Raw genomic sequence first — 72,089 nt, 5'->3', positions numbered from 1 at the left:
ATGTAGCAGACCTGCAAAATGTCATGCCCAAACTTTTGGGCACAAATGGAATAAATTTTTTTTTTTAAAACTCCCTAATAAAACTAATATGATAAATTAAAGATGCATTAATTAAGTCTTGTCTTAACTAAGCTTGACTTCTTTTCAACTAAGAATAATTCATACACTAGATCAAGTAAGTGGGATAAGCTAAATTAAATGCGGAGTATTAATTCTCCTAAAGAATTATTATTATCCCCTCAATTAATAAATAATTAAATTCGTTTAAAACAAAAAATTTAAATAAATTTGCAAGAGAAATTCTTAATCTCAAATAATTCCTTAATGGCCTTGGAACTAAATTAATTAGTCCTAGCACTTAGGTTATTAAATCCTATAATCCAATTTTAACAATAATTATAATGCATTTGAAAAAAAAAATTCCCTAGAAGCTAAAAGGATCTTTAATATAATTTGCTCTATAAACTCTAGTTGATGGTGTTCAAATTCAATAAATCCCTAAGTACAAAATACTATCAAGGCATCTATTAATATACGTTAATAAATTAAAACCCAATGGTTTTTTTTTTTTAATTTAATCCCAATGAAATATATATATATATATACCCATAAGCTTTTGTAGAGCATATATGTAATATATATCTATATACATCTTTAGAAAATGAACCTTAACTAAGTTCAATATTATAAATCCTTACATATAATCAATTAAACATACATCCATTAATATCCAAATGAATTCATTAACTTAAGGAATTTAATTAAAACTATTAGTATTCAAAATTAGGTGGGATACCCTATTCAAAACTTGAATAGGGTTTTTCCCCCTTTATCTTTTATTCCCTTATCCCCCTTTTTTTTAATATATTCAAATGAAACCCTAATATTTTTCTATGATACATATCCCACACATATATTTTTTTAAAACACCCATGTGTGTTTGCCCTGGGCAGGTGTATGTGTATTTTTTTTTGTGCAGGTTAGAGGAGGAGGTGGCGGCCATGGCTATCGGCGGTGGCCCAAATGAAAGCACAGGGGGCAGCGGCTTATTGACAGGGAAGTGCAAGGAAAGGTGGGGCCTCCCGCAGCAGCGTCGAGATGCCATTGCGGGTCGCGGCCCGCAGTGACACCGAGGCGTCCCTACGGGGCATGACCCTCAGTGGCGTCGCGGCGTCCCTGCGAGGTGCGGCTCACCCTTGCGGGTCGCATCCTGCAGCAGCGCCACCGGTGCCTCTATGGGGCTCGGCTCGCCAAGGGGCTCCGCGTGGAGCTTGGCTCCGCGAGACCCTCGGTGGGGGGGTTTAATTTATTATTATTATTATTATTTTAAATAGTTTTATTTAAAAAACATAATGCATAAATACGTTACACACACACACACACACACATATATATAGATATATATATACTTATATATATTTATATTTATATATGTGTGTGTGTGTGTGTGTGTGTGTGTGTGTGTATTTGCTTTCTGTGGTTAATATTTAATCCAAGGAATAAGTTTCATAGGGTGATAATTTAAAATGGAATATATAGTTTTTTTTTTGTTTTTGTTTTTTAAGTCTTTTTATAACATGCAGAAATTAATAATTTTTATACAAATAATTTTTATACAGCAAGATATTAGATGCAATACTCATTTTTCTAATATGTTAATAGGTGTGCTTTAAATTCTGTCCTTATTTCCTTTTTTTAAAGCAAATCATAAACTAAATATTTTCTAGCACCTTAAACCTAGCAAAGTGGGAAACACTACTTTTTCCATTGTTTTAAGCATTTTGTCTATTTTTTTAAATAAGCACTAACAGCAAGCTCTAATGTAATCCTTTCTTTTCACTAAGTCTAAATGCTAACTTAAGAAGTAGGCTATTAACTTTAAATTTATTTTTTGCAGTAAATAAAAGAGGAAATGACAGAATTAATTAAACTACAGCAGCATTAATAAAACTAAAATATCATTTAAAAACCATTTTTTTTTCCAAGTTAAATACAACATAGTATTCATATTAAGGAAATGTAACTATGTATGCATTTTGGAACTAAACTAATAAGACTAAGAGATCATTCTCAGCTTAATAACTCACATGTTATGCTAATTTAATTATCTACACTATTTTCATTATGCATAGCAGAAAGAATAGACTTTTATTTTTCCATTAGTAAGAATGCAACAAATATTTTATTTCAACAACTATAGGAACTTAATCCATAAATAACACTTCTTTTTTTTTGCAAAAATAACTTAATAGGAAAATACATTTCTTTTAAAAGCATATAGAATACAAGTAGTCAATATTACAAAAAGGGTGTGATACCCAACTAGTCTCTCATTTCCATTAAATGAGGACTTGAAATAAAAATGAATGTACTTCCTCTATTTTTTTTGAAATAAATACAACATATAACTTTCCTTTTTACATTATTGCAAATGAAACACAATATTCCCTTCCCTAAACTTTTCTGCAAGTCAAATAAAAACTAGCAACTCCTAGCTTTCTTTAGTTTTTTCTTCCCAACCAACCTACAAATAAGACATAAGGCTTGACCATGGAGTGCTCACCTCCTAGACTAGGCTTACTAGAAGCCACCCCCGAGCTTGGAGAACCAAGCACTAGACAGGTTACACACATGCAAACACAACAAGCAAGGGATAGACACACAACAAACACTTTCCCAACCAAGGCTACACTTCACCACAAATTGTGATGATTTTCACAAGGGTGGAAGTAGACCAAATACCACTGGGGAGACTACAAGCATGGAACATCACAAGCCACCTCATGGCCACCAAATACAACATAAGTCCAAACCCCACATCCTTATGCCCCCCAAGGCATACAAGCCATACCATCTCTCCTTATGACACCTAAATGCATAAACAAGGCTATGTAGCAAGGGTCATAAAAAAAACACCCTTGAGATCACTCTCTTAATGAGAGTCTCTCACCCAAGGCTGTCAAACTTCTTCCACCCCAAGACCATCCTACTCTCCCAAGAGTAGAAGGCCTTGGATACTCCCAATACAAGAAAATGTATAAAAGAAATGAAGGGGAAGTCACATATTCTTTGAAAAAGTAAAATACAAATAAACAACTCTTTCATACAAGCATTTCTTCAAACATACATATGCAACATAAACAAAAAGAGAGTAAGAACCAACCTTAATCTACCCAAAGGTTTTGCTAGATCTAGTTGGGGATGAGCAACCCAAATCCACACAATCTTTTCCCCAACACTTGGCCAAAATTCTATCCTACAACTATTCTTCTCAAAATTGCATAATCTCCAACAATGGAGAGTGGGTGATTAACTCCTTAAGTCCCTAATCCTTGCCTAAGAAGACCTCTCTCACTCTTTCCAACCCCTTGGATAGAGTGAGAGTTCCCATTGGTTGGTCTTCCCAACCTCTTACATTTTGCTAAGATTGGAAAGAGAAAAGGTAAGAGAGGATGGGGAAGAGAGTCTGACATCAAAAAGGAAGGTTGTCTATCCTAGGAGGAACCTTCTAAGTTGAATTTTCTCTCACCTTGGAAAAACCACCTTTTGAGGTGACTAAACAGTCACATGGGAGTAGTCACATGCTTAAAAATACCCCTAACCCATAGGTATACCCTTTGGACCTTTGGAAAATCCCTAAAACTAACCCTAGGAGTCCATTTGACCCCTTAGAAACCCAACTGAAGTTAACCTACGGGTCAAACCTGAGTTGACCACTCCCAAGACTCCCTACCCAAGGCAAATTTGGGACCACACTCAAATGTTTGGAATGGGCTTTGGTAGAAACAAACTCCCTCCAAGAGACAAGTCAAAATCAATGACACTAATCAGCACATGTGTCAAGTGACACAATAAAATACATTACAAAATTACACATGGAATTTGTCTCTTGTTGGATTTACACAAGTTAATAAATTCAATTCAACACACATGCAACATTTACTTTCACAAATAAAATACGATACAAATGGGGTGTTGTCTCTCCAAATAGACAACCCCTGGCTTTACAAACATACATAGGTCTAGGTTTGGTTCTCCATAATATTTCCATGGTCACATGGATAATTTTCCTATGCATCTCAATTTACACAATGGTAATTCCAAATAACCACATATATTATTAAACACATGAATTTGAATACAGATCAAACACTCATACAATTGACATTAATAAAACAATATCTCATATATCCCAATTAATCCACCTAAGCAATTATCATAATCCTCATAATTTTGATCCATTCATAATATATGCATCCTTTTTCCATCATCATAATAAAGTCTCATATCCATAGTGCATAAAAATGAAGCATCAATATACATCAATGTTATACAAATCATGGAATCATATAAGTTCAAAATCCATAATGCAATAAAATAAAGCATCCATAATAGTCTCAACATGAAAATAACAGAAATGCTAGGATGAGTCGGGGTAGGGCCTCACACAAAACAAATAAATATTGAACCAAACACATATGGGATAAACTTTGTTTGAACCTTGGTGGGAAATCAATCATCATAAGGATAGATCACTTCCTAAAACATCCACATTATCTTTGTTCGTTTCTTCACTTGGTGGAAATTTGATACTTATAGGGACTACTTTGTCCTTGAATTTTTTTTTTATTTGATCACCATTTGATGGAGTGGATATTTTGAACCCCATCAAGACACTTCAATGTTCCTCATTTGTCCTCACAAATAATTTTCCAAAAATACTTAAGGATCTAATTTCAAATAGTTTTCAAACCTATAAGCTCATGAAAATTAAAAATTCAACATTAAGTAGCACCAATTCTAGAAAATACAAGAAATTTGATCAAAATCTAGAAAATTTGTCCTTATAAAACCTAATTTTTTGACTTAGGATAAGTCTAAATTTGATTATTAATCCTGAAAATGCCCTTCCAAACCCAAAAAATGAATGGCATTGCAACCCACTTTATTGTCTCGGATCTGATTTCTAAGTATAAATGTCTGAAACATCTTTACAACTGCAACTTTAATGGTTGGGATCACTCAACAATCATGGCGCCTCATATACTTGGTGCAAATTTCCCCCAATCAGCCAGAAATGGACACACCTGGGCATAAATAATGGCTTGGAGAAATCATTGGATCAGCAAACAAGGGCTAGGTACAATACAATACAAATCAATGGTGGCTAGAAATGTTGTCTCAATTAGGGAAAAATATCTTCAATCAACAATGGTGCCACCTTTAGATGATCCAACTATCTCACAACAATGGTGACACAAAGGGCTTCAGAAAAAATCGCCCTTCTTCTAGTTGTAGCGAACCTCCTTTGTCTTCTTCCAGCTCTCTAGCTATCAAATCAGTCACAATATAATATAATATAGGTGATGGACTGGGTCCTTTATTCATGTTCTTACCTTATAAAGTCAGCACACAGCCAATGTGGGATAAAAGTTTTAATTTTCCCAACCAAGTGGAAAATCGATATGCATTGGGATGTTGACACTTAGCTTTATTTTTAACGTGTTTGATAATTAAATATATGTGGGAAAATTGATGCTAATTGGGATACATTAACTTTAAAAATCTCACTTGAATTTAATCTTCAGCCACTTGGGGAAATTCGAACCTTATTGGGAAAAATAATTTTCATTTAAATCCACCCAATTTGCACATTATAACCTTGAGGGGAAAATAAAAGGCCATCTGGATAAATAAATTTGATCATTTCATGTAAAAATACCCCTAGTGGAAATTCGCCCTTCATTGGGACTCAAAATCCTATTAAAACTTGTCAAATTTCATCCAAATATCCTCCGGGGGAAAATCGAACCCCATTTGGACATGAAAATCTTGTCATTTTCCATCATTTTATCCCAAATAGAGAATCAACCTCCATCAAGACACATAAACTTGTTCAAGTCCTTGTATGTATATTCATTCTTACCTTATTTTTTTCCACTCCACAATGAGTGTGGGATAAATATTATAAAATACCAGCCTAGTGGAAAAACATGGGTCATTGGGACACTTCATTCACCTTGAGTGGAAAAATGACCTCCATCGGGACAGCCTTAGTGGAGAATCCAAATGCATCAGGATTTTCCCAAAAAACATTGTCCATGAGGGGGAAAATGCACCTCATCTAGGCAGAGACCATTTTCATCAGAAAAATAATTTCCTTGTGCTCAAAACATAGTGGAAAATCATGCTCCATTGGGACAAAGTCCATTTTCACCTTTAAATCTTAGTGGAAAAACGCATCCCATCAAGACAACTAACTTTTATGTCTTAATTCATGAGGGAAAAATGTCTTCCATGATTATTTTCACACTACAAAGTCCCAAACTTATCAAATTTTGCCATTTCGCTCGGTGGAAACTCTATTTCCATCGAGACTTTTAACATTTTAACTGGATTGGAGTGGGAGAAAACTGGGGTCCATCGGGACTTTGTGCATACTTGACATAATTTACCTCCTATGAGTAGAAAAACAACTTCTATAGGGACCTTTAGCACTTGTGCACAAAATTCACATCAAATTTGCAAGATTTTATCATTTTTCACTCAAATTTTAAGGCAAAATTGAAACTCAACACTTAGAAAAATAAACTAACAAGCTAAGGCAACTTGACACTTAGGATCATTTCCTTTCAATTTTAACATCCTTTTGTATTTTTACATGAAACCCTCTCATAAGAAAAGGCAAACACTAGGAAACTAGGTAGAACATCTTGTTGGCATAACTAATGGTGCTGGCACAACTGGTTCATCAGTTAGTATTGTCATTGATGACTAAAACTTATCAGTGAATAAGGCCAAGCTCATAAGCAAGGAGGTGTGATAAACCCCAATGGTTTACTCATGGCTGCAAACAATATGGACGATTCATTGCTTCCCAGATATGCATTATTGACACACTTAAGCAGTATGTTGGTAGAAGACTAATCGGTTGAAGGATAAACAGAGTAACTGATCGATTAGTCAAGAACCCAATAGGTGTTGAGATCAGTTTCTTAAAACTGACAGATGAAATGTTGATGTGGTCACAAGAGGTGACTCAAATTGCAATTTAGTAGTCTTATGCATGACCGGAACACTCTGGACAGACAAGTGATCAGTCTGATTGATGATCAATGACCGGTGGCAAAAGATGAAGAGTTACACCGGTGAAGCGGTGATACAGGTTGAATAATGTTATCCACCGAGAATCTCAGAGTAGTGAGCGGTAAGCTGGATGCAATGACCAAAGGTGAGTCAGACATGGCGAGATATCATCAAACAAACGGCTAGTGAAATCTACAATAGTTAACAATCAGTTAAGGTGAGATTTGTGCAGATTTTCTAGTTCGCATTAAAAAGACACAACATGACCCAAAGTCTAATGAAATTATGAGTTGCAGAGGCAGATAAGGATGAGTTGCTGGTGAGATTGATGGAGAGCACGTAGAGAGAGTACGGGAAGATTTGGAAAGATTTGAATTTCAAATCTACCAAGTGTTAGGTGTAAACTCATTGAGGAATCAATGGGTATGTGTTAGCAAAATATGAAATAAAAATTTTTGGCAAAAACCAAAAAGATTGATCGTAAAAATTACAAAGTGTAATTTTGAAGAGAGGCGATCCAGCAAGCTGAGAAGGCAGGACTGCTAAGTGAATAGCAGAGTGGTGAAGAGAGTGTGTAGAGCTCAAATAGTGTGAAGAGCAGAGAAAGAATGCAGAGCACCAGTAGAGTGCAGAGCAAGTGTAACCGGTGGTCAAACCGAAGAGCTTCATTTGGATCTTATTAAGATAAGAGTAGCTATTATAGCAGATCATTCTCTCTATTGTTTTCTAATAACTACAACAATAAAATTGTTAGGATTCCCACAGATACTGAGAGGGGGGGGGTGAATCAGTATCAAACCGGTTATAGAATTTTCTTAACTTAAAACATGTAGAGCATATTAATACTGTGTACCGGTAAGCAGAAAGTAATGCAATAAATAGAGATAAAAACAACCAAATGAAAAACACACCATAACACAAGGATTTAATGAGGAAACCCGGTGTGGGAAAAACCTTGGTGGGATTTGTGACCCACAATATTCACTTACTGGCCAATAAGAGAATATTACTACTACAAGAGGGGCCTACATATGCAGGAAGGCCAACTGCCTAGAGCACACTGCTCAAATACAAAATAGGAAGTCTCACTGACTTACAAAATGGATTATACAAATCTAGTGTCTTGTACTGCTTCAAAATAGCATCTGTAATGCCAGATCCAGTACCGGTTTCTGCTTTGCTTCTTACATAAATCCTTAACCTATAATTCGCATAATAGGTCTGCCTTATTTTGCCTAATTACATTCCTCTTACTTCCTTACTTCCTTCTAAATTTTCTACAATGATCTCTCTTATATAAGAGTCATTTTACAACTTTCCAAGTCAGCTTACAATGATTTTACAATAATAAACAAAATATATAACAACAAAAATCATGTCGGCCTTTGTGCCGATATGCTTCCTTTCACTGTCGGTGCCAGTGTAGAGTCTGATCTTGCTAGTGCTGGTGGAATGTCTTGCCAATGTCATAGGATTGTAAGGTTACCATCAATGACAAAACCTTCAATCACCTACAATGTCTCATTCGAGTGTGCATAAGCCAACAATCTCCCCCTTTGGCATTGATGGCAACAATCATGAGAAAATTCCAAAACTTGTACTCCAAAAATTATGTACCAAAAATATGTGAGCTCCCCCTGAGTAGATAAGTCTTTTGTTGATTATTTTCTCATACTACTACTCCCCCTTTGGCATCAATGACAAAGGTTGTCAAGGTGTCAATAGAGTTGTAGTTTTCTATCTCAACCTTGTAACTGGGTGGTTACAATTTGAAAAAGATCTGCCAAAACCAAATTTATGCTTTCCATAAACTTCTTATTGTCTTTTATTGCTACCTCTGGTCTTTGAACTGTACTGGTGAGTTGTTGCATATGCTATGTCGGTGTTTTTTGTCCTTGTACTAATGCCTCAGATATTTCCTTTCTCAGGGATGCTAGATAGTCCAGTCTTGGACTTAGTCTTAGTCTCATATTTTTAGCCTTGTTTATTAATCTTTCCTTTTCTCTCTCTAGCTTCAGTGATTCTTCCTCAAAACCTGTTATCTTTTGCTCAAAAACTGATAATGTATCAGATGAATTAACAAAATTGTCAGCAAGTTTATTTATTTCTTCTTGTATCTTGCTCATTTTCTTGTCTATGTCCACTGTCAAAAAGTTTGTCTTGCAAGTAACTTTGTATAGAGTTTTAAATTCCTTCAATATGTTACATAGTTCTGGTAGAAGTGTGTCAAACTCCCTAGTACACTTCTTTATTTGATCCTCAAAGAATTTTTGTTTCTCAATTTCCAACCTGTCTTTGAATGCTTGTTCCTTTATTTGATCAACTGTCACTATGTTGTTAGTAATATACTTAGACAAAGTGTCAAGTTGACTCAAAGAATCCTTATTATCTATGTTGCATTTTGGAGCTATCATCCTCAAAATTGGGATTGTGTCATCTATAGCTTTATAAGCTTGTGAGCTGCAATTAGTTATCTTCTTCAAAGAATCTAAAAGAACTTCAGTTACATTGGTTGATTTGTAGCCTGCAGAGGAGGAACCAACATTCCGAATTCCACCGGTGGAGGAAGTAACCATGCTTGTAGTGACCTCTGGTAGGTCAATCTGTGTTTCCATTTCCTTAAGAAAGGGTTTATGTTTCTCTCATGTTGTCGGTGGCACTATTTCCACATGAACCTATTCCTGTTTCGGAGCCTGTTGCTCTGCTTGTTTCTCTATCTGTGTCTCTATCTGTTTCCCCGTGCTATCATCTTCCACTTTTCCTTCAATGTTATCAGTGTTGTCAGTTGTCAGTGTCTCACTAGCCATGTCAGTTTTACCAGTTGTGTCTTTTTCTATCACAATGTTGACCTTTTGAGTATCAACATCCACTGTGTACAGTACCTCTGGATTAGGATTAGTATCCTCTTGTGATACATCCATACTGTCATCTGTCGGTTGGTCTTCTGTTGTTGTTACTGGTGGAGTAACTAGAGGTGGTGGGGATAAGTTATCTTTTATTTTAATACTAGGAGGTCCACCAACCTTTCCTTTACCCTTATCTTTGTCCTTTTGATAGACTTTGATAGGCTTGGGGTTCCTGTAATCTTCCTATTTTTCCTTCTCCACAAGGAATATATCCCATCCATTTTCTATTTCTTCTGTTACCTCTTTTACTCTTCCTATCATTAGTGCAATATGCCAGTGTGCAGTAGAGAATACTGACCAATTGGCCTTTGCAATCAGATCATCTATTTCTTTTGGAGAGTTGACTAGGTAGACAGCAAGTAATTTTTCAATTTTGATCTTCTTGTCCATTTCTACAATAGATTGTCTTCTTTCTTCTAGTCTCTTGATTAATTCATCTGGTAGTTCATCTACAACTTCCATCAGAAAATTCTTATAGATATCTAGGTGTAAAATGACACTATTTTCAACTTGCTCTTTGTCATCTACTGATAATGTATCATATAATTTTTCTATGTTCTTGAGTTTTCCTTCTTCTGTGATTTCATCCAACAATCTGTCAATCAGAGCAATGTTTTGTTTAGTCCTTTTCTTCTTAGGTGTTAGCTTTTTCTTTGGGGTTGTCTTCTTTACCGGAGACCTCACAACCTATTGTTTTTGTCTAGTTCTTCTAGGCGAGGGTGTGGATACCAATGAAGGTTGTCTTTTCCTTACAACTCTTTTAAATTCAGCTGGCTTGTCACTCCCTGAAGAAGTTGCTACCAGTGACAGGTGAGTTTCTAGTTGTTGTGCCTGTAACTCATCTTCAGTGATACCGGTTTGTTTCAATACATCATCTTTTATAGCCTTAGCCTACCTTGAACCTCTTCTCACAGTTTCTTCTACCTTCTTTACTCTCTTCTTAGATTGAATTTGGCTTTCAATGGTCTCAGCACTACCAAATATTTCTTCCTTAGGTTCATTTGGTGCTTCCAGAAGTGCTTTAGCATATGTTTCAATGATGTGGTCATCAGTCTCATAACCCATCTCAGTAACCCAGATTGTTCTTGGGATAACTGCTTCCATCCAGATCTCATCCTTTTTAATCACAAAACATATATCATCCTTATATTTGTTAACAATTTCTTGTGATAGTTTGATTCTTTTGTTCATTCTGGCCTTTAGTGCTTGAAAATACTCATTAATATTCTTTTCCTTTTTTTCACCCATGTTGTTGAATAAGTCTGATAATTGTTTCCCTACCGGTATGTCAAATCCAAGATTCTTGTTGCCTATACCAGGCACCTGTTTGGTTATGTGTAGCATTAAGCATACAAGTAAGTTACCAAATCTAAATGTTCCTTTCGTATCCTTCTTGATCTTCCCTAAGTTGTCAATCAATTCATCCTTTAGCCATTCACATACATCAATTTTCACATTTTCTTTTACCATATCATGTGCACTTTTTATGCATAAACTTGAAACTATGTTAAGTCTGTTTGCATGTGTTGCTTTGTAACCTAAGATCATGCTAACAAATCTAACATTTATATCAATCGCATCATTAACCCTTAGAGACCTTCTGTCGGATGTTGCACTAGTTAAGTTCATTACCAGGTCATTTGAGACCTTCTTTGTTTTGTCTGGTCTGCTACCGATGGAGGGTAACCCTGTTACAGCTTTCACAGCTTCTTTGGCAATTTTATGAATTGAATATAGCCAAAAGAATGCACCATGTACTCTACTTAACACTATCCTAATAACTTCCTTGGGGAAATCCGGAATGCTAAGGATCTCTGTGAATCCTAGGGTTTCAACAATTTGGTGTTCAGGTTTTACTTTACCGGAATCATCACAGATAACAGATTTGTACATGTTCTTGATTTCTTCATCTCCCAATTCTTCTATATGGCAATGGATATAGATTCTAGGGTCTTCTACATAAACAACTCCTTTGGGAATTTGGGAAAAAGCACCTACATTGTCATCCTTTTTAGCTATCTCGGGAACTAACTAAAATACGGGCCTAGGGCATTTGATTACCTCAACCACAGTAGGGTTTGCTATGAATTCAGGTGCAGAGGAGGATGCCATGATTATAAATACCTTTTTCTACGTTTGGAAGGATTGATTGTTGAAATGCCTTGCCTCTTTGCTTGAAATGCCTTAGCTCTGGAAATTTCGTGCTCTTCGACTGTTTGAATGCTCGGTGAAGTGAAATGGAGCCAAAATCACTAATTTATAATGTCGATTTGCCAACTACCACATTTAATGTATGTCGGTTAAGTAATCACTTAACATATCTGTCGATATAGAAGTAATTTCAACTTCTTGCCATCAACCGAGGGAGTAATAGCATATGTCTCATTGATTGCCAAACCCTCAAAGAAATTTCTTCAATTTGATGAAGAGACTTCTGCCGGTGGAGTGCTCCTCTATCCTATCGGTGGAGTGTTGCTTGGTTCTGCCCATGGGGGAGTATTCACAACACCATTTAGATTTGATTTCTTGATCCACTGTTTTGAAAATTCTTGCTTAACCTCTTCAACTTTTTCTGTACCTTTCAAACTAGGACCTTTGTTATCTGCCGGTGAGGACTTGCTTCTAGAAAATTTAGCAATATGCTCAATTTTGTTACATACATAACAAGTCACATTATTTTTCTGAATAGCCTTTCCATAACCTATGCCACTTTGTGTTCTACATTGATTAGATAAATTCTCAAATCTTCCACAAACATAACATCTTACATTCATTTTGCAATTCTCAGAGTTATGACCAATTTTGTTGCATTTTGAACATTGACCGGTGGGTGCATTGGTATTCTAATAATATCTAGATCTACATTCATTTGCTCTATGACCATACTTGTTACAATTAAAGTATTTTCCATTAAATTTATAAGCAGTAGGTTGTCTTACCTGTTTGTTATGATCTCGTGTGTTTGTAGTACCGGAGCTTTCATCAACTTCAAAGCCGATTCCAGAAGTGTCACCTTTAGGTTTTTTATTCTTTAGCAAGTTACCAAGTTCCTCTGAGCTTTTCTTGAATTTCTCTTTATGTTGATTTGCAGTAACTAGTTCTCTTTCTAAGACTTCTTTCTACCTCATCAGTTCATTTGAGTCATTCTGAGTGTGCATCAGATCTATCTTCAACAAATCATTTTCATAGCTAAGTCTTGTGTTTTCATTTGTAGCATCACTTTGTATTCTGGTCAAATCTTCTTCATTCTTCTTTCTATCTTCAATGCTTTACAAAATCTCATAGTCATATCTTACATCTCATTCTTTGTTGTCATGTTCTCTTGTTTCAGCTTGTTTATCATATCATTAAGAGTTTCTTTTTCATCATTCTCATTTTGCATCTTTTCACAAAGTTCTCTTCTCTTGTTTCTTGAAATAGTAAGATTTTCTTGAAGTACTTGAATAATATCCTGAGCAGCCTTTAGATCATCTTCAAGTTTGATATTTTTCAATTTTTCTGCATCATAGTCTGAGAGAGCTCCTTCAAGTTGCTTCATCATATTTTTCATCTCTACCGATGTCAAGATCTTCCTCGAGTTGTTAGGCTTTTGAAAATAGAGGACCAAGCTCTGATACCAATTGTTAGGATTCCCACAGATACTGAGAGGGGGGTGAATCAGTATCTAACCAGTTATAGAATTTTCTTTACTTAAAACATGTAGAGCATATTAATACTGTGTACCAGTAAGCAAAAAGTAATGCAATAAACAAAGATAAAAACAACCACATGAAAAACACACCATAACACAAGGATTTAACAAGGAAACCCGGTGTGGGAAAAACCTCGGTAGGATTTGTGACCCACAATATTCACTTACTGGCCAATAAGAGAATATCACCGCTACAAGAGGGGCTTGCACATGCAGGAAGGCCAACTACCTAGAGCTCACTGCTCAAATACAAAATAGGAAGTCTCATTAACTTACAAAATGGATTATACAAATCCAGTGTCTTGTACTGCTTCAAAATAGCATCTGTAATGCTAGATCCAGTACTGGTTTCTGCTCTGCTTCTTACATAAATCCTTAACCTATAATTCACATAATAGGTTTGCCTTATTTCGCCTAATTACATTCCTCTCACTTCCTTCTAAATGGTCTACAATGATCTCTCTTATATAAGAGTCATTTTACAACTTGCCAAGTCGACTTACAATGATTTTACAATAATAAACAAAATACATAACAACAAAAATCTTGTCGGCCTTTGTGTCAGTATGCTTCCTTTCACTGTCGGTGTCGGTGATGTGAGTACCGATGTAGAGTCTGATCTTGCTAGTGCCGGTGGAATGTCTTGTCGGTGTCATAGGATTGTAAGGTTACCATCAATGACAAAACCTTCAATCACCTACAATGTCTCATTGGAGTGTGCATAAGCCAACAAAAATCCCTTAACCAAGTGGACTTTAACAGGTCTCTTTGTAAAATCCCTTAACCGGGTGATATCTTAAATGATGATCCTAAGTCCTTTAACAAGGCTACCTCTAACAAGGTAAAGGCTCTAACGGGCCTTAAAAAAAATCCCTTAACCAGGTGGCACCTTACAGTGTCTTTGTAATCTCCTAACAGGGATGGCTCCTCACCAAGCGTACTCCAAAAGAGTGCAGATTTCATGATTTTCTACTCACACTGTGGTTTTCTCCCATTTGGGTTTCCACATGATAAATCTTGGTAGTCATGCGTGTTTGATTCTATGTGTGCATGTTTTTGTTGCTTATACTGATGTGTTAATTTTGAATAGAAGTTATGATTAAGGTTAAATCTAGAACAAATTGGTATAGTGTTGATTCACCTCTCCCCTCTCAGCACCGGTTGGGAGTAACAATTGGTATCAAAGCCTTGGTCCTTAGATTCGGAAGAGCTTAATAGCTTAAGGAAATATCCAAGTGATGGTATGATGAAAGAATAAGTATCTGGTAGATTACTGAGAGGGGGGGTGAATTAGTAAACTGATACAAAATTCCCAATCTCAAACTCTAACACACAAAGTAAACTTTCACTGTCAAGATCAATACTCATAAGAATACTCAACATCAACCGATTAACTGTTATAAAAACTTAACAGTAAACAATATTCAACTTGTAATCATCCAAGTGCTTAATCATATATCAACACACTCCATCTCTCAATGCTTCCAGTTATCATGCCTTATCAAAAGATAATCAAATCAACAAATAAGATCATAACCACAAAAACATTCACCACATGACACAAATGTTTATACGTGTAAAACCCAAATAGGTAAAAACCACGATGAGATGAGACTCACAAGATAGCTATCTGAACTCTTCTGAAGTTCACCCTGTTAGGAGCCAAGCCTATTAAATCTTTTACAATAAGTCCTGTTAAGAACTGATCCTGTTAGGAATCACTCAGTTAAGGGATTTACAAATGCCTTGATAAAAAAAAAATACCCTGTTAGGAATAACATTGGTAGAGGATTTGAGAATCCAAGCTAATGGCCCACCTTGTTAGAGGATTTAAGAAGTAACCAAGCTTGTTAGAGCTTACCCGGTTAGGGGATTCCAATTCTGATGTAATTGTTAGAAGACAATAGGTTTTTCTTGATTTTTTTGAATATCACTACATTTGCTTGATCACATCCTTTTAAGCTTCAATCTTCTTTTACTCAAACTGCAGATCCATTCTCCAGTTAGACAACCACACACTCAACTAATTTCAGCCAACACTTTGCCAACAACTTTACAAACAACTTCGTCGACCTTAAATACAAATCAATTAGGTCGGTAAAACAACAAAAACCTAATTCTCTCATAGATATTACAAATAACTCGGTTCACGTGTGACTATTGGATTTACATAGCAATCTATACACATTCTTAAAGAAAATTCCAACCGCTCCATGATCACCGCTTCATCGGACTTGTAACTCATCACATGCTTTGCATTAGATGCAATCCACTTTGCTCATTCCCTAGACAATCAAACATGCCAAAACAATCTAAACTTATCTTCTACAATGGCCACACGTGTCACCATCATTACTGCTCATCATCAGATAATAAACTAACATAACCATTTCAGCAAACTTAATCAGTTAGGGTTTACCGATTGCATTGCATAGAAAGGATTTAACCTTATACACCAGTTTATCGGTTCAACTCACAAACTTACATACCGATTTACAACATCTTCCTCAAATCTCTTCCTACCGATTATAAGACAATATCAATAATAACAATAATATCAGCAATATCATAAATACCATTACCGGTTCAATTGACATCAATGACAACATAACATATCATTAATGCAATCTTCATGCAAATGCCAACAATCTCCCCCTTTGGCATTGATGGCAATACAAATATCTATGCCTCTGATTGCTATTGTGAATGGTGAATAGGAATCCTGGTTTACATTACCAAATATTCACCATGCTCTGTCTGTCTTCAGCCTATCGTTGGTTTCCCTTTGTCAATCACATAATTCTTCTCCTAATCGCATAATTCTTCTCCCACTTTGATAGCAATACCAAATTGAAAGTAAAATATGTAATTGCAAATTTTCACTGTTCATCAACAACATACTACAACTTGATGCTCCCCCTGTGGAATACATCCACTTCTTAATCAATCCTTCTAAGATTTTGCAAGTAATTCAGGGACTGATGCAATCAGCATCATGCTCAACTAACTTCATGAAGAGGAACAACACCTAACTGACTTCTAAGATACTCAAAAGTTGTCTTAGGCAGAGGTTTGGTAAAGATGTCTGCAAGTTGCTCCTTGGTAGAAATGTGCTCTAAGATAACATCTTTACTTTGAACTTTTTCCCTCAAGAAGTGATACTTCAATTCAATGTACTTGGTTCGTGTGTGCAAAACAGGATTCTTAGAAATATTTATTGCACTTGTATTATCACATAAAATCTTTATAGGTTATGAGATCTTCATCTTAAAACCTTCCAAAATGTGCCTCATCTAAATAGCATGTGTGCAATTCATATAAGCTGCTACATACTCAGCTCCAGCAGTAGATTGTGAAGTACAACTCTGCTTCTTACTACTCCATGAAACAACCCTTCCTCCTAGAAAGAAAGCTCCACCGGTAGTGGTTTTCTAGTCATCAACATTTCCTGTCCAATCAGCATCTGTGTATGCCTTCAAATCAAAGTTTCCTCCAAATGGATACCATAATCCATAGTCAACAGTACCTTTCAGATACCTAAAAATTCTCTCAATTGCTATCAAGTGTGTCTCCTTTGGATTCTTCTGGAATCTAGCAACTATACCAACTACATGGACAATATACGGTATGTTGTGAACAACATAGTTTAATTTGCCAATAATTGACCTATATTCCTTTTCATCAACAGACTTAGATTCATCTTCCTTGGATAACTTACAACCTGTAACCTATTGGTTCCCAAAACCACATATTGGAAAACCAAAAGACTTGCCAAATCCTCAAGTATTCCAATCAGGCTTGGCCAACGAACAGGGATGGTCAAAGACCAAATCCCTCTACACTTTAGGCTCCACTGAACCTAGGTGGGTATGCCTCTTCCTCTCAAGAAGCACAAAAGAGGTTATTTATAGTGGATTTAAACCTTTTAGCAAGTTTACACAACTGGAAAATTATTGTTCTGCAACCATACTTTATAATGTGCTTTATACGAATGCTTTGGAAAAAGAAATGATTGTGAATGTATATTGAAAATGAAATTGCTTTCAGGACTTAAATAAAATCTGCATAGATCAGTTCATATAGGATTTGGGAAGAACATTTCTCTATCAAGGACCTTGAATGCATACAGATAAAAACCTTAAAAGATCAATAACAGACCAGTGCCTCTATCCAGGGATATATATGACACTTTGTGGACAAAATATCTTATCAACTCAAGAGACAATTTCTCATCAACTATGAAGGTTCAGTACGCATTACACAAACAATAAGAACTCAATCTTTCACTTAATGCAACGGCATGTGATTCACAGCATAGCAAATCTATAAACAGATTTATCAAGAGGACAAAGATAATCATCAACACAAAAGTATATACAATATTTGGAAAAGAAATAGCGAACCTTGTATATTAATCTTCTTGCATACATAAGTTACACTTGGAGATACTCCATTACAGATTTGCTTGCACAAAATGATACTTCTTCTTCCTATAGACTTCTCTAATACAAAATGATATTCAATCCTTACAACAACATGATGTTCTATGAAAATCTCCCTCCTCTGTAAAACTGACTCCCTTTAAATATATGAATCAAAAGGCACATATGAAAGGACACACCCTTTCATACACAGGAGGGAGTTATAGACAGTTGCATTCCCAAAGGACACACCCTTTGGTTTGAAAAACAATTACAAATGAATCCCTAAAATACAACACTAGGACATTAATAATGTAGATTTAATATTTCATTTCTGCTTGAGTTCCTAATTTCCAAGCTTTGATAAAAGTTTCCTGCACATAAATTAAACCAATCAGGTTCCTCAAATGGAAAGTAAATCATGATTTTTCTTTGGTTAAGTTATGCATTAAAAATTAGATCTTTTCAGCTACATAAATAATAATTCTCCTTAATCAAAGATTTTGCAACTTTTCTGGAAAATACGTTTACAAAAATTCACACTTTGATTCCGCATAAAACAATTAACCCTAATACACATGTTCCATTATTCACTTAGGGTGAAAATATCATCCAATTGACTAATCCAATATTATTCATGAATACTATTGAATATATTTCATCCATTGAGGAGGTATTTCCAAGATAATGATTTAATGTATTTTTCACAAATAATAAAATCATTACATCTTCTAGTATTATATTAATTTATTAAAGTAAGAAATACTTCATGTCCCACGGAAGAAATAATATGTTTTCTCTGCACATGAAATGACAATATTTAGATATTGCAATAAATCAAACATTTATCCTTCTAGGGCTAAAATAATATCTCTAATAACAATAGAAACATTTTGCGAGATCAAATTTGACCTAAAAGGAAATATACCATATATACTTAGGGAAAAAATAACTCAAAATACTGTGCCATATAGTCACGAGATTTACCAAAATAAAAAATTCAAAAAGAATAATATTCCCTAAGAATAATAATATTGTATTAATAACATTTTGGGAATACATTACACTTGAATTAAAACTTTCCAAAACCTAAAAAAATTACTTAATGACCCACTTTGGAAAAATTAAAAATACTTTAACCTAAAGAGATACATAATCTTTACACAAAACTAGAGTAAAAATATTTCTTAAAAATATGATATAATAAGGTTCCAAAAGTAAATGAAATCTCCTTGAGTAAATATTCCAATGAGAGTGATTTACTTTCACTTGAATAATTTCCAAAGTAAAAAGAAATTTGTTATAATAACCTCTTTTGGTAAGGAAATTTGACTTTTGGAAAACTAATAATCATTAGTCTTTGAAATAAAGTCATCTGGGCCAAACCCATCAACCCTGGTGACCCATCATCCTCGGCCCCCCTTGAGCTGATGACGGTAAATGAAATATCTGATTACCCGCACACAGACAAAATACTAGATATCCTAAAATCCCCAACAGACCCAGTCAAAAACTCATGCAGTCCCCTGGAAGAGGGGGGGATCCCACGGGTGATAGCCCTCAACCTGTCCCCCAACCTCCACCCTTCTGCTTCCCCCACCCCCCTGTCCTTCACGCCCCCAGCCCGGCTTTGGTCAAGCCTCTTATGACTGAAAGTATCTTGCCCACCTCTTCAACCCCCCTTGCCCCGGCAATGGGGGATAGAGAGGCGCACCCTGGAAACTCCCTGGCAACTCCGCTGAAAGTGTCCCCCCCGAGTTCTCCTTGGATGGATAATGAAGAATGGATAACCCAGAAGAATAAAGTCAAGGCCAAGAAAGCGAATGTGGGGAAAATCAAAAATAAAGTTGGAAGACCCTCAGAAAGAGTCCTGAGACACAAGGTTATGGCAAGGGACATTGCAAAGGGCAGACAACTGACCCTGGATGGACTTAACAAAAGTAAGAAATGAAGTTCCTCTCTTGGAACATAAGGGGTCTGAACAACCCCCAGAAGCAGTTCGCCATAAAACAACTCATTCTGGAGATGAAAATTGACATTTGCCTCCTTCAGGAAGTCAAGATGCCCTTTCAAACCTTTGCAGAAGTGGCCAGTAAACTCTGGCCTAGAGCGGACTATCTGTATGTTGATGATTTGGATGCTTCTGGGGGTATTGCTACCCTCTGGGATCTCATTAAAATGAAAGGTAATCTTTTCGCTAGCTCCCAAAATTTCCTAGCAGTCTTTATGGAAAATAATGATGGCAGATGTTCAACATCTATGCTCCCAACTCAAGGTCGGGGAGATGGCTACTCTAGGAGGAAATTTATAATATCATTGTGACTAACCAGAAGGATCAGTTTATGCTTGCGGGAGATTTCAATTCCTCCCTCTACCCCTCCAAGAAATGTGGTGGCCTGGAGGATTTCTCTGACAGCATGGGTGACCTAGCCAGCTTTATTAATACTACTAGCCTTATGGATATCAACCTTTAGGGTTCCCCCTTCACCTGGTCGAATAATAGGAAAGGTAAACATCTTATTCAAGTCAGACTGGATAGATTCCTGATTTCCACCAATTGGGACATCGAACATAGCTCTTACCTGAAAAACCCTCCCAAGGACTGCGTCTGATCACAACCCCCTTCTTCTCCACCGAAAAGACAGACCCTACCAGGGACCCCCCCCCCTTTCGCTATGAGATCATGTGGGCCTCACATCCAGACTTCAGGGAGCTGGTTAGATGCTGGTGGACTACCCCGATCCAAGGGACTGCCATGTTCAGAATTATGGAGAAACTAAAGCTAATTAGCAGGGAAGTCAAAGGTTGGAATAGGACCACCTTTGGAGACATCTTCAAAAAGAAGAAGGGCCTGGGGTCCAGACTGAAACAACTTCAGAATATTATGGCTACTGTTAACCCCCCGAACCCCATTCTGAAGGAGGAGGAAGATTGTCGTAAGAGCTGGAAAGATACCCTCGCCAAGGAAGAAGTGTACTAGAAGCAAAGATCTAGGATCCAGTGGTTGAAAGAAGGGGACATAAACTTTGCTTTCTTCCACAGATCAACTTGTATCCACAGGAGGAGGAACTATATCAAAAGTATTAAGGATGAAACTGGTCAGGAGATCTCTGAAGACTCTCAGCTTGGACAGAATGCGGTGGACTTTTTCACTAGAATGTATATGGATATTGGTGGATGTGATTATCCGCTCCAGGACTACCTGATTAGTAAGCTGTCAATGGCCATCAATGAGGATGACAACCGGCAACTCATGGCCCCCATCTCTGCTGATGAAGTTCACTGGGTTGTCTTTGCTATGGGGGCCTACAAGACACCGGGCCTGGATGGTTTCCCCCCGGCATTCTTCCAAGATTTTTGGGACATTGTTGGCTATGATGTCACCAAAGTTGTTCAATATTTCTTCAAGATGGGGAAATTGCTGAAAAAGATCAACAACACTTTCATTGTCCTCATCCCCAAGACAACGACTCCCAGCTGCTTGAAGGAGTATCGGCCCATAAGCCTCTGCAATACCATTTATAATATTCTCTCTAAGGTCCTTGTGAATAGGATTAAACCCTTCCTAGAAAAATTTATCAGCCCATCCCAGAAAGGCTTCGTCCCGAGACGCCAAAATTTGGATGTGGCCATTGCCACTCATGAGATAATCCACTCCATGGATAGGAGCAAATTACTAGGTATGGCTTTTAAACCTGATATATCTAAAGCTTATGATAAGGTTAATTGGGATTTTCTTTTCAAAGTGCTTCTAAAACTGGGATTTAACCAAAAAATGGTGAATATGATCTGGGAGTGTGTTACTACAATCCAATTCTCAGTGTTGATTAATGGGAATCCTAGGGGATGTTTCAAAGCTGGAAAAGGTATCCGACAGGGTGACCCTTTGTCCCCTTATCTGTTTATTATGATAGCTGAAGTCTTAAGCAAAAATGTGACCCATCTGGTTACCAATGGTAGGCTCCAAGGGTTCAAAGCGGCTTCCACGCTCCCCCCCTCTAATATCCAACAGTTCGTGGATGACACCTTCCTATTTGGTAGGTCTTCTATCATGGAGGCCAAAGGATGGAAAATCCTACTTGCTGACTATGCCAAGGCGTCGAGACAATGCATCAACTATGAGAAGAGTAATTTCTACTTCTTCAACACTCCTAATGACCTCCAACTCAGAATTCTCTCCATCCTCGGATGCAAAGTGGCAACTCTCCCAAGGATCTACCTAGGTCTCCCCCTCACAGTCAAGGAAGTCACCCCCACCTTCTGGAACTTGATCTTGAAAAGAATGCAGAAAAAACTTGCGGGATAGAAAGGGAAATTCCTCAGTAGTGTGGGGAAGCTCTAGCTTCTCGCAACCTCCCTAGAGGGAATTTCGGTGTACTTCCTTTCCATGTTTAAAATATCAGGGACCATGGGGGAAAAACTTGAGAAAATCCAAAAAACCTTCTTATGGACTGGCTTGGAAGAGAAAAAACGCCTTGCTCTGGTCAATTGGGATACCGTGTGTTTACCCAAATCTCTAGGAGGCTTGGGCATAAGAAAGATTAATACCCTCAATAAGGCGCTAATTGCCAAGATTGGATGGACTCTGGCTAAAGGTGAGGTGGACTGGTGCAACATTATCAATGCTAAGTACTTGGAACATGAGCATTTCTACTATAATTTGAATACAACCGACCTCCCCCAAGGTTCCAAGTTGTGGAACAACAACCTGAAGAGCAGAGTGATGATTAGAGAAGGTCTAAAGTGGTAGTTGGGAGATGGTAGAAAGGTGAGATTCAAGGAAGACTTTTGGACAGAGGACGGGCCTTTGGTCAACACTCGCTTCCATCAAATCATGAACCACCTTAAAATTATCTTGCGAGTTTATGCTATGGATTATTTGGATCCTAGAAGTGGTTGTTGGAAGGACATTGTGCTCATCTATAGCAATAGACCTAACCTAGTCCCCCTTGCTCAGGACCTACAACTCATTTTGTCAAAAACTAGAATCCCCCTAGCCCCAAATGAAGACAGCTTCATCTGGAAAGAGACCCAATCGGGCTATTTCTCGATCAAAACTGCTTACAACCAACTCCTTAAGCACCCTGTGGATGTTGAATGCTAGAAGAAAGTCTGGAACCCTCAACTAATCCCTAAAATCAATTTCTTCTGGTGGTCCCTCATGCATGGTAAAACCCTCATGCTTGATAACCTGAAAAAGAGGGGATTCCATCTCCCCAACAGATGCAGTCTGTGTAAATCCGATGAGGAATCTATTGACCACCTTTTTGTCCTCTGTCCCTTTGCGGCTCATATTTGGTCTAGTACTCTTCAGAAATGAGGTCTTTGTTGGGTCTTCCAGATGAATATTAAAAATGTTGCTTTGGACTGGACCCCCCACTCCCGTCATTCCCTCATCATCCAGCTTTGGAAACAAATGCCACCACACATCTGCTGGGCTTTGTGGAAAGAAAGAAACAACAGAATTTTCAGAGACACTGAGACCCCCCTAACACTGTGGCTCACATGTGCTTCAAGATGATCTCAAAAAATTTAGAAGTTACAAAATGGAAAATCCCCCCTTATCCTCCCAATGAGGCTGACAATAGGATTGCTATTTGCTGGAAGCTCCCCCTAGCTTTGATCACTTCAACAATAATACCAAGAACAAGAGACGGATGACTAAATGGTCAACCCCTAGGATTCACTGGTTTAAATTGAATTTTGATGGATTTGCTCAAAGCAATTGTCAGGATGGAGGTGGAGTCATCCGAGACCATCTAGGGAACATGGTTGCAGCCTACGCTAACAACCTAAGGAATAATTCGGTAACTCAAGCTGAAGGAATGGCCCTCCTTAGGGGTCTGAAAATGGCTAACTCCATAGGAATAAAACATCTGGAAATTGAAGGAGACTCTCAAATCATTATTGACTATGTCAAAGGGAACGCTACGGTGGGATGGAGAGTTGAACCCATTCTGAGAGATATCAGATGCCTTATGGTCATGTTGGAGGACTTCACTATCTACCACATCTTGATGAGAAGGAAACAGAGTTGTTGACTCCATGGCGGCTGACGGAAGGCTGCAGATTGGCTTACGATGCTAGAGGGACCACAATCAGCTGTCGGCCACCACCAAGGAAATCTTGGAAAAGGAAAAAGCCTTTACCCAGGAAGGGACTGTCCCATCCGCTCAATGATGAAGGAAACCTTCTTTCAATTTTCAAATTGGTGCGGGGATCCTGCCAATTCCTACCCTAGACAACCATGTATCAAAGGCAGGCTGAGTCACCACTACCATATGGGATGGATTTATGATGAAAGTATAGACATCAGGAATGATTACTCCCTAAGTATTACCCGAACGGAGCCAACTGGCGATGATAAACACGATGTTGGGGACCTGTCAACTCACATTGGCCTGAGTGAAGACTCGCAAGTTCTGAGTAGATCTCTGGCTTTCAATATCTACTGGATCCTAAGGGATAATAATCACTCTGATTATTACGACCATTTATTTCAAGTCCAGCACAACTATCTTAACCATTCTGCTTTAAGCTTGCTTCGGCTCTACATTGTGGCTGTTAGTCATTTTCAATCTGTTAAACTGGAGGATTCAAGAATTGGGGGGGACAGGCTCAGACTGGAACCCAATAAAGTGGATGAATTCAAAGCTAAACCGGTAGCCTGGTTTGTGTGCACTAAAGGCGGTATTGACAAATTCATGGAAAGTATGAAGGGTAATGACGAAAGGCTTTCCAAACAATTTGTGACTTCCTGGGAGGACAGAAGGGTGACCATGGGGGGAATCTCTTTCAAAATCAATGAAGAGGTTATAACCCAAGCGACGGGCCTTTCTATAGAGGGCAGAAAATGGAAAAAGAAGAGTCACATTGCAAATTCTACTAGCCTCAACTAGTTCTTTCGTCATGGCGAGAACCCTATCAAGAGGGCTGGAGGATTCAATAGGGAGGAGCTCCCTCACCCGTGGGATGAGGTCTGCTACATCGTCATGAAGTATTTTACACTGGAGGGCAGGTATGGCATTTTTTACTACTACCATCTCCCGTTCCTGAACCACTTGAGGAACAAAGACCTCATTTCCATTTCGTTCTTTTTACTTCACTCAATGGATGCTAATGTTAAAGATATGACCGAAGCCAAGAAGAAAGGGAAAGACTTTCCCATCCTGCACCAAGGCCTTATTCTCTGCATGTATAACTTTCACCTTGCCCTATACCTGCCCCACTCCATTTCTGTGCAGAATGTCGGCCCCTCGACCCAACCTCTGGCCATTATTGATTCAAGCCCTCGGCACCCGAAAATTGGCTCCTCTAGCAAGAAAACCAAGAACCACTCCCCTGAGGAAGTCAGAACCACCAAAAGAGTCAAAATCCAAGAGATTGACTCTAATTTGGATATTAGCCAACACCCCCCATCGCTCTAGCAGACTGGCCTCTAAACCCTCGGATAAACCCCTGAGAGATCCCTCCTCCTCGCACGACACGGGCAACTCCATTCCAATTGTTAAAACGTCCCTGACCTAGCACAATCCAACCCCTCATTCTGTGAGCTCCACCCGAATTTCTGAAAGCCCCGAGTCCTCCAAGAGTCCGGAGCCAGCCAATTTCCCCTCCCCAACCTTCAGGATTGAAAAAATGTTGGTTGTTGAAGAGGCCAGTAGTGTAAAGGAAGAGGATTCCAACCTGGCAGATCTTGAGAAAAAAATAGAGGCCCTCTCTGACAATGTGCAGGTGATCACCAACAGACTGGAGACGGTGGAGTCCAACATGCACGATGTGTCCAAGTTTGCTCTAAACATTATGAGATGCTCGGCCACTACGCTATGTCAGTTGCAGGAAAGCACGGCCAAAGGGAAAGGCAAGGAGGATGACAACTACAAAGGCCTATTCAAGTTCCTCACTAAGGAATGGGCTAGAAAACTGCTCCCTAAGAAGAGCCAAGCAAAAAAATAAATAACTTTCTGTATGTGGAGGAGTTTTTTGTCGATGTTGTGTAGTTTCTCGTGGGATAAGCCTAGTTTAGACTGTTGCTTATATTTTGATGTTTATGGCCTTGCGTGGCTTATGAATTATACTCTGACTAGTAGTATTTTATTGTTGTTAAACTCTCGTAGTATGATGTTTGTTTTTGATAGAGGTAAAAGGCTGCTTCTTTGTTGATTTTATGCAGACAATGGTTCTACTAGTGTTCTCTTAATTGTACCTATGGGTCAACCCCCTCGTTTTTGGTTGTTGTTATTATAAAAAACATTTCCCTACAATAATACTTTTAAGAATAATAAGAGATTATTATCTTGAAATAAGGAAGTATCAAGAATCATGTTTAATCTTTTGAGTAAGAAATGCTCCCTCCTAATGTTCGCCCAAGAAACAAATATAATTTTCTACACACAAAATATCATAATGAGATATTGCAATAAACTCAATACTTTTCCTTTGATATGGTTATCTTGAAATATAATGCCATTAGAAATATTTTGTAAACATTAATTTGCCCTAAAAGGAAATTAACTTTACATGACACAACCATTAGGGCAAAATATCTAATGAGACATTCCTTAAATTACAATAATCAAAGATTAAAGAAAATAAATCTATAAAAGTCACATTATACATTATTTAAAAAATCTCAAAATGTAAATATATTATATAGAAAACCCATGAGATTATTTACTTTCAAGAAAAATTAAATTTAAAGGTAAAATGTTAATTAATAACCTCTTAAAATCAATTGTACCTTTTTAAAAATAAATCAGAAGCAAAAATTAAAATACATTACCTTTGCTTTGTCCATCAAGGTAGCTTGCTCTATCAGGGTAACACTTTTTTAGTTACCCCAATGCCCGATGGGTTTCACCCACGGGGCGCCACTTTGTGCAAATGCCACTTTTACTTATAAAGTTTTCTAAAATAAAAATGATTTACCTTTTGGAAAAAACTTTTATTCCTTTTGGCAATATATTGAATCTTTTATTTAAAAGATTTACAAAATAGGCTCTCCATAGAACTTGATATATATTTTGTAAAAGTATTCATATTTCACCCGCTTGAAAATAAACTTTTATTTACCTTTATAGTAACCCTACAGATAACACATCAATGCCAATTAAAATTTGTGTTAATAAAAAAAAATCATTTGAAATCTTATAACACAAACAAATGAATATGTTATAACAATATCTAAATTAATATATCAAAATTAATAATTTTATGCAGCAAAATTAAAATAAGATGTGAATAAAATGACTCTCATATGACATGAACATATGATTCCAAAATTCTACATTAGGTTGAATAAATCATAATCATTTCAAGGAAATGGTTGGCATAGTGTAATGATTCTGCAAGAAAGAGAACCATTAATATCCAAATGCCATTATTTAAAGAAAATTCAAAATGATACATAATGGACTTATTTAAATTTACTTAAAAATGATATAGTAAATAATATCATAAGGCTCTAAAATTTGACATGGTAATTCTTGAATGTACACTAAATGCAAAGAAATCAATAACTTGACATAATTACACTCAAATGAAATGAATTTTGGTTCAGAAGGGTGTACCTGACAATTCAAGTTTTGAATACATATACATACCTGGAAATCGATCTCTTAACGTGTTCATAGGTTTTCAGGAGCTGGCCATAGGTAGTGCATACAATTGCATTGAGAAATCCTCTTTTTAGCATGAATCTATAACTCTAAAAAAATTCAAATTTTAGGGTTCCAACAGTGGCTCTTTCTGGGGACGTATGCTCTCTGAGAGCATAACGAGATTCCAATTGTCTCTAGAAGAACAAACCATTTAAAAGCACTCCCCTTTGTAGGTTTTTATTTGAATAAAATTTGGTGGCCCCAAGGCCCCAAAAATTTACATCATTTCTTCCCTCTATCAAACACTTGACTTTGGTTTTGTAACCATGTGATCTTTCTGAATATATTACTCTCACTTCCCTCAAAATTTATAATCCTCTTCTCTATTTAATCACATTTCTCACAAATGCATTTCATTAATATTACTTGGTTTACAAATAAGTAATTACACTCACATCTTGGTGCAAATTGTGTTTTATGATATTTAACCTTATACTCATCTTTCCATTGCTCTTTGCATTCAAATGAAAACCCTAATGTTTCATCATATGCCTTCTTTCTTGAAGAGAATAAATGAACCTCACTATACATAATTTTTACATGGGTGTAATTTTCACAGAGGATTTTAAAATCATAAATTTGAATATCCTTTTTACCTTGAAATGTATTTTCCAACTGTGCAATATTATTTGGATGGAAAATAAAAGTCTCTCCACTTTCTCTTCCTTGAAAAATATTTGGATCTCCCAATGAAATATCCACATTAGGCTTGGCACAACCCTTGTTGTAGCATTCCAAATGCTTTACTCCTCTCCGATTGCAATCTATATTTTTTATTTTTACCATCTCTTTATTTTGGCAAAATATTTCATTTCCTTTAACTAGGAAAATAGGGCACACATAAGAACCCTTTTCACATATAATTTTATCATAGTAAAAAATTGAAAAAATATTGACATTATTTTTTAGAGAGAACCTTTGTGGTAGATTTTCTTTATAATTCCCTTCTCTCAGAGTATTATCCAAACCTTGAGGAAATACTTCACTTTTATTATATAATAGATTTGGGTATATATTATCCTCATGACTATTTTGCAAAAACATTTCATCCTTCTTACCGCACAGAATTGTCATATCCTCTTTTATAGTTTCTGTGTATACTACTTTTGCAAAATTATTTTCATGCATATTTTCTTCTACTTCTCCACACAATGGATGAGTATAAAAGTTATGCATACCTTCATGAAAACTCTTCTGTGGTTGATCACATGCTTTATCTTTTGGAATAATGTCTTCACAAATGTCCTCTACAGAGACGTCCTCCTCGCATAATATATATATATATATATATATATATATATATATATATATATATATATATATATATATATCACAAAATGGATTAGAAAAGAATTCATATCTTGGAAACCTTTCTTCAATTTCCTCTGGAGATTTGTTGTACTGAAGATTTGAAAAACTATTTCCAGGCACACATCCCCTATTATACTCGTCACCGTGTACAAATTCCTTTGACATATTTCCCTGGGAATCATCACTTACTTCATCAAACACACCCTGAATGTGCCCTAATCCATTAGTTTTCTTTATTTGAAAAAAAATTGGACCATTTTTTTGAACATACCTTTCATATTCCTTTTCTAACAGATAAGAAATTTCTTCTGTACTAATAAATGTTTCCTCTTTATTATTTATATTTGCTTCTACGTGTATGGATTATTCGATATTTAAATCCATAGTTTCTTCCCTATTTGAAAATGGATCATCACTATATTCTTCCTCTAACATGCTTTCATATATAATTTCAAGTAGAAACCTTACCTTGGGATCATGATAAATCCCCAACTCCTGCATTTTTTTTGACAATGAGAGCTTGATGTTTGAAGGTATTTTTGCATATATACTTAACATCCTCACACATAATTGTGTTGCAGATTCATCTTCCTATTTCTCTATGTCAAGAAATGTATCTAGAGGAGAAATGCAAGATTCTTCCTCCATAGTGTAAATCTAGTTTGATCAGACTAGTTGACCAGTCAGTCAAGCACCTGATAGGTGTTGAGATAAGTTTCTTAAAATTGGCAGATGAAATGATGATGCGGTCACAAGAGGTGACTCAGATTGCAGTTTAGTAGTCTTCTGCAAGACCAGAACACTTTGGACAGACAGGTGATCGGTGACCGGTGGCAAAAGATGAAGAGTTACATCGGTGAACCAGTGATACAGGTTGAATAATGCTATCCACTGAGAATCTCAAAGCAGTGACCGGTAAGCTGGATGCGATGACCAAAGGTGAGTCAGTCATTGTGAGATATCATCAAACAAACGGCTAGTGAAGTCTACAACAGTTAACAACTAGTTAAGGTGAGATTTGTGCGGATTTTCCGGTTCACATTAAAAAGACAGAACACAACCCAGAGGTTGGTAAAATTATGAGTTGCAGAGGCAGATAAGAATGAGTTGCTAGCGAGATTGATGGAGAGCACGCCGAGAGAGTGCGAAAGATTTCGAAAGATTTGAATCTCAAATATACCGAGTGTTAGGTGTAAACTCATTGAGGAATCAGCGGGTATGTGTTGGCAAAATATGGTATAAAGGTTTTTGGCAAAAACCAAAAAGATTGATCGTAAAAATTGCAAAGTGCAATTTTGAAGAGAGGCGATCCAGCAAGGTGAGAAGAGGGCAGAACTGCTAATTGAATAGTAGAGTGGTGAAGAGAGTGTGTAGAGCTCGGATAGTGTGAAGAGAAAAGAAATAATGAAGAGCACCAGTAGAGTGCAGAGCAAGTGTAACCGGTGGTCAAACCGAAGAGCTTCATTTGGATCTGATTAAACTAAGAGTGGCTATTACAACAAATCATTCTCTCTGTTGTTTTCTAATAACTACAACAGTAAAATCCCTTAACCGGGTGGACTTTAACAGGTCCCTTTGTAAAATCCCTTAACCGGGTGACATCTTAAATGATGATCCTAAGTCCTTTAACAAGGCTACCTCTAACAAGGTAAAAGTTCTAGCAGGCCTTAAAGAAAATCCCTTAACCAGGTGGCACCTAACAGTGTCTTTGTAATCTCCTAATAGAGATGGCTCCTCATCGTGCGTACTCCAGAAGAGTGCATATTTTGTGAGTTTCTACTCACACCGTGGTTTTCTTCCATTTGGGTTTCCACGTGATAAATCTTGGTAGTCATGTGTGTTTGATTCTATGTGTGCATGTTTTTGCTACTTATACTGATAAGTGTTAAGTTTGAATAGAAGTTTTGATTAAGGTTAAATCTGGAAAAAACCGGTATATTGTTGATTCAACACTCCCCTCTCAACACCGGTTGGGACTAACACATCTACCCTAACAAGCGAAAAAGTGGGGGTCCCCATTTGCAAAAGGGATGTGTGAAAACGTCACAACAAACCCCTAAAAGGATAATGAAAATAAAAGGAATGATTATTTTTTATTCTTAGAATCATATGAAGTGCAAGAGAAGAGCATATGCAAATCTAACTATATAAACACATATACACAAAGTAATTGTTAAAACTTGTTTAAATGAATGATTAATTTTTGTTCTTAGAATCATACAAACTGCAAGAGAAGAGCATATACAAATCTAACTATATAAACACACATACACAAAGTAATTGTTAAAACTTGTTTAAATCTTAATCTTTGATGAAAAAACTTTAAAAACAATCATTAGTGATTTGATTGCCCTTGATCCTACACAAGAAGGGTTAGAATGATATAACAACAATATTAAACCATGCAAATCAAGGATTACCAAACCAAAATAAAATCAACTACAAAATGCAAATGCTAAAAACATTGTCAAAAACATTACTATTTAAACAAAATGCCACATGTTGAATAAAGACACCATATAGAAAAAGAGAGAAATGTACACTAGTAATTGAATGTAGGCATTGTTGATTAGATGCAAACACCACTAATTACGCAAAGATGCTGAAACATACAAAGGGACAATTAGAAAACTCATATCGGCAATTGAATGTAGACACCATTGATGGAGCACGAATGTCAAACACCTACAAAACCATAGCTAGCAAAAAACACAAATGTTGACAACTAGACAAATGTTAAAGATTTAGCAAAGAGCCATGACACAAGTCGTAGACACAGATCTAAAAAAAGGTCAAAAAAATCTACAAAACCAACCTACAAAACATCTTGTACAACCAAAATCAATCAAGGACCAAGGTGTTCCACTAGCCATGCTAATTCTAAAACAAAATACAAAACAAATTAAAATAATATTAAATTCTTCTTTAAAATCAAACAAAATTTCTTCAAATTGACCATGAAGAAGACCAAACCAAATGATTCTTGCCTTCACTTGCCAAACAAAAGGCCTCTTTGTTAGATGGATTTGCTCATGGATGTGATAGATGTAGTTATTCTTGGAACTAGGATTTCACTAGCGCATACCCTCCATGTCCTTGATTCCTTGTGTCCTCTTATTTGTGTTATTGATTGCCTTGTGTATGCATGAATGTATATTGTATGCTTGATCTTGTTTTTTATGTACATCTTGTATCTATGATGAAGGAATAAGAGCTTGATTTATAGGTGCTTGAGTGATGATGTGAATGGTTGAGATTTAATTATGGATGGATGGTGAAGATTAATTGATATGCCCTTAAGCCATTGAATTACCTAAAAATGGCCCTCTAATCTAATGATATTTGATTTTAGCAAGCAATGGAGACTTTATTGGTTAAAATGATGGTTAAGATATAAGTGATTTATGTTTATTTAGTTATTATGGATGGATAATGTGAAAATATTTATTTATATATTGAAAGATAACTTATATAAATTTTATTTATGTATTTAAGTGGGTGAAAAATAGATCTATTTAATTCAATTTCATAATAGGGTGAAAATGATTTTTTTTTTAATTATTTGAAATACTCAGTGATATGGATTTAAATAGTGGGGTGAATAAAAGAATTTGTGAATGAGATTATTTAATTATTGCAATAATGCTAAACATAATTTAAGATATGGTTAATTTTAGATGTCTACATAGATAAACAAAGGGTCTAACTAAAAACAAGTAATCCTAGAACTTCATTCATTACATAGTACACTCTTACGAGGTTTATCAACATTATATTTTATATTCAGATATCACATTAAGGCAAACCAATTTCTCATTTTTGCAAGTATAGAGGTTAGGATCCTCCCAGCAAGACACAATCAGAGCAGAAAATCTCGCTTGAATCGTTGAAAATCAAAAATGTGTATCTAAACAATTTGTATACCTTCATAATCTCAAATCCAATACTCGATCCATATCAATCACCACTCATTAATCAACCAAAACACATGAATTAACAAAGCAATCTCCTATCCCCCTCTTTTATTTGCACATTTAATGTTACCTGTTATGATACTATAACTCTTTGTATTTATTGTAGGGACCTCAAATGAACCCTTAGCGTTTCACTTATTTTCCCTACAAATATATCTCAATCCTTTGCTCCCCAGGATAAGGTGTACAAGGTGTATGCACTTTGTGTGCACATCTTGTACTTCCATACTTTCCTATTGGCCTGCTTTGTTCAACATTGGACATTTATCCATCATGATCCTCCATATTTAAGTAACTTTGCCTTGGTCCCAGAAGCAAACTGTTCAACTCAGACATAAACAAATTATGGCAACTGTGTTCCTCCATTTTCATTCTCCGTATCGATCAACAATGTTCAACTGTTTGTCACCAACAAGCCATTGCAATTGCCACATCCCAATCACTTTTTTTTTTTAAACAACTATAATTCTTTTAGATTGCTGCTTGACTGCAAAGGTGTTGTCTACAAAGATGATGACTGTAGAGTTAAAACAGGCTTCATATATAAGATAAGAAAGGTTGAACAATTAATAATTATAATCAAATACTTGTAGGTCACAAGTGACAAGAAGTCCCATATTTATGGATTAAACTTGTGGTGAAGGCTGCCAATGGAGATCAAAACTTGGTCATGTGAGATTCCCTCGAAACATAAGTTTCTTGAAATATAGTACACTAGAAGCATGAAGAAACTGGGACTATGAAAGTACTTTCTATGGTTAATGGTTCAAGAAAATAAGGTTTCAACAGACTTTTAATTTAAAAGTTGGTTGATGTCCCTATATCAATTAACTAAATAATGGGACAAAAACGTAATTTATAGTTTACCAATTCTGCATTATCAAGTATTTTTGCAATGATTATATAGTCACTTCAGAAAATATAACTCTTGACGAATAAAAAATGCATACAGGCATAAAGCTCTAGGTCATTGATTCTGTCTATGATATAAAAAACATTAGGAAAAATATTAAGAGACAAAGAATGGTGTAATCAGCCTCTTCCATTTTTCCAAATTGATCCATTGTTAGACTGCCACGTATGCAATCACGTCCTTCTTTATAGGCCTTCATAAATCAAAATAAAAATTTCACCATCTTACAATAGAGTTGGTATCGCATGATAAAATAGTTAATGGTCAAAAGAGAATATTGGGGCATAAAATCAGTCTGAAATCTTAACAACCCGAAATGAATCCATTACTTGACGTAGATCATTCTCTTCTTGCGCAAATACCTTCTCAGGAGTCTGCAGCCTCAATTCATAGAGACAATTGTTCTCTACCCCCAATACTGAAAGGTAGCGCCTATCCCACTCCAATTGAGGAATTCTGTCCTCTGGCATGACAGCCAGCTGGTTGGAATTGGCAAATGATTTAACATTTACCTATACCAAACAACGTCAACGACATTAGTGATGAAGCATAGAACATATTAAGCAAAATCTCACTCATGCAGTAAAATAAATCCAGAGAATAACCTCCCAAGGCAACATAGGCTCAGTTCCACATTGATAGGTACAAAGCATATAATACTTATACAGGTTATGTTGTCCATGAATGTCAAAATAACTAAATAAGATTTGAAACAATGAAATGTTAAACAATGGTTCAAAATGGTCATATTTTCAACAATAGATTAGAGATCTAAAATTTGCACAAACATATACCTCTATTTCATAGTACAGCTTGCCATCATCAGCAACTCTGGAGGAAGTGGATAGAATATTTGATTCTCTCCGTACGCCGAGTCTAGTAGACATAAATTCTGTCAAATATTGTTTGAGAACTCTATCTCCTGCTGATTTGGGAGGGCCTAAATCTTCAACACTGTTGAATCTGGAAGATGAGGGAGAAGTAATTTCCACAGACACATTTTCATCAAGATTCACTGGATCCCTAAAGAATATATCTGCATTAGCACCTCTAACTTGAATCCAGTTCAGAGGATACTTGAAAGCATATCCATCAAATTTATCAGAATACTCCCTGTATCCAGGAACAGCCTCTGCTAAATGAGGATCACATACGGCAACATGGGATGAAACAGTGAAGAACAAAGCACAAGAAAGAAGATTCCTTCGGGAAAATGTAATTGCAGTTCCTTTGCTTGACTCGCAACAGGAAATCATCAAAGTTGTTGAACCACTAATATTGTGACAGGTTTTTGAAGATGGTATTGATATTTTTGGCCTCTTCCTTGGACATGCATTATGTAATCCTACCCATGGAAGTTGCCATGACGTTTGTGCAATAATAGCAATCATTTGTCTCTGCACCATTGTTCACAAATACTAATCAGGACAGAAGAACAACAGTTTTTAAAAGCTACAAATGCTAGCTATAAATTTTATCCCAAAGCAAACCAAAACAACAATATGATGTCATGTAAGACCTAAAAACTTGACAAATCTTGGTTGAAAAAATAGTCATTTGTTTTAACAGAGATGCGTAAGTTTTTCATAAGTAGTAATTAATGTAAGGAAGACCCAGAGTGGGAAAGGAAATCAGTGTCACGTTTACTAAACAATTTGAATAACCTTTTGAGTATATTTTTTCCCTGGTAATTCTGCAGTATATTTGCCTGTAAACAACAAAAAGCATGGGCACATATCCCAAGCTACTTTGTTTCTTAAAACTCTTAAACATTATGGGAGCAAAGAAAGAAACAGATAGGATGATTTCTTCCCTAGTGTTCTCTTCTCAAAATAGGATGAAAAAACTCTAGTTTAAAGAAAGACAAATAAACTGACACAGAGCATATGCATTATTTCCCAAAACGCATAAGGTAGAGTAGGTGCTGTTTGGGGTACCAATAAATTAGCATATCATGTTTCTTGTTTCCTATTCATAATAATACTTCATTTATCAAGTTCAGCATAATGAACAACTTTCTTCAAACTAATATTGCTCCTCACATCAAATCAGAACTGTTCACGGTTACACCAATAAGTTACTAGTTTCTAAACATAATAGCATGCTTATCATCATGAATCAATCCCAAGCCTTTGCAAACAATATGATTCAATATTAAAAATGAAGTGAATCAAGAAAAAAGAACTAAACTCAAATTTCTTTAGAGTATCCTTATCGATAAACATTCTGTTATCATAAAACAAGATTCTCTCAATAGTCATTGTCATTTAAATCGTGCAAATTAAGGACCATAATGTGTTTTATTGTTTCACTATTGCAAGTTACTTCAATCTACTATATTTGAAGTTTTTTCCTTCTATCGTTAGGATGAACTTCCAACATATAGCATGCCACCCTCCCACTCCTTTAGGTTAACAGATTGCATCCGTTGCAATAGAAATTGATATTGCATGTATATGATCATTATGCGTCTCGCAGAGACAACATCATGATGGAGATCATGCATTATTGGCAGTTGATTATTTTAGAGATCCTAAGGAGACCTTGTTTATTGTCATCAAATAGAACCACACTGCCATGTTATTATGTTGTCACAAAAGAGACACCATGTTATACTTTTTAGTCTTGTGTGAGAGATACCAAATTGCCATGTTGTGGTGTCACTAGAGGGAAACCGTATTGTACTTGATGTGCTGTCCCAATGAATACACCGCATTATAATTCATTTGGTTTTATCACGAAGACATCATCTTGTGTTTGCCATTCTATTGCGAAGATGCTATGTTTATTCAATGTTGTTAGACATTATGACAAAGACATCATCTTGTATTTAACATTCTATTTGAGTTAGAGATGGGAACATTTGCATTCCTAGAATTCCAGCTCAGAGAAAAAAGCCTTTCAGCCATCAACATTTTTTCAGCCCAATGGTATGAAGGTTGCACAGCAATGAAGGCTTTCAAGGAACTGAGTATAGCTTGAAAGAGATATAATCAGAGGCCCAAAAATCAAATTAGGAGTGCTGAGTGTGCTGTGATTTTACAGATGGAAGGTACAAGTGTAGTTTACTTAAATATTTTTGTCTAAGTAGTTGCATAAATTTTCATTTTCATGCATTCTCTTATTTATAGTCTACATTTCCAATGTTCTGTTTTGCACTCTAACCCAGGTAAGTGACTAATGGTTGTTTATTTAACCCTCCAACACCACCATAAATGATATTATTATAGGAACTTTTAGTGGAGATACAATCATGTGGCATAAAAAAAGGTACAAATTTGTCTTATTAAGTTGAATCTTTTGCAAAGCTGTGGGAACTGGATAGTAATGAAGGAAAACTGTGAAGAATTAAATTGTAGAGTGAGTTAAAGTTGAGCCATGAAGCCACAAAATGGCTCAAGGAGACCGTAGTCGGTAGAAGGGGCCAGCGTTAGTTGATGATATTGCAAACATGTGGAGAGATAAATTGCAAGAAAGATCAGATGCCATAGAGATGGCCCCACTAAGAGTAGGAACTACAGAAATGCAAGGTAGAAGTTGAAATATATAATATGTGAGGGCCATACATGATGCTTTATGTCATGTCACTCTCATACTAGGTTGGTTTCCAGCAGCTCATTAATAAAGATGTTTTTGAACACCACCCTCAGATGTATATATTTAAATAAAGATTTAAATATAAAATACCAAAATAATAGATATAAAAATTGTAAGTGGAAAAAGAACTCTACGATTCCATAGTTCCACAAAGTAACCTAACGAGGGGACAGGGGGGACGTGGGGACGGAATTTGGGGATGGTGAGGGGATGGCAGTGGGGCAGCGCTGATATACATATTTGAAGCAATAGCTATTTAAAGATGTATAAGAATTACAATTTCGAATTTTCAAATGAAACTTTGGCAAATTAGTAAAATTACTAAAATATTAAGTACTAAATATTAAAATACTTGAATAGCACTAAAATTTGAAGTGAAACATTCAACATTAACAATTTAACATTGAAGATTGAACAATGAAAATGTCAAATTTGAAATTTATATTATATTCGAGATTAATAAAGATGATTACAATGAGTACAATGATGTCAAAATTAAAAAATGTAGTGAAGTGATACCTCTAATCATCCCCAAACTCCTCATCACTAAAATGTTGGATTCCACATGGTCAAGCTCCGCCAAACTAATAACAACCAGCCCTACCTCTATAATTGTAGCATCCTCATCAATCTATGCTAGCTCCTCTGGCTCTACATCCCACTATGTTGCTGGACAATCTTTGTATTAAAGTTTCTTGCAGACAATAAGACGCAAAGTATTATGTACAACCACAAGCTTCTCTACTCTCCTAGAGGTAAGTTTGTTCTTCTTAAGAGAGTGGATGAAGCTATAAGTAGACAAATTTGAATTTGTCTCAACAATTGAAGAACTAGAAACCTGAGATGGCAATCGAATGGCTAGAGTGGCAGTCAAAGAAATTGGTCCATGGCAATTCCACCACAAAATTGGGTCCCCCTATACCATAGTTGCCACATCCATCTTGGCCACCTCAAAATAACCCCTAAGAGTGGCAAATTTTGTCCAATCAATACAAATGATGTTGGCCTCTACAGGATCATACATCTTCTCAATGGCCCTAAAGAACCCTCTCTTCACCTAAGCATCCTATATGGAAGTAACTCTACTAGGGCTATGCTTGTACCAATTCAAATTCAATGTATAGGCAGCCATGTGTGAGGGAGCGTTGAGCTTCTCCCATCTCTAATGAATGATTGGCTAAATGTGCTCATTCTAGAATGCTAATGTGGGGTCCTCTCACACGACAACCCTCATGTCAAGCATAGTATCAATGCACTCATACACCTCTCCAAGGTTAGGTGCATTGGCATCCCCATACCTAATGACCTGGAAAACTAGAGAAATGATGGAGACTATATATTTTGCATCACCCCAAAAAGCATCACTCTTCACTACATCCTACTTCTATCTTGGACTCGAACCACCAATTCCATTCTATTATAATAACCATTAGTTGCAATGCCTCTTGCAACTCAAGCATTATCTCCAAGAGAATGAAATAGGATGCACATCTAGTCTCAACAAGTTTCAAGGACTCCTTAGAGAAGCTCCTAAAGAGTACATGTGAAGTGTGGTGGTTGTAGATAAACATCTACAAATCTCTAGCATCATTGACCGCTACTTTGATCCACTCAATCTTTCCCATGTCCTTGAGTGCATTATTCATGGCTTGCACACAATGAGCCAACCAAATATGTCTATAAGCTGCCTCAACTAATTTCCCAGTAGCTTTGCCCACATGGGACGCAACTCTCACTACTTGGACCACATTTTGTGGCCCAACCTCCTCAATAGCATCCTTGAGGATCTGAAACTAAAATTCAGCATCTTTACAATGCCCTAAACAATCAACTGCCTTAAGAAAATATGGGCCCTCTATACATGCAACCATGATATTGATGAGTGGACAATGCCTAATGTTTGTCCACCCATCCATAACTATACTCCATCCACTTTGCACCCAACATTCCTTCATTTTCTCCATTAACATGTTTATCTTGGAATAGTTCTTATCCAAGATCATGGTCCTCAATTTTGTCTCCCCTGGTGACACATATGATGGACCTGCCCTTGCTACCATCACCATCATCTCCTTATGATGAGATCGAGTCACATGAAATGGAATGCCATTGGCAAAGAAGAATTTGGCATCGTCTATATCATCCTTGTACTGCACATGGAATAAATCAACTATGGGGTTACGAGCATCACTTGCCAATTTGTGTTACCCCCTAGCCTATCGTACACAGGCCCCTAAATAAGAATCTAACATCTCCACTACTCTCCTCTGCAAAGTGTAAGTAGAACCATGTGACTGGCTCTAATGAACTTGTGGCTGATGAGACAAAGAAGCATACATAGGTGCAGTTGCATTCTCATTAGTAACAACCCATAGCTTATATATCTCAACTTTGTATTTCAGGTTTCTAGTCTCTCCAAAAATTCACATGCTTCCGATCTTTTTCCTTGGATATGAAGGTGGGTGTTAACTCTAGTAATGCTGTCATAAAATTCAAGTGTACAAAAGTGGCACTTCCACAACCTCGTGCCCCCAGATGTCCCAGACCTACCCGACAATTTTGTTGCAAATTGTTTGAGAGGAGACTTAGACCCTGCACCTTAGGGTCTATCTGATTTCAATTTTTTCATCACAAGCCCTATTCTTGATTGCAAATTTGGCAAAACCAACAATGAGATCAACAGATGTGTGCCCACATCAACACAAGATTCTTTCAAAAAACCAAGAACTGATCATTGAGGTGCAAACTTCAATACTCAAGCTTCATCCAAGAGATTTAGCATAGTTTGGATCACTGTAACAGTGCAATTTATCAAACCTATGGGGTGTTTATCCCTCATAATCATGGCTCAGTCAAGAACAAATCCACACTTAGGTGCTGCAATTTCAAAAGGTTGTTGAGGGGAAACTGTTGCAAGAGAAAACCTCCATTAGGAAGTAATCATATTTAAATGAGAAGGATTTTCTTGAGCCGATCCAAGCCCTAGGGTACCATCAACGCATGTCAAGCACCTACCTTTATTTCCTAGAAAACAAGTTCAATCTGCAAATCTCAGCCAGTGCGACCAGATGGGTGCAAGGTCAAACTAAGCCCTAAAGACTCTCATGCCTCAAGTCACACCAAGGGGGATTCTAGCCATAGAAGAAAAATCCTTTGATTTTCCCAAGCGGTCAGCACCCAGGAAGGTCAAATCATAGAGGCAAGAGTTTCATTTTAAGGCTAATTAACAAGCCAAGATTGCTTTGCTAGTCACATTCAAATCTTGTATTCTTTTCCTAACAATCAACTACCAGAGATTGGTTCCAAAACCCTGTTATCATTCAGATCTAGGATCAATTATTAATCAAACTATTATCAACTATGAAATCCATTTAATTTGAAGATTTATGTTAAATTGTCTATGAACTGAAATAAATAGCAAAATGTTGACTATGGTTCCATTATGAATTGTGATGTGAGGCTGCTATCAACTACAATTTTTAACAACGATTGGTTTCATTTATCTAGGTGTATTTGAAGAGTCAAGTTGCCATCATCTAATTGTTGTCCTAGATCTGTAGCTTCTAGTTATTTTCTGCCAGAGTTTCAACAATGAATGACAAAGGTCAACATAAAACTATATACTCCATACTGAATAATTTTACTAAATATATTCTTGTTTTGTGCACTTATTTTACCTAAAAAAATGGATAGAAAACCTTTTATACAATGATATAAAATTAAGCAATTTTTAACAAATTGAATTCAATACAACTAAACATTCACTTTTGGCTGCAATTTACAAAGGTAAAAGTTTCTAACCTTAATTTGGCAACAAAGGTTGGTGTAACCTTCAAGCGCCAACAATTGTTGTACATTTTGAACTGCGTGTTTCCCTTTAATCAGCTTGACAACCTCTGTTTGATCAATATTAGAGTCTAACTGTGTTCCCAAATTGGCACCTAAATCACTAATGACTCCTAATAAATTCATGGAGATAAAAAAACATTAATACTGGATGCTTTTCCCCTCTTAACCCTCACACAACTATAAAACTGGATGTTGTTTCTTTGTAAAGCGATGTGCTTCCTCTGTTAACCCTAGCACGGATATCTATGTGGGTTGCTACTTACCATGTGGCCTCCTTAACACACGACTCGCATTTAGTACATCCTTCCCTCTAAAAATTGCAACCTGTATTCATTTCAAGTATGGATGGAGTCTAAATAAAATGAACCCTCCAATATTTCGCACCCAACAATCAACTGTGCAACCTGTATCTTGCTAGAAAACAACTATTGCAACCTGGTTATCCACAAACATCCCTCTAAAAGATGCAGCTATAATAATACAGAATTTTTTTTAATTTTTTACTTTTGCATTTTTCTTAAAGTTGGTGCGATTGGAAATGAATAAAAAAAATATAAATCCTTCAATATAATTCTTTCTCACTTATAGCATCCACAATTACCAATGTGACAAACATATTATATACAAGGAAACTCGGGGATGCATCTCTCGTTCTGAAAAACCCCATTCCCATACCGGGGGCACCTCGGGGATGTTTCAAGGACTTGGGGACGGCTAGGCGATGTCCCCCTTTCTGCCCTAAATCAGAAACAGTGTCCCCTTTTTCGGAAACATTGTCCCCTTGCATCAGGGGCATTTGGCCATCCCAAGGACGGTCAGGGACGTCCCCCAACTGTCCCGGGGACGGCCAGATGTCCCCGGCGTCAAGGAGACTTTAAAAAAAAATACATTCAAGTTGTAAAAAAAGGCATTTTTTAATTATTTTGTGGGCCCCTACCTCCTAGGTTGCCCTAAAAGTCATTAGGTAAAAGATTTTGACTCATTTGATCATTTGTATGAGAGGAAAAAAAAGTGGAGCTGCAAGAGGGTTTGAAGCAAGCAACCATTGAAAGAAGAGGAGCAGCAAGATAGAAGAAAAAAGAGGTTGAATCTACAATGGGATGTTAATCCTAAAGACATGACCCAAGTTGATGAGGAGAAACCAGAGGGATTCGTTGGGATTCCATTGGGTGAGGTGGACATGGACCATGGCAGTGGTAGATACTCAGAGGACTCTAATTTTTATGCAGTGTTAGGAGCTGCAGATTAGGAGCAGCAGTGTACTTTGTTTTTTTGTATTTTCATATCATAATCGAAAATGAAACTATATGGTAGCAATGTAGCCTTTGGGCATTTTGTATGTTACTTTTTTAATATCACATGCATATTGACAATGAATTTTGACTTATGAATGCATACTGAGTATTGACAATGAATTCTCAATTATGAATGCATATTGAATATTGACAATGAATTTTGAACACAAATGTTGTATGCTAAAACTTAAAACTTAAGGTTCTAAAATGTTTTCATATGTATGCTATATCTGTGTTTTCATATGAATATGATGTATATATGCATACTTTATCCATGTTTTCAGATGAACATTTCAAATTTCCCCATATATTTTAAATTTTCCCAAGATTTTATATAGCCATCCCCAAAATTGGCAAAAAAACTTCTTGTCCTGGAAACCCATCCCCCTGTCCCCTACCATCCCCGTCCTAGAAACTCGGTGTAACATTGATTATATATGAAAGTGGCAACCATTGTCTCAGATATAGCAATCAAATGGTACAACCTGCTCAATGGGACATCTTTTCTTACAAATTTATATTTGTTTGCAAACTTCTCTAAATTTCTTACTTGCAAATCTCCTAAACCTAGAAAGATGTGAAATTTAGTACAATCTCTTTTTTTTCAAACATTTAGCTCAACTATGAATTTTATGTGAATACGCCATACATTCATTAGGGAGAATTCCAGCGTTCCACGGGGACGTGTCCCCCACCCCTTTTGGCCGCGTCTCGGAGACAGGGATGTCTCTGGGATGGGGACGCGACGTCCCCTGCCACCGCCACCAAAGCGCCGCCAGAGACATGGAGACGTGGGGACGTCCTCAAGTCTCCTTGGGAGACGCGGAAGCGTTTCTCGAGGGGCAAGGAGACGCCCAAACATCTCCCGTTGCTCCACGTCAAATGCAAATTTTAAAATTAAAATTGAAAAAAAAAGACATTTTTGGGGGTTGGGGGGTTACTTTAATTGGACGTGAACCCCACCCTTTCCCCCAAAACAACACAAAACCATGTTTTTTGTTGATTTCACTCTCATTTTGAAAGACTAATATTTTTTCTAGCAAGTTGAAGAGGAGGAAAAGCTTGTAGAAGACTCATTGGAGTGAGAAAAGTGATTGCAAGTGTGATAGGAGTGGGAAGAAGCAAGAAGAGGAAGAAGATTCTACTACATTTTGGAGAGATTTTTCAAGCACAAGGTAGGTCTTGTTTTTTTGGTTTTATTTTCTGATTTTCAATGTCATTTTTGGTTCTTTGTTTGTTTAGCTTTAAATTTTTTATGTTTTTTCCTATTCATCCCAAAATCATATTTGATGGTGAATCTTGAGGGCAAAATGATGAATTCAACATCAAATCTGATTTTGAGATTTTGCCCTCAAGATTCAACATCAAATCTGATTTTGAGATGAATAGGAAAATAAATTTATTTGTTAAACTAGGCTGATTTTAATTTTATTTTTATTTTTATTTTGTGAAATGCAATGTCAATTTCACAATGAGCTCCCAAGACATGAGTGAGGATGAGATGGAAATCCATTCTCATAGTGAGAATGATTAAGAATTTGAACTTGAAAATGAGGGGGGTGACCATGGGGCTGATCCTAGAGCCCAATCTAGTTCTATGGCGAGTGCACCAGCTAGTACAGGTTGCCCTCCAGAGTTGTTGGCACCGTATGCTAGGGATCCTTTTGATCCTAAGTCTCCTCTCAAACAGTTTGCTTCAAGAATATCAGTACAAGGCACATCACATTCAGGTGGGGGAACAAGGAAGTGGAAGTGCAACATTTGTGACACTGAATGGTTTGGTAGCATCAATAGGGTGAATGCACACTTTCTTTTTTGGACAGGAAAAGGTGTGAGACATTGTAAGTTTTTGGAGGAAGCTAAAAATATTAAGTACAGAATTGAGTTTAACAAGCTTTGGGGAGTTCTAGATGACACAAATATTTCAATGCCTACTACTTTGTCTGCTAGGGCAGCCCTTGAATCCGCCACATACTTCTCATGCTTCGCAGACGGGAGGAATGATGTTTGGATCTCCATCCACCTCCACTTCTGGTGCCGCCAAGGTAGGGAAACGTAGGTTGCAGACAGCACAGAGTAACCCCATTGCTGATATGTTTAATGTGCAGCTAAGAGATGAGATAGATGAATTCATTGGCAAGTTCTTCTTTGCCAATGGCATTCCATTTCATGTTACACGGTTTCCTTATTATAGAGAGATGATGGCTATGGTGGCGAAGGGAGGAACATCTTATGTGCCACCAGGTGAGACAAAAATGAGGACCTCGATCTTAAGAAGTGCTATTCCAAGATCAATATTTCAATGGAGAAGATGAAGGCATGTTGGGTAGCATCGGGGTGCAGCATAGTTATGGATGGGTGGACGGACATTAGCCATCATCCACTCATCAACATCATGGTCACATGTGCAAAGGACCCATACTTCCTTAGAGCAATTGATTGTACAGGGCATCGCAAAGATGCTGATTTTTAGTTTCAGGTCCTTAAGGAGGCTATTGAGGAGGTCGGGCCACACAATGTGGTCCAAGTAGTGACAGATGCAGCCCATGTGTGTAGAGCAACAGGGAGACTCATTGAGGCAGCCTATAAACACATTTGGTGGACCCCATGTTGTGTGCATGCCATGAACAATGCACTCAAGGACATGGGGAAGATTGATTGGATTAGAGGAGTGGTCACCGATGCCAGAGATGTGCAGATGTTTATCTACAACCACCACACTTCACTTGCACTCTTCAGGACCTTCGCGAAGGAGTTCTTGAAACCAGTTGAGACCAGATACGCATCCTATTTCATTCTCTTGGAGAGAATGATTGAGTTGCAAGAGGCATTGCAACTCATGGTTATGACTAATGAGTGGAATAGGTGGGCTAAGGCCAAAACAGAGTAGGGGAGAAGGATGAAGGAGATAGTGAAGAGTGATGTGTTTTGGGCTGATGCAAAATACATTGTCTCCATCATTTCTCCAGTATTCCAGGTGATCAGATATGGGGATGGGGATGCACCTAACCTTGGAGAGGTGTATGAGTGCATTGACTCTATGCTTGACCAGATGAGGGCTGCTATGCGAGTGAAGGACCCTCTCTAGCATTCTACAATGAGAAAATCCGGCCTATCATTCAACACAAATGCATGTTGAACACTCCTTTGCATATGGCTGCCTTTGCCTTGAATCCTAAGTGATACAAGGCTAGACCGAGTAGAGTGACACCGATTCAGGATGATGAAGTGAAGGCGGGTTTCTTTAGGTGCACAGAGAAGATGTTTGATTACAGAGATGCCGGCACAATTCGCACTGAGTGGGGAAGATTTGCCACTCTTAGAGTTTATTCAAATGAGGCAAAGATGGATATAGAAACTATGGCATAGGAGGACCCACTTTTGTGGTGGAATCGTCATGGCCCGAAATCTTTGACCACCACTCTAGCCAACTGTCTGCTATCCCAGATTTCCAGTTCTTCAGCTGCTGAGAGGAACTGGTCTACATATAGCTTCATCCACTCTCTTAAGAGGAACAGACTTACCTCTAAGAGAGCAGAGAAGCTCGTGGTTGTACACAGTGCTTTGCGTCTCATGGACAGCAAGACACTTGTGTACAAGGAGAGTCCAGTGGCACAATGGGGTGTAGAGCTAGAGGAGCCTTCACAGATTGATGAGGATGATCCTACCACTTCAGATGCAAGGCTGGTTGGTGTGAGCTTGAGGGATCTTGATCTTCACGAGTCCAACAATTCCAGTGAGGAGTTCGCAGATGATTAGAGGCCTCCATTAGCTACATTTTGAGTTTTGTCATTTACATTTTGGCATTTTGTCTTTGACTCTAGTCTCTTTTGTAATGCTATTGCTATTAGTATTTGTATTTGGCTACTCATTGTAATGATGAATCATGTAATCATCTTTATAGACTTTGCAACGGCATCAAGTATTCATATTTTCCATTTTCGATATAATAGAAATCTCCAATTTGACAATTTCATTTGTCCAAATTTTATTTAGCAGTTAGCATTAAAGAAATCTTGGTATTTAGATTTAGTATTTCAAATTTCCTATAGTTTCATTTGAAATGTAATTCTTATACTGTTATACTGTCATACATCTTTTCAAAACTAGTTTTTCAAGTACTATATGTATATGTATAAATATATCAGCACCACCCCACCGCCACCCCCCTGCCGTTCCCAAACTTAGGCCCCCTGCCGTTCCCAAACTTAGGCCCTTGGTCCCCCCCTCCCGGAAACCCGTCCCCAACGCCCGTGGAACACTGGAGAATTCTTTCCCCAAAATCAATCCTCACCATAGGGTTTTTATTCCAAGGCTGTAAAAAACTACTTAATTCCCCAACTGGGGTTTCAAGAAAATACCAAATGCCAAGAATATCCAAAATATAGAAATATCTCCTCACAACCTCAATATTAAACCCCTTTTTGGGATCTTTCTAGAAGTTCTATTTTTTGGCCATTTAATAACTTTCTAAAAAACTTATATTTTATCTCCTTATAAAGTAGCTTTTATTTTGATTTACTTTCAAACCATATGAGTCACTTTATAATTAAAAACAATTCTATTTCTGAACAACCACCCAGCTGTGAAAAATAAATACTAAAGTAAGCCAATTGTGCATTTGTCGATGCCAATATAACCTTCAGTTTGTAGCACATCAATCTTAATGAAGATTGGCACTTTCCAAAAACAATATTTCTCTCCAAGAAATGTGAAATGCTTCTAGAATGTTTGAACTACATATGGAAAGTAAAATGGGACAGGCCTTGAATTCCTGAATTCATTGGTACGATTGAAATTCCATCATTTTGTCTCTTTTCAGTTCATTCCAACATTCTTGGAAACTTCCTAAATTCTTGGAGGATGCCAACTTTAACGTTAAGGAATTCTGAAATAGGTAATGAGTTCATGAAATTGAGATGAATCCAATGATACTTTCTATATGCAATTTCAACATTTTGGACGCTCTCCACACAACTTGGAGAAGTTAGCTATTTTTGGAAAACACCAATTTTCATATTATTAATTTAATTGATATCCCAAGACTTAAGAGCTTAAGAATTTTTTGGTCTGGTCAAAATTCATATCTTGTCCATTTTATTATTTTTTTAACTTTGGCAGTTGTGCAGGAAATAATTTAATTATTAATTATTAATTAAGTTGTCTACACTTGAGTGACTTTATTTAATTAATTATTTTATTTAATAAAGTGGCTTGGGGAAAAAAGAAAAAAATAATTCAGTGAAAAAAAAAGGAAAAATGTTCTTTTTCAAAAATGTAACAAAAAAGCAAAAAAGAGTTTTTATCAAAAAAAGCAGTGAAAAAGCAAAAGGCACTTTTTTGGAAAAAAACAGCAAAAAAGCTATTTAAGGAGAGCTTGGGCAAGAGGTTGGGTCCATTGTTCATTATCAAATTCTCTTTTCATGAAAGATTGAACTCTGTTCTCATCCTCTATGCCTAGGACAAAAACCCAACGGTGAGAATGGTATTGTGAACAAAAACCCTTCTAGCCATTTAGAGTGATCTCATCCAGAAATCACCTGTGTACTAAAGATATTGGTGGACAAAAACCCTCAACATCCATTGGAGCAATTTCATACAAAGGTTGTCAATGTGTTGAATGCTATGAGATTTGTGGATATTTGCATTGAAGAGTTGCATTTCCAGGTTTGCTTTATTTGCTTTCCAATATAGTTGCAAATAGATTATTGAGAGTTAATCAAAAGAAATCACCTGCATACAACTTATATTGCTGGCCATATTTTAGTCAGCAAGCCTTACAAGACAAAGAAAGGTGTGGGAATTGTATAGGAAGAGATTGATGCTCATGATAAGGGTTTTCAACATATAACCACCAGCCCCCTAGGGTATACACAATGAGATACCTTTGGAGGATATTGCAACAGAGTTAGAACCCTATTCATCAACCATTACCAGCAGTAATCTCAGCTTTTCCAGTCATCTCATTACAGTAGCAAACCATATCAGGATTGGGAATCTTTTGGACACATTTTCCACTCATTATGTCTGTCATACAATCTGATATATTAATCAACAGCAATTGTGTAGAAGATTAAACACCACTATAGAGGACATGGCAGATTGGAAGGAGGGAAGAACAGTTTTTACTTTTTTGTATAGCCATACCTCTGGTTTGACAGCCATTGCTCTTTTTCCTGCTGTAGCAGCATTCTGGGTATTCATTTATTGTAAGTTTCAGTTACATACGATGTGCTTGACAAAATGTTTAAGTGTCAACTGTTGGCCAAATGTTCATTATAATTCTTGAATTTATATACTAGCAACAATATGAGGGATTTCTAAGAATATGGGTTGTATGACAATTGTTTGCTAAAATGTCCTGATGAAACTGAATGAATGTAAAGTTTTTGTGATTATATTAATAAATTTGTGAGTTAGTTGCAGCTGCTATGAGTAAATAGATCAGAAATGCTTAAGTCGAAAAATTTGCAAGTTTGTTGAAATATCTTAGTAGGGACATTACACATTTCGAAAAGGCAGGCACTCTCCAAGAAATTGGAGTTTTCAGAGATACCAGAAAGACCATAAAAATAGACATTATATTGATTCCTAATACCAAACCCTAGGGACACTACACTATAAGATGGGAAACCAGCTACTTTGCAATCTCGGTCTTACATTTCTGCACTCATTTTGGTGTCCACTCCCCTAGAGTGTTTTTTGGACCATTTCACCTAATTCTGGCCATTTGCCTAATCATAGAAAGATGACGCAAGCAAGCTTAGTCTTAGAAGCATCACACCTATTAACCTTAGAAGTTTGGACTCTTGACCCTTGAAGAAAACCTGCACTACCCCAATGCAAGTGAGTTTATGTTCAAATTTGAAAAGGTAAAGTTGCCCACCTTTTCATGCCTTAATTCTTACTACAATTTTCTGTGGTAACTTTTTTTTAAACTTGGTGCGAAATTGTTTTAAATCCCTTTTCAAGATATTCATTCATAAATTCATAATATAACAAAGAACACGCCATTAATAAACTTACTACCACTTCTCTCCTCCAATACATAAGTGAGAAACTTAGTTAGAGAGAGCAGGGCAACAAGTTACACATCTGCAGATTGCAAAATTGGGACTCTACCATAGCATATTATTATTAAAGATAATTGTTGTCTAATTTTCCTCCCCATTCACTCTCTCATAGTTTCATCCCTTTATTTTCCCTCATTGGAAGCTATAGACCCCCTTTTCCCTTTTCCCCTGGAATCACATCTCAAAACCCTTGTCCCTATAAATCTGCAACTTTTTTTCCATCCAAGTCCCCTTGCTTGCATCCCATTTTCGATCCCCATCTCCTTGTTTGACTTCCAGTATCACACACATCACTCATGCTTGGATTCACCAGCTAGGGTTTCTTTCTAATTTTGAACGCAAATATTTCACATTTTATCAATAGGTTTTCATACACCCAAAAATTTTATAGTGCTTTGTGGATGTTGAAAATTTGAAATAGACCAAATAGGGGACTGATTGAGGCAGTCTCCTTTACAACACATACTTTTCCCCTTGTTCCCCACATGGAGTTCAAGATTTCTCACTGTCAAGAGCAAACATGTGCACTCTGCAAGCAAAGGAGGGCCCACAAAAAGAAAATGAACAAATCCTACAAATTCCAATAGCTTCAAAGGTTGGAACACTAGCACCCCCTGCAGGTAGCTATGAACCCCGACATAATTGCAGTGCCCCTTGCAAGTAGTTGAGCCCCTTGAAACTTTTGCAATGTCTAATTTGCAAAATTCCTCTATTTAGAACCAAAAATTTCACTACAGCATCATCTCAGCCTTCCCAGTCCCTTTACAGAGTTCAAATCTTTGTGTTCTGGGTGCACAAGTTTCGTTATGCATTTCTTGTATGTTACCCCAAAATTTGAAAAATTTTGTCTTCTCTTTTGAGTTAAGCCTTCTCCACATTATGTCCTTTATTTGCAAAATTCTTCCCATAATTTTTGCTAAGTCTTAAGCTCAAAGTTGGCCTTTGTTAAGTTTTTGGGTTCCATAATTCCAAAAATTTCTAATTTGCCAACTTTAATGGTTCCAGTGATCCCGAGTTCTGAAAATTCCCAATTTGCCAACTTTAATGGATCCAGTGTTCTTGAGTTCCAAAAATTCCCAATTTACCAACTTTAATGGTTCCAATGTTCCTTAGTTCCAAAAATTCCCGATTTACCGACTTTAATGGTTCCAGTGTTCCTGAGTTCCAAAAATTTCTGATTTGCCGACTTCAAAGAGCTCCAAGATTCCAAAGTTCCAAAGTTCCCCGATTTGCCGACAGTCCAAAGGGACCAAAAAAAAAAAATCTGAATTCTTGATTTGCAAAAAATAAAAAAATTCTAGCCTTTTTTTTAAAAAAAGAGGAAAGTATAGAGCACAACAGAAAAGCCAAAAGGCAGGGAATAAAGGCTATAGACTTTGGAGGAAAATTTATTTTATTTAAAGAAAAAGACTTTTCATCTTTTTAAAGAAACGGATTGTCATTTAAAAAAATCAGTTACAGAAACTAAAGGGGGGAAAGGAAAAGATATAAATATGTAAAAAAAAATAATGAGTGAGGATCCAGATTTTCTGACACCCCTTGTACTTTGATGCATGAGTGAGACTCAATCAGAAGTAATTTCTAGGAATTTTATTGTCTAATTTCTTGTAGAAAGGGGAGATAGCAGTATTTTTCTTTTGGAAGGATGATCTTTGCACAAAAGCATAGAGTCTTTGTACTCTCTTATTTTGTTTAGCAAACTAAACAAAATTTCTGAAACTTTGCGTTCATGTATAATTCCTTTTGATTGTCATTTTTTTTGTAATTTGCAATCACTAATGAACAATTATCTGTAATATTAGATTGTCGTTGTGATTATTATAAGAACTTTGAGTCTCAAATCTCCATTCCATCCAAAGGGACTGCTGTTGTTTTTCTTGATCTTTTTTGTGGGTGTTGGGTGAATGAACTTTGTGTCATTTATCTTTGTTACACATTCATTTATAAATTGTATGGGTGTTAGTTTGTCTTTCTTGCTTTTTGGTTAAAAGCATACCCCAGAAAAATCAAATTATATCATAAGGGGAGCTGTACCTCTAAAATTCAGAGGAAAATTGCTTATCCAATAAGCAATTTCTCCAACTGTTAGCTTCTTATTTGTCTTCCATATTGGGTACAGAGGAGTCATTTTAATTGTGATTTTGGGAAGACAAATATGTAAACTAACAATATGTAACGTTTCCATTGAAACTTGTCATTTCGCAGCTCTTGTACTTTCTGTTGTAGATCAAATTTGTTTAAGTTTTCTATTCTATATTTCTTTATAATTTGATTTAGTCAATAGTTAGTACAAAGAAAGCATAGAATCTCAAAGGCTTATTTCCATGCTTAGGAGGCGACCAAAAAGGATCTTTCAACAGCAAAGGCCAAATTTTGGAAACAAGGTATAGGATGAGCAAGATGCTCGAAGCAAATTCATAGATATTACTCTTATTTACATATTAGGGGATATGAAGGAAAAACTACATTACAGATTTGAAGTAATTTGCTGCTGATTTAGACAATTTTGCCATTGTAGCACCATTCCTATGCTACTAGTTAATAGCTTTAATAAAAATGTATACAAGGTAAAATATCAACTACAATTTTGTTTCAGAAACATTCATAACAATATCATGCAAGTTCACATATGAAGCATTCAAAATGTGTATATGCAATACTTAATCGTGTTCTGTGCTTTCATGCTTCCCAAGGAGGTCATTTCTGAGAACTCAATTCTTATTTATTTAGACCTCATAAAAGCCTCATCCATTAGTTCAGCATACCTAGAAACTTAGAAATCAACTACAGATTTGTCCAAAACAGATGCCATAGACAAAAGTTATACATAGGCCAAAATTCTCTCAAATTGCATTGTCTTTGAGAGATGCCCAGAAATTTTAGCTTGAAGTTGTATGCCCCTGGGACTACTAATTACATTACCAATTATTTGGAAAGCCCGATAACTTTCAAAACAGCTCTTACATTGTTGAAGATGAGTACAGGATGTAAAAGTTGCATCCTACTCACCATTAATAATTTAAATTTTCACAACTAGGATTGGTGGGTATTGCTCTATAAAACCTTTATTCATTGCATCAAATCTCATCTAAACCACAAGCATGATATCAATATATCATTGAACAATAAGAAATCAAAGAATAGAAAACTACTACAATGTCCAAAATATTCCAAGGGATGTAAAACTGGTTATTGAGTGAACTGCCAAACTTCTAGCATAAAAACTGTTAAAGAAATTACTAGCAGGCCATCATCAGACATGTTAATCCTTTGAATAATATGTCGAAGGGACCAATATTTAGTTACTTACATTCACTATATATGGGTTAACACACCTTGCAAATTTTGTGCAATCACTAACAGCTGCAAATCACCCTACAAAAATTACGAAAAGTAATTTTTGTCACATATCAGAGCTGGAGATTTTCCAGGTTAAAAATGTTCAAATATGACTGGAAAGCCATCTTCATGATAAAATCTTTGTAAATGATAGACAAAAGTTAATTGGGTAATATACCAACAAAAATGTGCACAAATCAGACAATTTCAAACAATGAATTGTGCTATAAAAGTCAAAAAGGTCACATTTGCCACCTTTGAGCAGTATTTCTCCACATTTCAAGGACAGTGAGGTGCTGTTTTGATGTGTCTAAGCATGGAGGTCCCATCTAAGCGATGTCCAAACTCACAGCCTTAGTTGATAGAACCAATCACATTGGAGAAAGCAAAATTAAAGAACATTCATGCATAACAGAAACATGGAGTTACTTGGAACAATATCTACTAACAAATCCTTTAAAATGAAATTAGATCTAGTCATTCAACTTTACATTCAGGCTTCTAAGCCTTATGACAATCTTTCAACCTACAAGTCAGTTTTCAACCAACTACAAGCAGCTGTTCGATCTTCCTTCAACTTGTTAACTCTTACTCAAAATAGATTCCTCATTCACATACCACCCTTGGCTATAAAGGTTTTTTTTTAAACTACTCCTTGTTCAATGTTTCCATGACAGCCATTTATAAAGGTCATATTGTACTCTAGCATTGTGGCAGGTTGTGATGCTTTGGGTGACCTTACCCCAAACTCCAAAAGCACCTCAACCGAAATGCTAGATATGGCAAAGCAATTTTTATTATTTCTTCCTCTTTTGAATCATAGTACATTGTTGAATGATTTATCCATATATTATAGCCCCTTCATTTGTTTCTTCAATGATATCCTTGGGATCATAGAGCAAGCTGGCATCACCTTCAGCATAAAACAAAGTGCACCCACTAAGAAAAGTAACTCAGAAACCCACTCTCAATGATGAGCAAGTTGGCAAGTTCACTCACGTAGCCACATTTAAAATGTATGAAAACATGCACAAACAACTCCAAACTATCATGTGATGGTAAAAGATCAATGAGACAAAAACTCAATGGCATAGAAACCTAGATGGTAGTGCACAGCAATGCTAGTTTGTCCCTTGACCCCATGCTACCCATGCAACAACACATAGGCAAACGAAAAGATGCATGGACATCTCCAATAAGGCATGGAATATAGAAGTGTATCCTAAGAGATTACATGATATTGTACAATAGCTCACAAATGAATAGAGACGTGTGTGACAATGCACATAACTATGTATGTTCACTTCTAATCTTCAAAATCCCAAACTTTAATAAATGACTAACAATGATCTTTTGGAGCAAAGAATTTGGCCACTAGGCATTCAATTGGCCAATCAATCCTACAAAGACACATACCAAGAAAATGTGGAAATACCACAACCATCTCTAACAAGATCTACACGGGTCAGAAATCTTCCTAAAAGGTATGATGATTATGTTTTATCTATTACTTTGATTTCTAATGATGGGGAACCTAGTTGTCTAAATGGAAAATAGCAATGAAAGAAGAAATAGATGCCTCAAAGAAGAATAAAACATGGGATCTAGTAGAACTCCCAAAGGGTAGGAAAGTTGTTGGTTGCAAATGGGTCTACAAACTAAGGAAGGGTGTTGATGATAAAGTTGAAAGGTACAAAACAAGATTGGTAGCAAAAGGGTATTCTCAAAAGATAAGTATTAATTTTCATGAAAAAATTTCACCAATTGTTAAGTGTGTTTCTATTCAGGTTATATTAGCAATTTAGCACTAGTCGCAGTAATTCATCTTGAGTTAGAGCAGCTAGATATTATAATAAAAATTTTACATCAAGATTTGGATGAACATATATAGATGGAATAGTGTTGATGTGTTTTTCATGCACATGCGAACACAGAATAAAATACCTAAAGGTACCTTATCCTCTCTTGAGCAAAGTTTCCCGACTGCTGAAGATCTCGCCGAAGGATCAGTCGAGGAAACTCTAAGGTTCTTGTATGTAGGTTCTCTACTCGTGGATAAGCTCTCTGTGGTATGATGTGATTTTGCTGGAATCACAAGGGGACTTACACTTGATGACTAAACGTCTGATTTGCTTTGAATATTGCTGGAACACAGGATTTCACTAGCCTAGATTTTTTTTTTAAAAAGGAAAAAAGGATGAGGGTGAGGGAAGGATCTAATTCTGACACTAAGAATGTAGGAGCAATGATTGATCTTTGATGAAATTCTAACTAAGTCTTGTTTTGACATCCCAGGACCATCTCCACAAGATTAGTGCGATCTTCGGAGGAAAGCTTTATGATGTTCAGATCATCGCTACAGGCGTAGACACCATCAGGTTGATGCATATCAGTGAAGAAGCGACAATTGAAGTTAAGCTTAAGCTGAATGATTCCAGTTCACTACACAAGGCAAGTCTGCAATCAACAAACTGCTAGTAGTATGGATATACAAATTTCACCATCAATCAAACACATTTCTTCCACTCATCTAATAACATGAAATCAAATCTGAGAAGTATAGAGACCATGCAAATTGTTGAATCGACCCATAGATTTCACCATTTCTTCAATGAAGTTTTACAAGCCTTTTACAACAACATCTTGGCAACAACCTTTGCCTTCTCTTTCTATTCTACTCTAATTGCTATACTATTAACTGACTTATTCACTATTTCTAACTATTCACCTTCTAACTCCTGACTAACTATTAGCCTTTACAAATGAGGAGCCGGGGCTTATATAGCGCTCACAATACAATTCAATGGCCCAGATCAATTTGAGATCAATGGCCGAGATTTTACAATAAAAACCCTAATTAAGGTTTGTTACAACAAACTCAATTCTGGCCAATGAAAAAATTGCATTATTTGGACACATGTCCTCTTTGGAATATTCGACCAATGGATAACCAAGGTAGGTACATCGAAGTTTGTGTCATCTTTGATGAGTCAGGTACATTGAACCTGGACACGCTGAGGTGGATCAACCCAACATGGAGGAGTGATGACTGGGACGCCACCTTGCCTGACACTTGTAACTTGGTTGATGTTCAATTTGATGATGTTGAGAAGCTAGCTTTAATTAACTCTTCTGAAACTATTGGCTTCTTCAACGGACCCTTGCTTTAACCTCCTTTGTCTTTGATGTGCAGGATGGATGGTGTACCTTTCCTTCAAATGCTGGACTGGAAGAGGTCGTCCTTGATGATGCTGGGCTGGAAGTGGTCGTCCTTGATGATGCTGGACTGGAGGTGGTCATCCTCAATGATGCTGGACTGGAGGTGGTCGTCCTTGATATGGTCTTCTTTCCTTTGCAAAACAAACCCAAAAGATGATTAAGGACACATAATAAATTCATTTCGACATAGCATTTTATACCTTAAATCATCAACAAGAAGACATCAAAATGAAGTTTGCTCAAGATTCTTTCAGGGACAGGCTTCATAAGAATTTCGCCCTGGACCCTTTGGAAGGGTCAGGAGCGAATTTTGCATTCCTGGCTCAAATTGCTCTCACTTTGCAACCGTACTTGCTTAGATACATGCCCAAGGATGCCCTCATTCTCAACCAACACCAATCTTGATGCAAATTTGGGGCAAAAGAGAGGTTTTTAAGAATTTCGCTCTGGACCCTTTGGAAGGGTCAGGAGCGAAATTCACCTTTTAGGACAATCTATCATGTTTCCACTCCAAAATACCTTCCAAGGCAAGCACACACTAGTTTTCCTTCCTCCAAAGCCCAAGGATCCACGTCTTGACCTCTATCATGAGCAATTTGAGTGAAATTGGGAATTTCGCTCTGGACCCTCTGGAAGGGTCAGGAGCGAAATTCCTGTTTTAGGCTTATTGTAGGATTTTGCCAAGATCAAGGGCACAATGAAAAGCATAAAAAGAGACAATAGAATGACAAGAACAAACTGTATTCTCATCAATATGCAAATGATCAACTGGATTAACCAATACAATGAATATAGGCCTGCTTATATAGGCAAGGCCATATGGATGTATGAGCACACAAATATGACATGTGGCTCAATGAGAAACAAGGGTAGGTAGGAGAAATAATATAATATTCCACAAGAGGTGGATGACCCACCGAATGTAGAGTGTAACAGCAAAATAAGACCACAAAAGGTGGAATTTCTCCTACAGGCTCTATCCCTATGTGTACACTTCCCTAAGTGTCTCAAATCCAAACTACGAAGAGATGCATTATCCTAAGTTAACTTAAGTAAAGTGTAATAATATCCAAAATGAATATTTATTTACACCAACACCCCCCCTTAAGTGCAACTTAGGGGAATGAAGACTCAAGTCAACAATGCAAGATGGGTCCCGGCTACTAGGCCATGATAGGTACCCATGTACAATATGCAAATGCAAGCAAAACCATGCAATGCAATCTCTCACAAACGGAGAAAGGGAGAAAACCCAGTGGGAAAAAACTCCCCCCCAAAAGAGAGATGAATGTACAAAAGACTCTCAAAGAAGAAGGACAAAACCTCAAAGAGGAAAAAGTCCCCCCCATAAGAGAGGAAGGAGAAGTCAGCTGACCCCCCCTAATGACACATCCCGCACCCCCAAAAGAGCTCGCAACTGCTGGAACTTACTCTCGGTGAAAGGTTTGGTGAATATGTCAGCAACCTGCTCTGTTGTAGGACAATACTGCAAATCAATGACCTGCTCCTAAATGAGCTCTCGGATATAGTGCATATGAATCTCGATGTGTTTGGTCCGCTGGTGCTGGACCGGGTTCTTCGAGATTGCAATAGCACTCTGATTGTTGCAATGTAGAACTATCGGTCGTGGAGTGGTGAAACCAAACTCTGTGAGAATCTGCTGGAGCCAAATGGTCTCAGTCGCTACGTTAACAGCGCCTCGATACTCAGCCTCAGTCGAAGAGAGAGCAATAGCATGTTGCTTCTTGCTCTGCCAACAAATGGGGCCCGAACCAAGGTGAAAACTGTAACCAGAAGTAGACTTACGATCATCAAGATCGCCAGCCCAATCGGAGTCTATGTAACCAACCAAGCGAAGTCCTGTGCCTGGTGCATAGTGAATCCCATAGTGATGTGTACCCTGGATGTAATGAAGGATGCATTTGGCTGCTTTCCAATGAAGCTCATGTGGTTCCTGCATGAAGCAGGAAACCATGCCAACTGCAAATGAAATATCAGGGCGTGTATGGGTCAAGTAGATGAGACTACCCACAAGCTGACGATACAAAGTGGCATCAACTGGTGGAGAAGAACATCGAGCCTCAAGCTTGACTCCTGAAAGAAAGGGAGTCGGGGCAAGCTTACAATCAGCCATATGAAAGCGTGCAAGTAGATCAAGAGCATACTTGGGCTACGATAGTGTAATCCCGGAAGGTGACTGTGAAATCTCTATCCCGAGAAAGTAGTGCAAAAGACCCAAGTCAGTCATAGCAAATCTGTCATGCAAAGCAAATTTGACCCTGCTAATGATGGATGCGGTACTCCCTGTAATGATCAAATCATCAACATAGAGCACAAGTATCAAGTGAGAGTCATCCTGTCGCAAAATGTAGACATTCGGATCGGAATGACACTTGGTGAACCTTGCGGAGAGAAGAAAGGAATCCATCTTGGCGTACCAAGCCCTGGGGGCCTGCTTAAGGCCATAGAGAGATTTCCTTAGTCTGCAAACCAAGGAAGTATCCTGGATGAAACCCTCTGGCTGCTCCATATAAATCTCCTCATCAAGATCACCATGAAGAAAAGCACTCTTCACATCCATCTGATGTACAGCCCAACCATGAGTTGCAGCAATAGCGAGTGTCAAATGAATGGAGTTCATCTTGGCTACGGGTGCAAAGGTCTCAGTATAGTCAACACCTGCAACCTGGGAGAAACCTTTCGCAACAAGCCGAGCCTTATACTTATCCACACTACCATCCGCTGCAAACTTGGTCCGATAGATCCACTTACATCGAACCATATTTCTCCCCTTAGGGAGATGGAATAAATCCCATGTGTTGTTCCTCATCAAGGAACTATACTCTTCCTCCATAGCTTGGTCCCACTCAAGAACCCCTGATGCTTCCCTAAATGTCTGTGGATCGAAAGCGGTAGCAATGAATGCATGTGGAAGATCCTGATGTTGTGATCGAGTTCTCCGTGTATCTGAAGGATCCCCAACAAGAGAACCCGCGGACTCAAGTGTCTGTCGAGCCCAACGAGGTCTAGGTGGAGGTGGAGAACAAGGCTCCTCAACTGCAAGTGGATCCTGCGGAGGTGTAACCTTGCGAGTCGGAGTTGAAGGAGTCTCATCATCTGAATCACTAACATCACTATCCACAATGGAGGAAGGTGGAGGAGGTAGAGAGGCTAAGCTAGGAGAGCTTTCCTCAAAGTGAAAACTCCTCTCAATGAACACCTCATGTGTCTCTGGATCCATCAATCTGTATGCCTTAACACCCTCAGGATATCCAACAAATATGCAAGGTCGACTCTGTGGTTCCAATGCCTTGCATTTTTGCGGAGGTATGCGAGCCCATGCTGGACACCCAAAAACTCTGAAATGTCTCACAATCGGTTTCCTACTAGCCCAAGCTTCAAAAGGAGTAATACCTTGCAAAGCTTTGTGAGGAACCCGATTCTGGATGTGTGTGGCACAACTGATAGCCTCTGCCCAAAAAGCGGGATCAAGAGAACGTGCATGTATCATACAGCTAGCCATTTCTTTGAGAGTTCTATTCTTGCGTTCTACAACCCCGTTCTGCTGTGGAGTGTATGTGACAGAATGTTGAAGATCAATCCCCTCAAATGTACAAAAATCCTCAAGTCTCTTGTTCACATATTCCCTTCCATTATCTGTGCGAAGAATCTTCACCACTTTCCCTGATTGCTTCTCCACACAGGTCTTGAAGTCCTGAAATCTGTCAAATACTTCACTCTTATGAATGAGAAAGTAGACCCAAGTGAAGCGGGAGTAGTCATCAATGAAGGTGAGAACATAGCGGGCCTTACTAAATGAAGGTGCTAGAAATGGACCTGCTACATCGCTGTGAACAAGTTGAAGAACTTCCAAAGCTCTCCAAGCTTTCCCCTTATCAAACTTCTCTTCGGGATGCTTGCCCATGGAACAACCTGAACATACACCCTCTGAAAAACTGATTCGAGGTAGACCTGTGACCATGTCTTTAGTGTTGAGCTGCTGAAGATAGCGGTAGTTGAGGTGACCAAACCACTCATGCCATAGCTTACTTTCTGAATTTGAATGAGTAAGCAAGGCCCTAGAAGGTGAACTTGGCACAAAGTGGGAGAATGAATAAAGCCTTGAGTTGTCATTGACTTGTCCCACTGCTACCAAGGCATCATCATCAAGTTCCTTTACCACAACTGAATCTGGTGTAAACTCAACCTTTTTCCCATTTCCATAGTGAGTGATTTGGTAGATAGAGAGAAGGTTGGTAGACAAGTTAGGAACATAGAGAACATTCTCAAATGTTCCATCATCCATGTCAACTGAACCTTTCCCTTCAACCTCTACTTGTGTATCATCACCTATGTAAATGTGAGGTACCTTAGATGGCTCCAATGAAGAAAATTGCTCCTTTGTAGAACCCATGTGATATGAGGCACCCGAGTCAAGTATCCATTGCTGTGAAGAACCTGTTGTAGCCACAAATGCTTGCCCTTTTCCCTTAGACTGTGAGGAAGAGGAAGGAGATGAATCCTTCTTTGTGTAGGCGGATGGCAAGTTGATGTTGTTTTTCTTTAGTAGATTAGTTAACTCATCAACTTGCTTTGTGTGGCATCGATGCTCATCATGACCATACTTCTTGCAATATGCACAAGTTGGTTTATCCTTCTTAGGTGGTGTCCCCTTCTTAGAAGAGGATGAAAAATCGCCTTGTGATGGAGAGGATGATTGTCCTTTTCCTGGTGTGGCTTAGACTTGGAGTGCTTCTTCTTTTTGTTGGAATCTTTGCCTTGACTTCCTTGATTTCCTTGATTAGCCACCAAAGCCTTGGACTTTGAAAACTTGAGAAACCCCATGTTCAACAACTTAGATTGTTCCAATATTAACATTTCTGTGAAAGCATCAAATGAAGGCATAACATAAAAACTCCCCACTGTCAAACAATGAGTTTGGAAGCTAGACACAAATGCTGCATATTTTGGTGCAAACTTGTCCAACAAGTTGAATATCAACTAAGCATCCTTTTTGTCAATTCCACAATCCTTAAGCTTTGCTCTTAGCTCATTTGCTTTGGTGACATAATCTTGGATTGTATCAAAACTCTTGGGATCCAAGTTGGTGAGCTCATTGTCAATTTTGTAACCGCTGATTTCATCAACTTGACCATACAATTTCTGAAACATATCCCAAGCCTCCTTGATTGTTGTACACTTCTCAATATGAAAAATGAGGTCATCTGATACATACTTGCGCAAAGTTCCAAGAGCCATGCAATTTTTTGTGAGCCATTTTAACTGAGCATTTGGATCAGCCTTAGGATCAGGTGGTGTTGTTATTGTTCCATCTATGTAATGTGTGAGACCCTTTTCCATTAATTTACTCCATAATTTAATTTTCCATGATGCATAATTATGTGGAGTTAAAGGTGGAAATTTATTAGGACTCATTGCAACAAAAATGGAAAGAGCACAAAGAGAGGCACAATCACACAAGACACCCCCCCAAATTCACTCAATCAAAGAACCCCCCCCACAAGTGATGATTTGGCACTTTATAATTAGTGCGTATACAATGGGCCACTTGAAAAAGATGGCAAAGTGGACTTCTGATTACAATTTTACAACTGCCTCAATAAGGCCAAAAGAGACTCAAACTGATAATGCAAGAGATCTAACTAAGATCCAAGCAATTTACAAGTACCTAATAGGCCAAATAAGACCAATATCTGAAAGTACAATTTCCACTCAAAATCTCTGAAATCTAATCATAGATTATGAAAGTAGACGAAAAAACATGCACTTTCAAAAAAAATGGCACCTAAAAAGGAGGTCGTATGAGATCAAACGAGGCCTTTGAAGTTGTAGAATTGAGGATTGGACAGGTACAGCTGAAAGAATCCGAAAATTTCGAAAAACCTGTGCACCAAAATCAGAAAATAACCACACCACTGCGAAGATCACGAAATTTTAGCCCATTTCAAAAAAAACTGTACCAAAAAAGGAGCAAAATTGAGCAAGATATGGCCTTTCAAAGTTGGACTACAAAACTGAAAAGCTCAATGGAGAGGGGGGTCAAAAAATTTCAAAAAGCTACTGATGTGGTGCTGACGTCAGCAATTCACTGTCTTAAATTTGACGGCCGTATGACCGTCACGAAAACTTTGCCTCCCTGCTGACTGGGCGTCCGTACCGTACGGACAGGCTGACTGTGCAAGCTTATGGAGCGTACGGATCTGACAGGGCGTGTGCCGCGTGGCGGGGTCCCGGCAATTGACTGGGCTCCGCGTGGCGGTCGGCGATGACTGGGCAGTGCCAGAGGTTCTAGCCGGCGGCGGCTCTGGGTCCCAGCCAGTGGGAGGAGGTCTGGGCAAGAGCCAAAGTCACCAACGGCGGGAGTGGGCTGCCGGAGAGCCGGGGCTTGGCAGCGCGTTTCCTGACGGCACGGAGGAGATCTACGGCGGCGGCGGTACTCTGTCTGCAGCGCCTACTGCGCGGTACGGCGGCCACGTGAACCTGCAACAACGCAGGTACGAAGGGCACGGGGGGGGTCTGCGGACCCCCCAAAATTTTTTTTTTTTTTTTTTTTTTTAATTTTTTTCGAAAAATTTTGATCGCCTTTTTGCTATTTTTTTTTTCGATTTTTTTTTTTTTTTAAATTTCGAAATCCGTACGATAATAGCCAAAATGGGAAAAAAAAAATTCTCACCAAAATAGGTCGACTTTATAGTCGAAATTTATGGAAACGGTCTTCCGGATTCAACGGTGATGTCCAAATCGTTGTACGACGCCCCCAAAAAATGAAGATCCCCAAATCCGAAAATAGAAGCCTCCAAAATGTCTCCAAAAAACTAATCAATGAAGCCCCAATAGCTCTGATACCATGTAGGATTTTGCCAAGATCAAGGGCACAATGAAAAGCATAAAAAGAGACAATAGAATGACAAGAACAAACTGTATTCTCATCAATATGCAAATGATCAACTGGATTAACCAATACAATGAATATAGGCCTGCTTATATAGGCAAGGCCATATGGATGTATGAGCACACAAATATGACATGTGGCTCAATGAGAAACAAGGGTAGGAAAGAAATACTAGGAGTAGGTAGGAGAAATAATACAATATTCCACAAGAGGTGGATGACCCACCGAATGTGGAGTGTAACAGCAAAATAAGACCACAAAAGAATTTCTCCTACAAGCTCTATCCCTATGTGCACACTTCCCTAAGTGTCTTAAATCCAAACTACGAAGAGATGCATTATCCTAAGTTAACTTAAGTGTAATAATATCCAAAATGAATATTTATTTACACCAACACTTATTCCTCCATCTTCTTCACTTTCAATTCATCTTACAGGGCAAAGTAACATCATTTCAACCTCAACTATGCCTTAGGACTCCAAATCTTGACTTGACACAAGGAGGAAATAGGTAGATGAAGAATTTCGCTCTGGACCCTTTGGAAGGGTCAGGAGCGAAATTCACCTTTTAGCTCAAAATTCACACTTTTGAAGGTCAAACATCTTTCCAAGGCATTCCAAATAGCTTCTCTCACCCTAGTCTAGGCCTGACTTAGCACAAAATTTGGAGGATAAGATGGTTTTTAGGATTTTCGCTCTGGACCCTTTGGAAGGGTCGAGCGAAAATCTTATTTTAGGCTTATTTCCTCATCTTTTCAACTCCAATCCACCTCCAAGACCAAGGACACATCGCCTCACTCCTATCTAGGCCATAAAAACCAAAAACTTGACTTGATTTGCAAGGAAAAAAGGGTGATCCTAGGAATTTCGCTTTGGACCCTTTGGAAGGGTCAGGAGCGAAATTCTCATTTTGGCTTCAAAATTTGCATTCTTGGTGACCAAAATCCACTCTAAGGCAATCCAAATGACTTCTCTCACCCTTGTCCAGTCTCTCACCCTTGTCCAGGTTTGATTTTGCTCAAATTTTGGAAGAAAAGAAGGTTTTTAGGATTTTCGCTCTGGACCCTTTGGAGGGTCAGGAGCGAAAAACACTTTTTAGGGCAAATTCTACCATTCAACTCACCTCCAAGGTCAAGGAAACTTTGCTCCATCCTTCCCTAAGCCATAAAAACCAAAAGCTTGACTTGATTTGCAAGGAAGATAAGTGATTTTAGGAAATTCGCTTTGGACCCTTTGGAAGGGTCAGGAGCGAAATTCACTTTTTGGCTCAATTCCTTCACATTTGATAATCATTGATAAGTCAAAGTTATTTCTAAGGACCTCTCCCATCAAAACTCACCTTAGTCAGCACTAGGCTTGGCACAAAATTGGGAAAAAAGGTGGTTTTGAGAAAATTCACTCTGGACCCTTTGGAAGGGTCAGGAGCGAATTTCTTGTGTTGAGCTCATTTCTTCATATTTGATGACTCTTGACAATTCAAGGACATGCCTAAGGACACCTCTAATCTTGACCCACACTAGACTTGGCATAAATTTGAGGGAAAAGATAGGTTTTGCCCAATTTCGCCTTGGACTCTTTGGAAGGGTCAGTAGCGAATTTCATGATTTGCTTGTTTATCCTCATTCAATTCCATTCTTTTCACTTTGTTTACTTGGACTCTTATCCTTGGATCCCTCTCCCATGCTTGCAACATTTCGCTTGACCTCAAAGTGACTAGAAAAGAGACTTTCGCTAAAAATCATGGCCACGGACAGGACCTATAATGAATTTCGCCCTGGACCCTTTGGAAGGGTTAGGAGCGAAATTCTTCCTCTAACCCAAAATCATCATTTTTTGAGACAAAAATCCATTCAAGGGCAATCTTAAGGGCTTCTATCATCCTTGTATAGGCCTGACTTGGCACAAATGTGAAAGGAATAGGTGGATTTAGGATTTTCGCTCTGGACCCTTTGGAAGGGTCAGGAGCGAAAATCTCATTCTTGACTTGATCCTTCATCTTTTCACCTCCAATCTTCTCTAGAAGGTAACTAAACATCATTCTCATGCAAGGAACAAAGTCTTAAGCCCAAGCAAGGTCAAAAAGGTAGGCTTGTAAGGAATTTCGCTTTGGACCCTTTGGAAGGGTCAGGAGCGAAATTCACCTTCTTGGCTAGAATCCTTCATTTTTTCAAGGCTTTCAAACATTTCCAAAGTCCAAACATGTCCACACTTCCCTTCAAGATGCCTTGCAACTCAAAATTTGGTCAAACTAGGGAGGAGATGAGCCTTAGGAGGATTTTCGCTTTGGACCCTTTGGAAGGGTCAGGAGCGAAATTCACCATTTGGGCTTGATTGTTCATTTTTAAACTTCAATTTTCTCCTGGAGGCAAATATAGATCGTTTTCCATCAAAGGAGCAAGGTTTCAAGCCAAAACAAGGGAGCAAAAAAGGTTTATGATGAATTTCGCTCTGGACCCTTTGGAAGGGTCGGGAGCGAAATTCACTTTTTGGCTAAAATATTCATCTTTCAAAGTGTCCAACTCCCTCCCAAGGCAAGAACATACCAATTTATCCTACATCACGCCAACACCTAGCCAAAACAAAGAAGGAAATAAGAGCTACAAGGATTTTTGCTCTGGACCCTTTGGAAGGGTCAGGAGCGAAAATCATGATTTGACCTTGATTCTTGCTTTTTTCAACTCTAATTTTCTTTGGGAGGCAAACATAGACTACTCTCCTTTCATCTCCATCTTGGTCTTGACTTTAGCAAAGGGGAAAATGAGTGTTTTCAAGAATTTCGCTTTGGACCCTTTGGAAGGGTCAGGAGCGAAATTTCTATTCTAGGCTCAATTCACCTTCAAACTGACTTGACTTTGTCTGAGACTCGATCCTAGATCCATTTCCTTCCATATCCTTGCAAACTTGCTAGACCACTCTTTGACTTAGGCGAGATCTTGAGTCTTTGGTGAATTTTCGCTCTGGACCCTTTGGAAGGGTCAGGAGCGAATTTTGACATTTTAGCCTCTTCGTCAGGATTATTTTATGGAATATAACATTTAAGTATAAGAATGTCAATTATACTTTAAGTTATATTCCATATATACTTCCAAGATGTTTGAGAGTGGTTTCGGACCTCCAAGAGTTATATTGCAAAATCTAGTTTTTGGAGGATTCTTCAGTTTTCCAGACTTAGTCAAAGTTCAGGATCAGGACATTCCAGACTTAGCCAAATTTCAAGACATTTAAAGATCAGGATGACATTCCAGACTTTATCACTCACCAACTTGACCTAGCTCGGACCTTCAAGAATGATACTCACTCACCAAGCAAGACACAATTAGTAACAAGAGCAAAACCAGGCCCTAAGGAAGACTCTCAAAGAAACCCTAATTCTAGGGCCCTGTGGACTCACCCTGGCTCAAGCAAAGCCTGCAATCCAATGATCCCCTCGACAGCACTCATCTTGCAAAGGCTAACAGACAAAACCCTAAAAGACCTAGAAAACAAACCCTAGAAAGCAAAAAGCAGGGGTCCCCATTTGTAATGGGGCAATGTGTGAACACGTCACAACAAATAGCCATGAGGGTTTGTTCAAAATCGCACCAAAAAATTTGTTTGCAAACTCAAGAAATCATTGTATGGGCTGAAGCAATCACCTAGGATATGGTACAAGATGTTTGATTCCTTCATGGTGAGCCAAAACTTTACAAGAAGTGAGTATGACCATACTGTTTAAATTAAAATATTTAACAATGGTTTAATCATTGTCTTGGTGTTATGTGTTGACAATAGGCTTGTAGCAACTAGCAAGCAAAAGCATGACTAAGATTAGCAAGTTATAGGAATAGCTAGGATGTTTGATATCAAGGATCTAGGAGCAGCAACCAAATTTCGGGCATAGTGTAATGTCCCCACTTTGAAATAGAATTTAATGGTAAATAATATTATAATAATAAAATTAAAATGCAAAAGAATAAAAATTAAATTTAAATTAAAATATAAAAGAATATAATTAAATGTAATTAAAGTTTAATTAAGTTAATGAATGGTCAAAAGGTATGGAATGAAAAGTTGTGACTCCCTCAAACATGAGATATAAAAGGGAGAAGAGAACCTCATTTGAGAGGGGGATAATTTGGGAATCAGAAGTGCAGATCAAATTTAAATAAGAAGTGCAGATCTGATTGTGAAAGGTTGTGTCCCTTTCAAAGGGCAGAAATAATGAAGAGTTGCACTCTTTCAAAGGGTGCTAATGGTGAAATGGTGTCTCTCTTGCCAAAGGGCATACTTCATCATGGTGCTAATGGTTGCGTCCCTTTCAAAGGGCAGAAATAATGAAGAGTTGCACTCTTTCAAAGGGTGCTAATGGTGAAATGGTGTGTCTCTTGCCAAAGGGCATACATGATGAAGAGGTGTGACCTCTCCCTCACATTAAGAGATAAAGGAAAGGAATCAAAAGCCTCCAGTGACAACACCATCGACCAGAATCATCAGATCAGATCAGAACTGTTATTAAGTTCTAGGGAGTAACATCCTTGTTATTGGTGGCATGCATGGGGATGTGCTTAATATGTGACGCCTGATAATGTTCTTATGCAGAATTTAATAGTAATATTAATATAGACTGCAAGATGTATGACAGTCATACTTAATTTCATATATATTCACAATACATGAGAAGTTAGTATACTCGTAGCCTAATCCTTGCTTTTCAGCTAATGCCTATGCTAGGATTGTATGTGGACTTGTTAGGGAAAGGTGGTACTAATATCTCACAAGGTAGATAAGCCCTACGGTGGAATGGACATGAGCTGCATCATACAAAGGCAATGGATAAGGCAGTGGAATGGGCATGTGCTACATCATACAAAGGCAATGGATAAGGCCTGCAGTGGAATGGGCATATGTTACATCATACAAAGGCACTACTTGTGGAGGATGGTTTTCAACCGCCCTAACAAAGATACGTCCCAATCTCTGCTAAGATTGATCATTAGGATTGATTGGGGATTAGAGCTGGCTATGTTGATTATCCCCTGTATGATGTATGCTACTTGTTCCCTAGAACTAACAAATGCATAATAAAATATAATAAGTATGATGAGATGTGTTTAATTATTGTAAAATAGGCTATCTCCTAATAGGGGACATTACACATAGAAATACACAAAAACAAGGAACATGGTAAACTTTGGTTATCACAAAAAAATGTGGACAAGATTCTCATAAGATTTGGTATGTAGAATGTGAAACCAGGAAATATCCCTATAGCTTCCCATTTTAAGCTTTCTTCAAGTTTATGTCCTAGTAAAAAAGAAGAATAGGATTCTATGTCTCATGTTTTGTGCGCTACTGCAGTAGGAAGTTTAATGTATGTGATGGTATGTACAAGACTAGATGTTTCACATACAATTGGTGTTGTTAGTAGATACAGGGAAAATCTAGGTAAAGAGCATTGGGCAGCAATGAAATGGGTGCTTTGACATCTTAGAGGCAGAAATGATTATTGAATCATCTATAATGGTTGGAATGATTTAGTTTGTGGTTATGTTTATTTAGTTTTTGTAGGTGATCTACTGCGGATTATGTCATTACTCTTGCAGGAAGGCCTGTTTGTTGGACGTCAAAGCTTCAAGAAACAGTTGCATTGTCCACCACTAAGGTAGAGTATATAGCTGTCTCACATGCATGTAAAGAGACAATTTGATTAAAGAGTCTATTGGGTGAGTTTGGAAACTGCAGGACATAGTGATTATATTTTGTTATGGTCAAAGTACTATTCCTTTGGCTAAAAATCTAGCTTATCATGGTAGGACCAAGCATATTGTAGTTAAATACCATTTTGTAAGACAAGCTATTGACGGCGGTGGAGTAACTCTTAAGAAAGTTCGTACACCAGAAAACTATGCAAACATGTTTACAAAAACAGCACTGATAGAGAAGCTGAGGCGGATTTTGGCTTCTCTTGGCTTGTAGAAAAGGTGATGAATGGATTTATGCAGGTATCACACAAATTGTTGTCAAGGTGGAGATTGTTGGATAATGACAACAATTAAAGAGTAAAACAAATATAATCTTACCCTATGGAAAAACTGGTTTTTCCTTAAGAGATAATTCTGATTTCTTCAAAGGAAAAAACTAGTTTTTGTAAGTTTGATGTTGGTTGTTATCTTAAAGGTATTCTATATATCTCTATTGCCTTGAAGGCAAAGTTATTGTAATTATTTTCTCTGATCGGTAAGAATATCAATACCTTGCCCTGTGGATATTTCCTTGGCATATTATCAAGGTTTTACCATGTGAATATGTGTCTTGCCTATTATTTTATTATGCTATTTACTTTCTTCATTATTTACTTGCAACTAATTTGTGCTGCAATATTATTCAACTTCGTGGTTTTACGTTTCCACTTGCACAACATGGAGAACAAAAATAAGAATCTACAGCAGATAACAGGTAGTAACAGCACATTAGCAGCAAACACAGCAAGCTCCCTAGGCCAGCTTGTGACATCCCATTCTTCCCTAACGAAGCTCAGATGATCTCCAACAATCTCCTCATCCAATAGCAGTAGGAATGCTATCATTGTGAAAGCATGATACAAAGGTATTGAAAGATGGCTATATTTCAAACAATTGTTAAAATTTCAGTGCAAATAGACATTTTACGCTTTATTATTCTATTTCTTCTTTGGACTTTGCTAAGAACAAAATTCCAATACAAAATATTACAGTTTTTCATGCAAAAAATATAGAAAGATGCATATCAGAGAATTTTTTATTTCCCAAATGTCAAAGGAAGCTTCCAAGAGACATATAGAGACGCAAAGAAATTTATCTGCAGTCTATTGACGTTTAGAGACCATGTTACCATGTAAATGAGTAAATTATATAGTTTCCGTGGGACCATGTTAACCTAAAGTTCACGGCAATATCTAAGAGGCCCCTAGCTTACTACCTCTAACAAATTTAGGTGAAGGATTGTCTTCACCACACGTACAGTCATACGCTACCCATTACATTTCACCATTGGGGCATTTGCAAAATTGACACTAAGCCATGAAGGAAATCAATTCCCTTGACAACCCCTTTATCAGGCACTAATTTTGAATTTAACTGTACCAGGAAAAAAAAGAGCACTCTCTTTTTTAACTGGAAATGTGTCTACTATATGGGCATAAAACATATGTATATATTGAATATATGCTTTACTGGGGTTATTAAGTTGTATATCATTTAATTATAATAGCTAAATGCATGCTGGTAAGTACAGAAGATTGTAGGCTGCAGCTGCAAACACCATATAAGTTGGAGATACATCGAAGCATCATTGCTTTGACCAAAAAACCAAAGAAATTATGATCGAAACTATATGAGCGTTATGGTATTCGTACCTGTTAAACAACTCCCTCCTGTGGTTAAGTGTTGCATCCGACAACAGCCATATCTACATCTCTCCCCGCTACTCGCATTTCTTCTTTCGCTTTATCCACCTGAACGTCTTTTAGTTTTTTAATTTTATAATTTATATTTATATAGATTTTATTAATTAAAAATATTATTCATTATTTAAAAAAAAAACTATAAACACTTTCAAAGATTAGTTAGGATCGATTTCAAACAAAATATGTATTAATTAAAAATATAATATTACATTATTCATAAAAAGTATAAAGGTACATTTTAAAAGATTAGGCACAATTAAATTTCAAACAAAAAAGAAAAGAAATAGAGGGTTAGTTCAATTGATAATAAACATAGATAAAATCGTTAAGTGGTAAGTGTAGGACTAGTAGGAGGGGGATCACACTCATTAAGTTTATCCCAATCATTGACAAGGATAGCATTTGATGTAGTCACGAATGGAGTGTCGAGAAGTAGGACTGTCCAACTATACAATGGAGAGTCAACATAGCAAAAATATAATAGAACAAAACAAGAATAGCAAAAATATAATAAAACAAAACAAGAAAGAAATTCTCTCTGATTCAACACAATAAAAATATTATTTAATCCTTAATTGTTTGTTACATACAAATTACAAAATAGCTCACAAGTCGTCATAGGCTTATTACAAGCTTACATGCAAATATGATACCAAAATTCTAGAACAAGACTCAAATTCCTACCTGATCTAACTCCTTCTAACTTGATAGCTAACTCTAACTTGTAAACCCTAACTATCTTACTAACTTGCTAACTATCTTTTTGAAATAGTAAAAATGAGATCTTAGGCAAACATGTGTATTAACCTAGAATCGATCTTCATTGTTTGGTTTTATTTCATTAAATGAAAAGAGGATTGAATGGGTTTGACTTTAGTCCTCAAGGGAGAATCAAACTATCCTAAATCCACACTTAGGTTCTTCTTTTGTGTTGTGTGTGATGTGGTTGATGGAATGTATGCAAATGAACTAAGCTAAAGAAGGAAATTATGATTAAGATTGATAGAAGGCATATTACTTAGAAAAGAAATGCACAACAAAAGGACAAATTTGGAAATGAAACACAAAAAGGAACTTGTGATAGAAATCAGGGGCAATTTATTTATGAGGAAAATTCATCAATGTTAATAAACTAACAAGTAAACACAAAACCTATATCTATTAGCAAACATCCAATCACAAATCAATAAAGGAATACAAAATGGAAATCAACAAAAAAAAATCATAATTAGAAGATAATCAAATCCATGTTGACTCCAATGTATCTAGCCTATATTGTCCTTCTTCTCCTTGTGGGATGTGGCTTACAAAGTTACACTTTGGAAATGCCTGCAATATAATTAGCACAAGAATTACAAAGATCATGGTTATTGAAAAGGGAGGATTGGTGTCCAATTTATAGATTTGGAGATGTTTGATTC

The 72,089-nt window shown here is 37.3% G+C and overlaps 1 protein-coding gene across 3 annotated transcripts; it reads right to left on the bottom strand.

Annotated features, from left to right (window-relative positions):
• Window positions 1-34,072: 34,072 nt before the first annotated feature.
• Window positions 34,073-70,727, bottom strand: LOC131070419 (psbP domain-containing protein 1, chloroplastic). 3 transcript variants are annotated; one of them, XM_058005929.2, is made up of 4 exons: window positions 70,618-70,709; window positions 53,111-53,150; window positions 34,756-35,358; window positions 34,073-34,473 (listed from the first exon to the last, which is right to left on the bottom strand). In XM_058005929.2, the coding sequence occupies exons 3-4, from the start codon at window positions 35,350-35,352 to the stop codon at window positions 34,252-34,254; spliced, it is 819 nt and encodes a 272-aa protein (XP_057861912.1). In that variant the 5' UTR covers window positions 35,353-35,358; window positions 53,111-53,150; window positions 70,618-70,709; the 3' UTR covers window positions 34,073-34,251. The 3 variants fall into 3 exon arrangements, with proteins under 3 accessions (XP_057861912.1, XP_057861910.1, XP_057861911.1); XM_058005927.2 differs by having other exon boundaries at window positions 53,086-53,150; window positions 70,618-70,706; XM_058005928.2 differs by lacking the exon at window positions 53,111-53,150 and having other exon boundaries at window positions 70,618-70,727.
• Between the last annotated feature and the right edge of the window lie 1,362 nt (window positions 70,728-72,089).

This window comes from Cryptomeria japonica, chromosome 3, assembly GCF_030272615.1.
Source record: "Cryptomeria japonica chromosome 3, Sugi_1.0, whole genome shotgun sequence".
In the NCBI taxonomy this organism is placed as follows: domain Eukaryota; kingdom Viridiplantae; phylum Streptophyta; class Pinopsida; order Cupressales; family Cupressaceae; genus Cryptomeria; species Cryptomeria japonica.
Note: the sequence above shows the minus strand (reverse complement) of the source record. Positions and strands in the feature narration are given on the sequence as shown.

Excerpts from the sequence above, each read along its gene's own strand:
- LOC131070419 (XM_058005928.2), bottom strand. The coding sequence starts at position 35,352 with ATGATTGCTATTATTGCACAAACGTCATGGCAACTTCCATGGGTAGGA. Across the intron at positions 34,474-34,755 it reads AGCTGTACTATGAAATAGAG|GTAAATGTTAAATCATTTGC; the intron begins GTATATGTTTGT and ends TGTTTGGTATAG.